The sequence below is a fragment of the Chiloscyllium plagiosum genome, unplaced genomic scaffold (assembly GCF_037043375.1).
Source record: "Chiloscyllium plagiosum isolate Xiang-an unplaced genomic scaffold, Cpla_swu_hap1 HiC_scaffold_9, whole genome shotgun sequence".
NCBI classification, from domain to species: Eukaryota; Metazoa; Chordata; class Chondrichthyes; order Orectolobiformes; family Hemiscylliidae; genus Chiloscyllium; species Chiloscyllium plagiosum.
In genome coordinates this window covers 59,618,126-59,690,214 of record NW_028270147.1, presented here as the reverse complement: position 1 = coordinate 59,690,214, position 72,089 = coordinate 59,618,126, and the positions used below count along the sequence as shown (strand labels likewise).

General features: G+C 41.3%; 1 protein-coding gene across 7 annotated transcripts; it reads right to left on the bottom strand.

Annotated features, from left to right (window-relative positions):
* Nucleotides 1–55,156: 55,156 nt before the first annotated feature.
* On the bottom strand, nt 55,157–69,772 carry LOC122554406 (GTP-binding protein Di-Ras2-like). Of its 7 annotated transcripts, XM_043699375.2 has the most exons (4): nt 69,644–69,772; nt 68,505–68,633; nt 61,669–61,752; nt 55,157–58,557 (listed from the first exon to the last, which is right to left on the bottom strand). In XM_043699375.2, the coding sequence occupies exon 4, from the start codon at nt 58,447–58,449 to the stop codon at nt 57,853–57,855; it is 597 nt and encodes a 198-aa protein (XP_043555310.1). In that variant the 5' UTR covers nt 58,450–58,557; nt 61,669–61,752; nt 68,505–68,633; nt 69,644–69,772; the 3' UTR covers nt 55,157–57,852. The 7 variants fall into 7 exon arrangements, with proteins under 7 accessions (XP_043555310.1, XP_043555311.1, XP_043555312.1 ...); XM_043699376.2 differs by lacking the exon at nt 68,505–68,633 and having other exon boundaries at nt 69,644–69,660; XM_043699377.2 differs by lacking the exons at nt 68,505–68,633; nt 69,644–69,772 and adding an exon at nt 66,812–66,826.
* Between the last annotated feature and the right edge of the window lie 2,317 nt (nt 69,773–72,089).

Below are 72,089 nucleotides of genomic sequence, written 5' to 3'. Positions count from 1 at the left end.
TTCTGACACAAACAGGGCACAGTGGGTGGCACGGTGGCTCACAGCACCAGGGACCTGGGTTCAATTCATGCCTTGGGCGACTGTCTGTGTGGAGTTTGCACGTTCTCCCTGTGTCTGTGTGGGTTTTCTCTGGGTGCTTCAGTTTCCTCCCACAATCCAAAGATATGCAGGTTAGGTGAATAGGCCATGCTGAATTGCCCATAGGGTCAGGGGTAAATGTGGAGTAGGGGAATGGGTCTGGGTGGGTTGCGGTGTGGACTTGTTGGGCCAAAAGGCCTGTTTCCATACTGTAGGGAATCTAATCTAAAATAGCTATTACAATTTCACGTCAACATCGTTTCGTGCAAAGTCATTAGTTTGATAGACAGGAAATCCTTCATCAGCTTCTCTTGGGCCTATGCCTTGACCTGCTGCTGCCCTGGTTTCGTAAGTATCAGCATTTGCTCTTTCAATATTTGCATCAGACACCTCCTCTTATTAATTTGAGAAGACAAGTAGCTGCTCCATCTCCCCTGCTCTAAGTACTCACCCTAACATTTGAGTTGGGTTGCTTACAGTGTAACAAAGAAAATCACTATTCCAGAGACCATGTCGAGTGAGTATTTTAGTGTTCCTCCTGAGTGGTTAAGGCAACAAAAGTCCATATTCAGAAGACCAATTGTCAGTTCAGTGATGGCACAAGTGGATGCATGGGGAGCATTGTAGTGCTGCTCAGCATAAATTTTGAGGTTCCATACTGGAGTCCATACTATGCTTTTTGTGGTGTCCCTCGTCACCCACAAGCCAGCCTAGAGATGTTGCAGTAAAGCAGATACTCAAAGAACCCGGGTGTTGTGTAGAATATAAACATCATGACAGCTCCCTGACAGTGGGCATACAGCTGCAGGAATTGTTACTTGTGGTCACAGATAACCTGATCATTGTGGGAGTGAAATCCTTTCCTGTTCACAAATCTGGCTGGATGATGTCAGGGAGCTCTGAACAGCACTTGACGACCACTCAGACTTGAGGGAACGCAGCAACTGATGCCAAGCCAGCGGCTTAAGCAGCTTGTCTCTCCATGTCCTTGATGAACTGGACCAAATGAATTTCTTTCCTATAAATGACATCAGCGCAATCACAAATGCATTTGCAGATTGTATATTGGAAGATGCCACTATAGTCCCCAGCTGAGCTTTCAAAGGAGCCAGTGATGAAGAATTTCAGTGCTTCTGTGAGATTCTTCCCCTCAAGCATAGCATTCCTCTCAAATCACAATTACATCTCTGCTGAAAGAGGTGGCATTCTATGTGAAGGATTATCTAGTCATATAAAGTTGACTGCTGCACTGCCTTTAACTAATCTAGAAGACCTGTAATGCCTTCAATATAACCTTTCTCTGCTAGCTGGTCAATGACACTGAGGATCCTGGTGTTCGACTCCATGCACTGTTTGCTCATTGACAGTTGGATTCCCTGAGGCTTGTGTCTCTGTATGCTGCTGTTGTTCATTGTTCTTCTCCTTCTTCGTTTTTTTAGTCTTATCAATACCAAGACACCTGCTGGGGTCAATGGTTCCAACATCTGGCTTGGAATTGTGATATGTGAAGAAAGAACAGGAAAAAGTTACCCCTCAGGTCCTTTTTAAATCTTTCTCCTCTCATCTTAAATCTATGCCCTCTATTTTTGGACTCCCCCACCCTTGGAAAAGATGATGGCTATACACCGTATCCATGCCCCTCATGGTTTTATAAACCCCCTCAGCCCTCAGCCTTCAACACTCGAGGGAAAAAAGCCCTAGCCTATTCAGCCTCTCCCTATTGCTCAATCCTCCCATCTTGGCAACATCTTTGTAAATCTTTTCTGCACCCTCTCAGGTTTAACAACATTCTTCCTGTAGAAGGGTGACCAGGACTAAACACAGTATTTTAAAAGAGGCCTCATCAATATCCTGTACAGCTGCAACATAATGTCCCAATTCCTGCACTTAATTTTCTGACCAATGAAGGTAAGTGAGCCAAATGCCTTCTTCACCACACTGTCTACTTGGGACTCCACTTTCAAAGAATTATGCACCTACACTCCTAGGTCTCTTTATTCAGCAACACACCCCAGGGCCCTACCATTAACTGTATATCCTGCCTTGGTTGGCCTTACCAAAATGTAACACCTCACATTTATCTAAGTTAAACTCCATCTGCCACTCCTCAGCCCTTTGGCCCATCTGACCAAGGTCCTGTTGTACTCTGAGATAATCTTTTTTATTGTCTACTACACCACCTATTTTGGTGTTATCTGCAAACTTACGAAATGTTCCTCTTATATTCATTTTCTATAAATAATAAAAAAAACAGTGGACCCAGCACTGATCCTTTTGGTACACTGCTGGTCACAGGCCTCCAGTTTGAAAAGCAATCCTCCACCATTACATTTTGCCTCCCACCTTCAAGCCAATTGACAAACTCCCCAGATGCCATGTGATCTAACCATACTGACCAGTCCATCATGCGGAACCATGTCAAAAGCTTTGCTGACATCCATATAGACAACGTCTATGGCTCTGCCCTCTTCGATCTTCATTATCACCTCTTCAAAAACTCAATCAAGTTAGAGAGACACAATTTCCCATGCTCAAAGTCATGTTGACTATCCGTAATCAGTTCTTTCCTTTCCAAATGTATATAAAATCAGTCCCTCAGAATTCCTTCCAACAACTTATCCACCACTGATATAAAGCTCACCAGTTTATAGTTCCACAGCCTTTCTTAAATAATGGCATCTCATTTGCCACCCTCCAGTCATCCGGCATGTCACCGGTAGTTGTCAATGATACAATGATCTCAATAAGGGCTTAGTAATCTTTTGGGAGAAAATGAGGGCAGCAGATGTTGGTGATCAGAGTCAAGAGTGTGGTAAAGCACAGCAGGTCAGGCAGCATCCAAGGAGCAGAAGAATTGACGTTTTGGGCATAAGCCCGATGAAGGGTTTATGCCTGAAACGTCAATTTCCCTGATCCTCATATGCTGCTGGACCTGCTGTGCTTTTCCAGCACAACACTCTTGGCCCAGTAATCTCTTCCCTAGCTTCCCACAAAACTCTGGGCAACACCTGATCAGATTCCAGGGACTTATCTACCTTTATGTGTTTTAAGATCTCCAGCACGTCCTCTCCCATAACATTAATCCTTTCCAAGACACTACTATTTATTTCCCAAAATTCCTTAGCTTCCATATCCAACTCGGCAGTAAATACTGATGCAAAATATTTATTTAGTATCTCACCCATCTCCTCTGGTTCCACTCATAGACCGCCACATTGATCTTTAAGGGCTCTATTCTCTCCCTAGTTATTCTTTTGACATTAGTTCACACATAGAATCTTTTTGGATTCTCCTTAACTCTATCTGTCAAAACTATCTGATGTCCCCTTTTTGCCCTCATGATTTCCTTCTTAAGTACACTTATACCATCCCACTAGGGATTCACCCGATCCTAGCTGTCTATACTTCTCAAATGCTTCCTTCTTTTTCTCAACCAGAGCCTCAATTTCTTAGCCATCCAGCATTCCCTACACCTACCAGCCTTGCCCTTCACATTAACAGGCACTGCTCCTCGGATGCTGCCTGAACTGCTGTGCTCTTCCAGCACCACTAATCCAGAATCCACATATAGTCTGGGCCCTTATCAAGTTGCTCTTGTCTTGATCGCCACCAGGACAGAACTCCACTGGTCCTCACCTACCACCCCACCAACCTCCAGATACATCATATCATCCTTTGTCATTTCCGCCACCTCCAAACAGACCCCACCACCAAGGATATATTTCCCTTTCCTCCCCTATCAGCGTTCCGGAAAGACCACTCCCTCCGCGACTCCCTCGTCAGGTCCACACCCCCCACCAACCCAACCTCCACTCCCAGAACCTTCCCCTGCAACCGCAAGAAATGCAAAACTTGTGCCCACACCTCCCCCCTCACTTCCCTCCAAGGCCCCAAAGGATCCTTCCATATCTGTCACAAATTCATCTGCACCTCCACACACATCATTTACTGCATCCACTGCACCCGATGTGGCCTCCTTTACATTGGGGAGACAGGCCGCCTACTTGCGGAACGTTTCAGGGAACACCTCTGGGACACCCGCACCAACCAACCCAACCGCCCCATGGCTGAACACTTTAGCTCCTCCTCCCACTCCGCCAAGGACATGCAGGTCCTCGGCCTCCTCCATCACCAGACCATGGCAACACGACGCCTGGAGGAAGAGCGCCTCATCTTCCGCCTAGGAACCCTCCAACCACAAGGGATGAATGCAGATTTCTCCAGCTTCCTTATTTCCCCTCCCCCTACCTTATCTCAGTCCCAACCCTTGGACTCAGCACCACCTTCTTGATCTGCAATCTTCTTCCTGACCTCTCCGCCCCCACTCCCTCTCTGGCCTATCACCCTCACCTTAACTTCCTTCCACCTATTGCACTCCCAACACCCCTCCCCCAAGTCCCTCCTCCCTACCTTTTATCTTAGCCTGCTTGGCACACCTTCCTCATTCCTGAAGAAGGGCTTATGCCCGAAACGTCGATTCTCCTGCTCCTTGGATGCTGCCTAACCTGCTGCGCTTTTCCAACAACACATTCTTCAGCTGCCATACCACACATCCAGGTAGGTGGTTCAATGGAAAAAAGACTTGATGCAAATTGGTGATGTCATCTTTAAATTTGAGTCCTACACTCTACCATCACCCTTTCAAGTACAATTCCTTTCCATCATTTTAGAAGGTCTACTTCTGTCTTGTTCCATTCTATACACTCTGCCCTTCAGCAATCTACCTCTTCCCTCCTTTACTATCAGCCTTTTCACTCTCTCCATGGATATTCTTGCTGCTCCCCCATCTTGTTTCCATTCAGATTGCCACAGCCAGCCTGAATCTTATATCAGCTCTCATTCCCACAGTCTGTTCGCTGTACTTTCTCCCTCTCCAACAACCAACTACTCCATTGCCTTCCCTGCTTTAACATCCAGCTTCCACCCATCTTTGCCACTTTGCTGACTGTCACTCTGCTCTCTTCATCCTAGTTTGTTCCCTCCATTCCTTAGAATGGTTTTCATGCCCCTGACAATCACACACTTTTGGCTCCATTCCTAATCTTCCTTTCCACACAGCTCACCTCTCTGTCCACCTTTTCTGTTAAACTCCTTTTAAAGCTGATCTTCCTTAAGGTTTATTTCCCATTTAGGTTAATGCAACTTTTGACTATTGGAAAAGTGCCAGGCCATTCTTGACTTGCCAACCTCACACAAAGTGAATACCCTCTAAGTACAAATTAATGAGGCATATCTAATTTAGGAAGATTAAATTTTTGGAGTATTGTTTTAATTTCTGTTCCATAGTAGCCATTGGAAAGACAAAACCATCACTAACTTGAGAAAGAATGCATTAGTGTTTTATAGCATCTTGTACTGAAAAAGTGTTAAAAGTTGATGACTTGTGTTGATATTGTCATTTATTTTATGATTATTTTAGTTACTCTGAAAGTGTTTATGTTTTTTTCACCAATATTCAATTTTAGCAAATGTAAATGATACAGCATCATACATCATGCTACTTCAAAAGACCAGAAGAGGGAAAAAAAATTAATTCCACACTTAAGTTCAGCCTGTCACTGCTTTCTTGTCCACAATAGACCAAGGTAAATTAAAATGTTGTTTTTAATCTATTTCATACTTTCATCTTGTACTCTTTAGAGATTTTTTGTCAAAGAAATAGATGTGAACAGACAGTTAAGCTCATGCAGAATTACGCTACAATGTGGAACTGTCTAAATGATCTCCTAAGGAATACACCGCGCTAATACCTTTTTGAAAAGCTGACTATTTGAATCACCTTTGATATTTTAAAAATGTGAAGCATTTTTAATCATGTTCGGCGGCTGAAGTTTCAGGCACTGCTGATTTTTTTTGTGATATCAAGTGAGTCAACCCCCATGCATTGCTTTATAATTTAGTAGGTTTCCGTTTTTGAGGTTGACTGGTTTGCTGAAATTACAAAAGTAGGCAAAATCAGAAAACATTTGTTAATATTTTTTCTGATAGTTTGTTTTTGGTCAGAAAGAAATCTTAACATATGGGAAGTGATACCAAAAGCCTCTAATTTTGTGAAAGTTTATTCACTTTTATTGCTCAGTTATGAATCAATCATAGAAAAACGTAAATTAAGAATTGAATGAGGTAGATCAGCTTCTTGAGCCTGCTCTGCTGCTTAGTATTATCATGGTTTTTTTTACAGCCTCAAATCAATTTTCGTCTTTGCCCCTCTAAGCCTTGATTCTCTTGTAGTCTGAACATATTTAATGTCTCAACCTCCACTACTGGTTGGGGGTTGAGAATTCCAAAGGCTAACAAACCTCTGAGAAGAGAGATTCCTCCTCCCACATTAAATGTTAAAACCATTATTTCAAAACTGTACCCCTGATTCTAGATTATCCCATTAAGGGTAAACATATTCTCAGCATCAATCCTGTCAAACCCCCTTGTTATCTTACATGTTTTAGTAAAATCACCTCTCATTCTTCTAAACTCAATGGAATTTTTCTGTAACTTTCCTAAATGTGGGGATGAGTATGATAGGTGGCTAATATGCCATCTCACCAATGTGATCAATCACCCAATCGCACGCCTGTTAGCTCATTACAAATTTATGGCAGCCTGGCTCACTAGATTTGAGGCCTGTAATAGGGCAAAATGCTTGTCCTTACTCTGCCTGTCAGCTCATTAGGAGACTTTTGTGACTGTCTTCACAGCTGAAGAATTGAAAGACATCTCAGAAATAGTGGGGAACCAAAGGTGAAATGAGAATGAGAATATAATCAATATCAGTAAAGAAACATTACTGGCGAAATTAATGGATCTAAAAAAATCCCAACAAATCCCCTGGACCTGGTGGCATTCATCTAGGGTTTCAAAAGAGGTGGCTGCAGAGATAGTTCATTTGCATCAGTTTGATCTCCCAAACTTTCCTTAATTCTAAAACATTTCCACCAGTTTGGAAAGCAAATATAATAGTGTTATCAAGAAAAGAAAAAAAAAATAACCAGCAAACTGCAGGCAAGTTAGCCCTGACATCAGTCAATAGATGATTTAATATGTGATTGAGTACTGTAAATTATATCAAAGCTATAGATGGAGATGGAGAAAAGAGAGGAACTTGGTGAAATTACAATCATGAGGGAAAGATGACTGAGCAAACAGCTGGAGCTGTGGCCTCACTACTCCTCATATCTTGGTCGACTTCATCTTGAGGTAGGAGATGTGTTGGTTAGGGTTTTTCAAAATGTTCTAAATTCTAGAAAAGCACCATCAGACAGGAAAGTTACAAATATAACTCTCCTATTCAACAAGGGATGGAGACAGAAAATAGAAAACTATAGACCAGTTAACTTGACATCTAGGAAGAAGGTGTTTGAATCGATAATGGACACTTGGAAAAATTCAAGCTAATAAGGAAGAGTCAGAATGGGTTTGTGAAAAGGAAATCATGTTTATCCAATCCAGTAAAATTCTTTGAAGGAGTAATGTGCACTGAGGATATAAGGAAACCTGTCGATATACGATACTTAGATGCCGAGAACGTATTTGTCAAGGTGCCAGTTAAATTGGTTATTGTGCAAAGTAGGAGCTCATGGTGTACTGGTTATCATACTAGCATGAGCAGAAGCTGGCAGAAATGTCTTTTTTCTGTTTGGAAGGACACAATGGTTGGAGTTCCATAAGGCTGTGTGCTGGGGCCTCAACGTTTCACAACTTATATCAATGATTTTAAAAAGATGCTCTAGAATCAATTGCTGTTTGTGGAAGACAGTTCCAAACTTCTACCATCTTTTCTGTGCAGTGCTTCATAACATCTTGCTGGAATGAACTGACCCTAATTTTTAGACTATACCTCCAGATCTAAAATCCCCACAAGTGGAAATAGTTTATCTTTATCTACCCTGTCTTTTCCTATTAATATCTTGAGGACTTCAATCAGATCACCTTACCCTTCTAAATCCTTCTAAAGAGAAAACAGGCCTAACTTGTACAATCTCTCCTCATGACTTAACCCCTGCATTGTAAGTAGCTAATAGATTCTTTAAGATCTGATCAAAATTATTACAAGAAACTATGTGCACTTTGATATAAAACAAATTATCAGCTTAATCTACTTTGGATATATGCAAACTAATGAGTAAATGTATTTGCTTTAACTAGTTTAGATATATTCAACAGCAAGTCTCACTGACTTCTGCCTGTTGGGGTTCCTGGGTGACAGCTGACACTTGGAGCTCTATCTCAGGCTCCATGGCACCAGTCTCATGAACCCCATTCCAATAGTGAAAGGCCCATTCCCCATTTTGTAGTATTTTCAGTACTTTTCCAGACATTCCATTGAGTGAAAAACATCTCCAGGTGGCTCCACGTTAACTATGTGAGAAAATAGTTCCCACAGGCAATCAAGGTTATGCAGTTACCTCCCAGCCAAAACAGTTTGTCTTTTTTTCCACCAAACCTGTTTTTCCTGTGTTTTGCTTCAATTGTTCATTGTCATGTCCAATTAACCCTTAATGGTCTGGTTTGAGAATGTCATTTTTAAGCCGAACATTACAACCCTGAAGTCCACGTATCATTCTTGTAAACCTGTGTTGCATTCCCTCCAAGGCAAATATATCCTGCTAAGGTGTAGTGCCCAGATCTGCTCACAGTAGTCCAAGTGGGTCTAACCAGGCTTAGACCCTCATTCCTGATGAAGGGCTCCTGCCTGACACGTCGATTTTCTTGCTCCTTTTCCAGCACCACTCTAATCCTAAGCAGGGTTCTTATATAGCTGCAGCATAGCATGTCCTTGTATTCCCGCCCTCTAGTTATAAAGGTGACAATTTCATTAGCCGCCTTGATTATTTTCTGCACTTGGTTGTGATATTTTAGGGATCGATGCACCTGAACTCCCAAGTCTCTTTGGACACTCACTGTATTAACTAAAATATACCCTGGTCTATATGTTTTTGCTCCAAAACGGATATCCTCATGTTTGCTTACATTGAACTCTATCTGTCATTGTTTTGTCTATTCCAGTAGTCTATCAATATTCCTTTGTAATTTCATACTATCACCTACTCCATCTATAATGCTGCCTAACTTTGTGTCATCAGCATATTTGGATATATGACATTCTATGCCATTATCCAAATCATTAATAAATAATGTGAATAATTGAGGGTCTAACACAGATCCCTGTGGAACATGCTGCCAAATTGAGTACCTACCTATTTTCCCTAATTTCTGTCACCTGCTACTCAACCAATTTCCCAGCCATGTCAGTAATTTGTCTTCAGTTCTGTGGGCTCCTACCTTAGTTAACTGTCTCTTATGTGGGTCTTCAGCAAATGTCTTCCAGAAGTTCGTTTGAAGTATATCCATTGACATTTCCCTGTCCACTACCTTAGGGACCTCTTCATAAAGTTCAATGAAGTTAGTCAGGCATGACCTATCTGTCATTAATCCATGCTGGCTCCCTGATTAACTGAAAATTTTCTAAGTGTTGAGTTACTCAATCTTTGATTACAGGGTCTAACACTTTCCACACTACAGAAGTTAGGCTCATTGGTCTGTAATTTGCTAGTTTTCCTCTTTCACCCTTCTTAACAAATGGAGATGTGCAATTTTCCAATCCAAGGGGATGAATCCTGTATTTAGAGAACTCTGAAAGATTATAGTTAGGGCATAGATTGGACAGACTAGGTTTGTTTTCATTGGATTTTAAAATACTAAAGGGTGACTTGATTGAAGTATATAAGACTGTCGATCTTGACAAGGTGGATGTAGAGATGATGTTTCCTCATGTGTATGAGTCAGGAGATGGTATATTCCTGTTAGGGTGAAAGGAATGGCTGGTAGGTGTAGGGAATGCCAGATGACTCGAGAAATTGAGGGTTTGGTTAAGAAAAAGAAAAAACTATATGTCAGATATAGACAGGATAGATCAAGTGAATCCATAGAAGAGTACAAAGGCAGAAGAAGTACACTTAAAAGGGACATCAGGAGGGCAAAAAGGAGATATGAGATTAATTTGGCAAGTAGGGTTAAGGAGAATCCAAAAGCTTTTTACAAATACATTAAGGACAATAGGGTAACTAAGGAGAGAATAGGGCCCCTCAAAAGGCAGCATTCGTGTACAGCCACAGCAGATGAGGGATATACTAAACGAGTATTTTGCATCAGTGTTTACTGTGAAGAAGGACATGGAAGATATAGAATGTAGGGAAATAGATGGTGACATCTTGAAAAAAATGTCCATATTACAGAGGAGGAAGTGCTGGATGTCTTGAAACACATAAAAGTGGATAAATCCCCAGGATCTGATCAGGCATACCCAAGAACTCTATGGGAAGCTAGGGAAGTGATTGCTGGGCCCCTTATTGAGATATTTGTATCATCGATATTCACAGGTGAGGTACTGGAAGACTGGTGGTTGGCTAATGTGATGCCACTGTTTAAGAAAGGTGGTAAGGACAAGCCAGGGAATATAGACCGGTGAGCCTGATGTCGGTGGTGGGCAAGTTGTTGGAGAGAATCCTAAGGGCCAGGATGTACATGTATTTGGAAAGGCAAGGACTGATTAGGAATAGTCAACATGGCTTTGTGCGTGGGAAATCATGTCTCATGACTTGATTGAGTTTTTTGAATAAGTAACAAAGAGGATTGATGAGAGCAGACTGGTAGACATGATCTATATGGACTTCTATAAGGCGTTTGACAAGGTTCCCCATGGGAAACTGATTAGCAAAGTTAGATCTCATGGAATACAGGAAGAACTAGTCATTTTGATGCAGAACTGGCTCAAAGGTAGAAGACAGAGGGTGGTGGTGGAGATTGTTTTTCAGACTGGAGGCCTGTGACCAGTGGAGTGCCACAAGGATCGGTGCTGGGTCCACTATGTTTCGTCATTTATAAATATAATTTGGATATGAACATAGGAGGTATAGTTAATAAGTTTGCAGATGACACCAAAATTGGAGGTATAGCGAAGAAGGTTACCTCAGATCACAACAGGAGCTTGATTAGATGGGACAATGAGGTGAGGAGTGGTTGATGGACTTGAATTTAGTTAAATGTGAGGTGCTGCATTTTGGGAAAGCATACCTTAGCAGGACTTATAAACTGAATGGTGAGGTCCCAGGGAGTGTTGCTGAATAAAGAGACCTTGGAGTGCAGGTTCATTGCTCCTTGAAAGTAGAGTCACAGGTAGATAGGATAATGAAGAAGGCATTTGGTATAGAGTCATAGATGCATAGAGATGTACAGGACAGAAACAGACCATTCCGGCCAACTCGTCCATGCCGATCAGATATCCTAACCCAATCTAGTCCCATTTGCCAGCACTTGGCCAAACCCATCCTATTCATATACCCATCCAGATGCCTTTTTAAATCATACCAGCCTCCACCACTTCCTCTGGCAGCTCATTCCATACACGGATCACCCTCTGTGTGAAAATGTTGCCCCTTAGGTCTCTTTTACATCTTTTCCCTCTCACCCTAAACCTATGCCCTCTGGTTCTGGATTCTCCCACCAGGGAAAAGACTGTCTATTTTTCATATCCATGCTCCTCATGATTTTATAAACCTCTATAAGGTCACCCCTCAGCCTCCGACACTCCAGGGAAAACAGCCCTAGCCTATTCAGCCTCTCCCTAGAGCTCAAATCCTCCAACCCTGGCAACATCCTTGTAAATCTTTTCTGAACCCTTTCAAGTTTCACAATATCCTCCGATAGGAAAGAGACCAGAATTGCATTGCCCGCATTGAACTCGATCTGCCATTTCTCTGCCCAATTCTCCAACCTATCTATATTCTGCTGCATTCTCTGACAGTCTCCTTCACTATCTGCTACTCCACCAATCTTAGTGTCATCTGCAAACTTGCTAATCAGACCACCTATACCTTCCTCCAAATCATTTATGTATATCACAAACAACAGTGGTCCCAGCATGAATCCCTGTGGAACACCACTGGTCACAGGTCTCCATTTTGAGAAACACATTCTACTACTACACTCTGTCTCCTGTAGCCCAGCAGTTCTATACCCATCTAGCTAGTACACCCTGGACCCCATGTGACTTCACCTTCTCTATCAGCCTACCATGAGGAACCTTATCAAATGCCTTACTGAAGTCCATGTATATGATATTTGCAGCCCTTCCCTCAGCAACCAACTTTGACACTTCCTCAAAGAATTCTATTAAGTTCATAAGACATGACCTTCCCTGCACAAAACTATGTTGGCTATTACTGTAAAGCCCATTTTCTTCCAATGGGAATAGATCTTATCCCTCACTATCTTTGCCAGCAATTTCCCTACCACTGACGTCAGGCTCACCGGTGTATAATTACCTGGATTATCCCTGCTACCCTTCTTAAACAAGTGGACAACATTAGCAACTGTCCAGTCCTCCAGGACCTCACCCGTGTTCAAGGATACTGCAAAGCTATCTGTTAAAGTCCCAGTTATTTCCTCTCTCGCTTCCCTCAGTAACCTGGGATAGATCCCATCCGGACTTGGGGATTTGTCCACCTTAATGTCTTTTAGAATACCCAACATTTCCTCCCTCCTTATGCCAACTTGACCTAGAGTAATCAAACATTTATCTCTAACCTCAACATCCATCATGTCCCTGAAAGCAGCAGCAGGAGGTGGAAATTACAAAAGGTATTTAGTCTGCAAAGGAACTGACTTCCCTTGAACAGAATAAAATAGAAACAGGAATAGATTATTCAACCAATTCAGCTGTCCTACTCTTCGATTACCTTTTTACTGATCTGTATATCAATCCCATACATCCACCTTTGTTTTTATCCCTTGATACCCATTGCCTTTTAACATTATATTGATCTAATACTTTAAAACTTTTATTCCTCATGTCCCCTGAAATTGCCAGCATAACCCAGATAAACCATGGTAAACAGCGTCTGCAGACATCTTCTGTCAACAATACAGCAGCCAGCAGGGGGCCTGCTAAGAGATGTTCCAGCAAATGAGAACTGTCGCTCACTCAGTCTCTCTTGTATTACAAAAAAACCTGCTTGTATATATCATGTGAAGAATTAAAAAAAAGAATTCCCCAGCTATTGACCTTATTAACCTTTCAGAACACAATATATGTTGGGAAAGGTCTAAAGTTAGCAGAAGGACGAGATTCCTAAAATTGGAAGTTAGGAAAATAAGGACAGGTCTTTAAGTTGCAAAATACAGTATATGTTGTTTTCAAGATGCGGTGAGTCCTTATTTCTGCCAGGTGATGGTGCAAAACCTATAAAAAGATGCATAAAGGCATTTAATAGATATTACACACCTCCTACACAGTTATTTTACAACTTCTTACTGTGCATGAAGAATTAGCTCTAAAGCTATTCCAGTCTGTTACAGCAGTTAAAAACCTCAGTCTTGCTGATAGAGCCTCTGAAAATCATATGTTTTAAGCTGAATGCAGTAGACATTTTAACTGTTAACACAATACTGTACAAGTAGTATTGTACCCTTTCTTCATTTTCAAAATTTGTTTCTCACCAAATTTCCCTCTTTTCTCCTGAAAATGATGCTGTCACAGCACAGAATCAGATAGCCAAATCCAATCAGCTTGTCTATCCCTGTATTAGTAATGCATAGAGTCATAGTCATTGAGTCCTACAGCATGGAGACAAGCCCTTTGGCCAAAACTGGTCCATGCCCAAAATGTCCGTCCATGTTGACACCATTTCCCTGCACTTGGCCCATATCCTTCTAATCCTTTCCTATCCGTGTATTTGTCCAAATGCCTTTTAAATGTTGTTAATATACCCGCCTTAACCTCGTCCGCTGGCAGCTCATTCCATATGCGTACTACCTTCTGTGTAAAAAGGTTGCTCCCTTTTATTCCTTCCCCTCTAACCTCAATTCCTCAACCCTAGGAAAAAAAGACTGAGTGTGTTCACTCTATCCATACCTCTGACATTTCTGTAAGATCCTCCCTCAGTCTCCTACTCTCTAAAGAAAAAAGTCCTAGCTTGTCCATCCTCTCTCTTTAACTCATACCATTGAGTCCAGGCAACATCCTTATAAATTTCTTCTGCACTCTTTCCAGTTTAATAACACCCTCCCTACAATAAGGTGACAAAATTGAACACAATAGTCCAAGTGCAGCCTCATCACCGTCCTGTATAACTGCAACATAACTTCCCAACTTCTCCACTCAATGCCCTGAATGATGAAGGCTAATGTGCCGAAAGCCTTCTTCACTGCCTTGTCTACCTGTGACTCCACTTTCAGAGAACTGTGAACCTGAACTCCAAAATCCCTCTGTTCCACTACACTCCTTAAGGCCCTACCATTCACCATGAAACTCCTACCTTGATTGGACTTTACAAAATGCAAGATTCACACACCTATATTAAACTCCATTTGCCATTTCTTGGCCCACTTCCCCAGCTGATCAAGGTCCTGCTATAATTTCTGATAACCTTTCCCACTGTTCACGATATATCCTATTTTAGTGTCATCTGCAAACTTACTAATCATGCTTTGTGCTTGCTCATCCAAATCATTGATATAAATAACAAACAGCAATGGTCCCAGCACCGACCCCTGAGGCACTCCACTCATCACAGGCCTCCAGTCCAACAAGCATCCTTCCACTATTACCCTCTGCTTCCTACATTCAAGCCAATTTTGAATCTAATTTGCCAGCTCCACTGGACTCCATGTGATCTAATATTCCAGAGCAGCCTTATTGAAAGCCTCACTGAAATCCATATAGACTATGTCTACCACTCTGCCCTCACCAACTTTCCAGGTCACTTCATCAAAGAACTCCAACAACTTGTGAGGCATGATCTCCCACTCACAAAGCCATGCTGACTACTCCTAATCAAACCCTGGCTTTCCAAATGCATGTATATCTTATTCCTCAGAATCGTCTCAATTAACTTACCTACCATAGATGTTCCCCAGCTTTTCTTGCAGCCCTTCTTGAATAATGGCACTAATTCAATACACCCTAGTCTTCTGGGACATCACCCATGGCTATTGATGATGCACAGATATCAGCCAGGGGCCCCACAATTTCTTCTTTAGCCTCTTGCAGTGTCCTTGGATATATCTGGTCAGAACCAGGAGACTTATCCAATTTCATGCATTCTAATACATCCAACACCTTCTCTTCTGTAATATGGACTGTCCCCAAAATATCACCATTAACTTTTCCCCAAGTTCCCAAGTCTTCATGTCTTTCTCCATGGTAAATCCAGAGGAGAAATACTCATTGAGAACCTCACCCATCTCCTGCGGTTCTACACATACATGTCCACTTTGGTCCTTGAAAGGCCCTTTTTTGTCTCTCTAGTTATTCTTTGTTCTTTAATGTATTTAAAGCACCTCTTTGGATTCACCCTAATATTTGTTGGCATAGGCTATCTCATGCCTCCCTTTTGCCCTCCTGATTTCCTTCTTCAGTAAACCCCTGTATCTTCTATATACCTCCAGGGGTTCCCTTGATCACAGCTGCCTGTACCTGAGCCACACCTCCTTCTTTTTTCTGATCAAAGTCTCAATATTTCTTATTATCCAGGGTTCCCTATTCCTGCCAAACTCTAATTTGTCCTTCATTCTAATAGGAACTTATAGACCTTGAAGTCTAGCTATGTTACTTTTAAAGGCCTCCCACTTACCAGAGGGCCCTTTGCCTGCAAAGAACTACGCCAATCAACCCCTCAAGCTCCTGCATAATTCCATCAAAATTTTCCTTGCCCCAATTTAGAATTTGAACCTGTGGACCAGTATTGTCCATCTCCATAACTATTTTAAAATTAATAGGACTATGGTCACTGGTCCCAAAGTGCTCCCGCACTGTCACCTAAGTCACCTTTCTTGCCCTATTTCCCAAGAGTAGAACAAGTTTTGCCCCTTCCCAAGTACGACCCTATATATACTGTTTGACGAAACTTCCCTGAACACATTTAACAAATTCCACCTCACCTAAGCCCTTAATGCTACAGCAGTCCCAGTCTATGTTAGGAAAATTAAAATCCCCTACTATGACAACCCTATGGCTCCTGCAAATCTTCCCAATCTCCCTGTAAACTTGTTCCTCTAATTCCCATTGAATATTCAATAACCCTCAAAGTTGCCCCAATGGTTCCTAACCAGACTTTTGAAAAACCAACACCGAACACCAAGTTTATAACTTAAAATAATTAACAGTTTAATATTAATACAGTAGCTTTAACAGAACAAAGTTAAACAGCAATGTAATCTATATAATGTCAATGGTTTAAACCCATTTTTTTTAATTCTAGCCTCCATTCACCAAAATCCAAATAGACAAACAGACAACTAAGGGATAATTTTTAAAAAAAATAAAGGAGATATAATTGGTTAGTTCACTTAATCCATTTCCATGTTCCATAATATCACAAATACATGGGAATGTATCTTGCTTGGCTTTGGTCAATGCAAATAGTTTCCAGTATGTTCTGAGAAATATTTACTTAATTTTTAAACTAAGATTCTATTCTCTTAATATTCTCTACGTTGACAAAGGGAGGGTGACCAGGAAGCAATTAAACCTCTACCACAATCCTTCTGCTTTGGCAGCCACAATCCTCTGTTAAAAAAAAGTTTAAAACCAATTTGGTTTCTCTTCATTAGACTGGTTGACATCAGTTTCCCTGAAAGACCCCAGCTAGCATTCAAATATCAGTCTTCTGCTGTTGTTGAAATAAGAATCAATCTGCAATTAACATCTAGACTAGGTCCTCATAAATAAATATCAGTTTGCTAGTTCTCTTCCTTTTTTTAAAACAAAGCTACTGCTCACCTTCAGCTCTCAGTTCGTAGGTCATAGTTCCAAACCAAAAGTGCTAAAAATAAAATAATGAAAGACTCAACAATGTCTTGTGCAATGAATTGGTTCCATAGGTCCTAGCTGCTCTTCAATATCTGATCCAATCAGCTGTTCTTTATGTGTGAAGCTTGACAGCAACCGTCAGTAAGCTATTCCGCTATAGAGACACAAGGAAACAAACTCAATTCTGTCCCAGCCCAACATCTACAAAAGTTGGTTCGCAATCAGGAGTAGAAATCTGGGCTGTCTTTCTTGGTAGTGCATCTACTCAGTTGGCCTTTGGGGGATAACTTCTCTACTTATTTACAGTCTATTAAACTAATGCACCAGAATTTGATGAAGAGCTACATTTTGCAGTGTTGTCTGTTGATTACATAAGAACTGGGAGCAGGAATAGCAATCTGGCCCTTTGAGCCTGCTCCACCATTCAATAAGATCATGGCTGATCTTTTCATGGACTCAGATCCACTTACCGTGCTCTCACCTTATCCCTGAATTCCTTTATTGTTCAAACAAAAATCTATCCTACAAACGTTTACTGAAGTAGCAACAACCACTCCACTGGGCAAGGGATTCCAGAGATTTACAGCCCTTTGGGTGAAGAAGTTCTTTCTCAATTCAGTCCTAAATCTGCTCCCCCTAATTTTGAGTCTATGCCCTCTTGTCTTCACCTGCCACTGGAAACATATTCTCTACTTCTATCTTATCTATTCATTTCACAATTTTATATGTTTCTATAAGATTTCCTAGTCAATCTTCTAAATTCTAATGAATATAATTCCAATCAACTCTGTCGCCCCTCATAAACCAATCCCCTCAACTCCATAATCAACCTAGTGAACCTCCTCTGAACCCCCTCCAGTGCCAGTACATCCTTTCTCAAGTACGGAGACCGAAACTGCACACAGTACTCCGGGTGTGGTCTCACCAGTACCTTGTATAGTTGCAACATTACCTTTCTGCTTTTAAACTCAATCCCTTTAGCAATGAAGGACAAAATTCCATTTACCTTCCTAATTACTTGTTGTAACTGCACATCAACTTTCTGGGATTCATGCACAAGAACACCCAAGTCCCTCTGCATAGCAGCATGCTGCAACTTTTTACCATTCAAGTAATACTTCTTTTCATTAGTACTCCTACCAAAATGTATAACTTCACATTTATTTACATTGTATTTCATCTGCCAGACCTTTGCCCACTCACTGAATCTGTCTATGTTCCTCTGCAAAGTTTCACAGTCCTCTGCACACTTTGCTCTGCCACTCATCTTAGTATCATCTGCAAACTTTGACACCCAACACGTGGTCCCCAACTCCAAATCCTCGATATAAATTGTAAATTATTATGGTCCCAACATTGATTCCCTGAGGCACACCATGAGTCACTGATTGCCAGTGAGAATAATACTCATTTATCCCCACTCTTTGCTTCCTGTTAGTTAACCAGCCCTCTATCCATACTAATACTTTACTCCAAACACCATGCATCTTTATCTTATGCAGCAACCTCTTGTGCAGCACCTTGTCAAAGGCCTTTTGGAAATCTAGGTACACCACATCCACTGGGTCCCCGTTATCCACCTTGCTCATAATGTCTTTATTAAATTCCAAAGGATTTGCCAAGCATGACTTGCCCTTCATGAATCCATGCTGCGTCTGCCCAATGGGACAATTTCTATCGAGATGCCTTGCTATTTCTTCCTTGATAATAGACTCAAGCATCTTCTCCACTACAGTGGTTAAGCTAACGAGTCTATAATTCCTCATATTTTGTCTACCTCCTTTTTTAAACAGTGATGTCACATTTGCTGTTTTCCAATCTGCTGAGACTGCCCTGGAGTCCAGCGAATTTTAGAAAATTATCACCAGTACACTTTCTATTTCTCCTGCCATCTCTTTTAGTACCCCGGAATGCATTCCATCAGGGCCAGGAGACTTGTCTACCCATGGCTCCAATAGCTTGCCCAACACTACCTCTTCTGTGATAATGATTGTTTCCAGGTCCTCATCTACCTTGGTTTCTTTGTCAATTACTTGCATATTATTCATGTTCTCCACTGTGAAGACCGATACAAAATACCTGTTCAATGCCTTAGCCATTTCATAATATCCCATAACTAAATGCCCCTTCTCATCCTCTAAAGAGCCAATGTTTACTTTAGCCACTCTTTTTCATTTTATATATTTATAGAAACTTTTGTTAGCTGTTTTTATATTCTGCGCTAGTTTTTTTTTTCTCATATTCTATCTTACTTTGCTTTATAGCTCTTTTTGTGGATTTCTGTTCACCTTTAAACCATTCCCAATCTTCTAGTTTCCCATTGATCTTGGCCACTTTGTATGCCTTCTCTTTCAGTTTGATAGCCTCCGTTATTTTCTTAGTCACCCATGGCACATTACCCTTTTCCTAACAGTCCTTCCTTTTCACTAGAATATACTTTTGCTGAGCACTTTAAAAAATTGCTTTGAACGTCCTCCACTGCTCGTCAACTGTCCCACCATTAGGTCTTTGTTTCCAGTCTAATTTCGCCAAGTCTTCCCTCATTTTATTGTGGTCTTCCTTGTTCAAGCTCAGGACCCTGGCATTGGATTTAATCTTCACACTCTCCATCTGTATTCTAAATTCAACCATACTGTGATCACTTCTTCCAAGAGGATTCCTAATTATGAGGTCATTAATTATTCCTGTCTCTTTGCACAGAACCAGATCTAGGATTGCTTGCTCCCTCGTCGGTTCCATTACATACTGTTCAAGAAAGTTATCACACATACACTCAACGAACTCCTCCCCAAGGCTACCCTGGCCGAGCTGGTTCGACCAATCTACATGTGGATTAAAATTCTTCATGATAATTGCCATACCATTATTCCAGGCAATAGTTATTTCTTTGTTTATTGCCCTCCAATGTATTGTTATTATTTGGTGGCCTATAGACTACGCCTAGCAGTGACATTTACCTCTTAGAATTTCTCATTTCCACCCAAGTGGATTCAACCTCAGTCTCCCTAGAGCCTACATCATCTCTCAGCACCCCCTAATGTCGTCCTTGAATATCAGAGGTATACCACTTCCCTTGCATTCCTGTCTATCCTTCCAAATAGTCTGGTACCCCTGGATATTTAACTCCCAGTTGTGACCATTCTGCAACCATGTCTCCATGATGGCTACCAAATCATATTCATTCACTATAATTTGTGCCATTAATTCATCAACCTTGTTACGAGTGCTACAAGCATTCAGGTAAAGTGCCTTCATGCTAGCTTTCTTACACTCATGATTTCCAATATCTCTAACAATTTCTGCTGATTTATCCTTCCTTTTTGCTTCTTTCATAGTCTGCCTTGAACTTAAACCCTCCTGCACACATGCTAACCTACTGCTTACCTTTTTATTTACCATTATACTCCCTGGCATTTTCCCTTTAACTTCCCCCGACTCACCAGCTTAAAGTCCTAGTGACCACCCTATTTATCCTTTTCACTAGAACACTGGTTCCAGATCAGTTCAGTTGGAGAAAGCCCCATCGGTACAGATCCCCTCCACACCCCCAACCCTCCCCAGTGCCAAAACTGATGCAAATGCCCCATGAAATGGAACCCCTCTTTACCACACCACTCCCTAAGCCACATGTTTACTTCTTATCCCTAAACCAATTGACACGTGGCTCGGGCAGTAATCTTTTTTCGCATCAGAGAGCAGCGGGAGCTGGGCGGAAGTGAAGGCAGAGCGCAAAACTGGTCGGGAAGGTAAGTGATTGTTATTTGAGTGGGTGTGTTCTAGACCCCAGGTCCTACAAAGTAGGGCCTCCCTCCCTCCCTCCTCCTCTAACCTAAATTAAAAGTCCACAGACTCAGGAGTCTTTGACAAGGAGGTTGAGTGAAGTGATTACGCCACAGTTGAAGAGGGTGAAGACATGACTGCCAAGCTGGTTCAGTGTGCTACGTGCATGATGTGGGAGGTCAACGACTCTGGTGTGTCTGGCTCGTATAAGTGTGGAAAGTGTGTGCACGTTCAGCTACTGACAGAGCATATTGCAGCACTGATGAAAGAACTCGAGGACGTTAGGCTCATCCGAGAGAACGAGATCTTTCTGGACAAGACCTTCAGCGAGGTTATTACACCAATCGTACCAGAAGAGAGCAGATGATGAGGAAGGCAGAGAGGAGACAGGTGCAAGAGACCTCGGGGGAAGTACCTGTCAGGAACAAGTTGAATCTTTTGGAAACAGTAGAGACAGATGACATTGCCAGTCCGCGAGGCGGCCAGGTCTGTCAATCAAACGTTGGCGTGGAGACAGAGAGGAAGAGTCGGACATCGCACAGAGCCATGGTAATAGGGGACTCCATAGTGAGAGGAACAGACCGGGGTTTTTGTGGCAGCAGATGGAACTTAAGGATGGTAAGTTGCCTTCCTGGTGCCAGGGTTAAAGACATCACAGACAGAGTGCAGGAAATCCTCAAGGACGAAGGTGAAGAGCCAGAGGTGGTGGTACATGTCAGCACAAATGATGTCGGGAAGAAGAGGAAGAACATACTACAGCGGGACTTCAGAGAACTAGGAAGAAGGCTGAAAAGCAGGACGTCCAAGGTGGTTATCTCCAGTTTGCTTCCAGTTCCTTGGGCTGGTGAGGCCAGAAACAGGAAGATAATGGACTTGAACGTGTGGCTGGGGAACTGGTGCAGGAAGCAAGGATGTAAATTCTTGGATCACTGGGGTATGTTTAGTGGTAAGCATAAATTCTACAAGACAGACGGTCTGCACCTTAATAGGTTAGGGACCAGCATCCTGGCAGGCAGGTTTGCTACTGCAACACAGCTACGTTTAAACTAAGTAGAGGGGGGGAGGGGACAAACTGGATGTTAAAGAAGGAAATTGGAGGGAAAGTTAGAACAAGGGAAGTCAAGAAAGACAACTGTATCAATGAGGCAGAAAACTCAGAAAGGGATCATGCTGTAAGGTTGAGTGAATAGGAGTTGATGGGAAGGTTGAGGGCAGTAACAAATTAAAAATACTATACATGGATGCACGAAGCATTAGAAATAAGATGGATGAGCTTGAGGCTCTTTTGGAAATTGGCAGATACGATATTGTGGGGATAACTGAGACATGGCTTCAAGTGGACAGGGCCTGGGAAATGTATATTCAAGGCTACACGTGCTATCGTAAGGACAGACTGACGGGCAGAGGGGGTGGGGTGGCCATGTTGGTAAGGGATGATATTCAGTCCCTTGCGCGGGGGTCCTAGAATCAGGGGGTGTAGAGTCAGTGTGGATAGAGCTGAGAAATACTAAGGGTAAAAAGACCCTCTTGGGAGTTATCTACAGGTCTCCAAACAATAGTCTGGATGTCGGATGTAAGTTGAATAAGGAGCTGAAATTAGCCTGTCGCAAAGATGTTACTACAGTTGTTATGGGGGATTTCAACATGCAGGTAGACTGGAAGAATCAGGATAGTATTGGACCTCAAGAAAGAGACTTTGTGGAGTGTCTCAGAGATGGATTCTTAGAACAGCTGGTGCTGGAGCCGACCAGGGATAAGGCAATTCTGGATCTGGTATTGTGCAACGAACTAGAATTGGTCAGGGACCTCGAAGTGAAGAAGCCATTGGGAAGTAGTGACCATAATACAATAAGCTTCAATCTGCAATTTGAGAGGAAGAGAGTACAATCAGAAGTGACAATATTTCTGTTGAATAAAGGGAACTATGGAGCTATGAGGGAGGAGCTGGCCAAAGTTCAATGGTGCAATACTTTAGCAGGGATGACAGTGGACGTACAATGGTGGATATTTCTGTGTATAATGCAGAAGTTGCAGGATCAGTTCATTCCAAAAAGGAAGAAAGATCTTAGGAGGAGGCATGGGTGGCCGTGGCTGACAAGGGAAGTTAAGAAACATATAAAGTTAAAAGAGAAAAAGTATAACATAGCAAAGATAAGTGGGAAAACGGAGGACTGGGAAGCTTTTAAAGAACAACAGAGGATTACTAAGAAGGAAATACGCAGAGAAAAAATGAGGTACGAAGGTAAACTGTCCAAAAATATAAAGGAGGATAGTAAAAGCTTTTTTAGGTATGTGAAAGGCAAAAAAATGGTTAAGACTAAAATTGGGCCCTTGAAGACAAAAAAAGGTAATATATTATGAGGACAAAGAAATGGCAGAAGAATTGAATTGGTACTTCAGATCTGTGTTCACTGGGGAAGACACAAGCAATCTCCCTGAGGTAACAGTGGCTGAAGGACCTGAACTTAAGGGAATTTATATTTGCCAGGAATTGGTGTTGGAGAGACTGTTAGGTCTGAAGGTTGATAAGTCCCCAGGGCCTGATGGTCTACATCCCAGGGTACTGAAGGAGGTGGCTCGAGAAATCGTGGATACGTTGGTGATTATTTTCCAGAGTTCGATAGATTCGGGGTCGGTTCCTGCGGATTGGAGGGTGGCTAATGTTGTACCACTTTTTAAGAAAGGTGGGAGAGAGAAAGCAGGAAATTATAGACCAGTTAGTCTGACCTCAGTGGTGGGAAAGATGCTGGAGTCTATTATAAAGGATGAAATTATGACACATCTGATAGTAGTAACAGGATAGGTCAGAGTCAGCATGGATTTATGAAGGGGAAATCATGCTTGACTAATCTTCTTGAATCTTTTGAGGATGTAACTCTGAAGATGGACAAGGGAGATCCAGTAGATGTAGTGTACCTGGACTTTCAGAAAGCTTTTGATAAAGTCCCACACAGGAGGTTAGTGAGCAAGATTAGGGCGCCTGGTATTGTGGGCAAAGTACTAACTTGGATTGAAAGTTGGTTGACTGATAGGAAACAAAGAGTAGTGATAAACGGCTCCATTTCGGAATGGCAGGCAGTGACCAGTGGGGTACCGCAGGGATCAGTACTGGGACCGCAGCTTTTTACAATATATGTTAATGATATAGAAGATGGTATTAGCAATAACATTAGCAAATTTGCTGATGATACTAAACTGGGTGGCAGGGTGAAATGTGATGAGGATGTTAGGAGATTACAGGGTGACCTGGACAAGTTAGGTGAGTGGTCAGATACATGGCAGATGCAGTTTAATGTGGATAAATGTATGGTTATCCACTTTGGTGGCAAGAACAGAAAAACAGATTACTATCTAAATGGAACCAATTTAGGTAAAGGGGCAGTACAGAGAGATCTGGGTGTTCTTGTACACCAGTCAATGAAGAGAAAGTGAGGTCTGCAGATGCTGGAGATCAAAGTTGAAACTTTATTGCTGGAACAGCACAGCAGGTCAGGCAGCATCCAGGGAACAGGAGATTCGACGTTTCGGGCACAGGCCCTTCTTCAGGAATGAGCAGAGAGTGTTCAGCAGGAGAAGATAAAAGGTAGGGAGGAGGGACTTGGAGGAGGGGCGTTGGAAATGTGATAGGTGGAAAGAGGTCAAGGTGAGGGTGATAGGTCGGAGTAGGATGGAGGCGGAGAGGTCAAGAAGAAGACTGCAGGTCAGGAAGGCGGTGCCGGGCTGGAGAGATTCGGCTGAGACAAGGTGGGGGGAGGGGGGATGAAGAAACTGGTGAAGTCCAAGTTCATCCCCTGTGGTTGGAGGGTTCCCAGTCGGAAGATAAGACGCTCCTCCTCCGACCGTCGCGTTGTTGTGGTTTGGCGGTGGATGAGTCCAATGACCTGCATATCCTCGGTGGAGTGGGAGGGGGAGTTGAAATGCTGTGCTACAGGGTGGTTGGGTTGGTTCGTCCGGGTGGCACAGAGGTGCTCTCTGAATCGCTCCGCAAGTAGGCGGCCTGTCTCCCCAATATAGAGGAGGCCACACCGGCTGCATCCGCTGCAGCCGGTGTGGCCTCCTCTATATTGGGGAGACAGGCCGCCTACTTGCGGAGCGATTCAGAGAGCACCTCTGTGCCACCCGGACGAACCAACCCAACCACCCTGTAGCACAGCATTTCAACTCCCCCTCCCACTCCACCGAGGATATGCAGGTCATTGGACTCATCCACCGCCAAACCACAACAACGCGACGGTCGGAGGAGGAGCGTCTTATCTTCCGACTGGGAACCCTCCAACCACAGGGGATGAACTTGGACTTCACCAGTTTCTTCATCCCCCCTCCCCCCACCTTGTCTCAGCCGAATCCCTCCAGCCCGGCACCGCCTTCCTGACCTGCAGTCTTCTTCTTGACCTCTCCGCCTCCATCCTACTCCGACTTATCACCCTCACCTTGACCTCTTTCCACCTATCACATTTCCAACGCCCCTCCTCCAAGTCCCTCCTCCCTACCTTTTATCTTCTCCTGCTGAACACTCTCTGCTCATTCCTGAAGAAGGGCCTGTGCCCGAAACGTCGAATCTCCTGTTCCCTGGATGCTGCCTGACCTGCTGTGCTGTTCCAGCAATAAAGTTTCAACACCAGTCAATGAAGGCAAGCATGCAGGTACAGCAGGTAGTGAAGAAGGCTAATAGCATGCTGGTCTTCATAACAAGAGGGATTGAGTATAAAAGCAAAGAGGTTCTTCTGCAGCTGTACAGGACCCTGGTGAGACCACACCTGGAGTACTGTGTGCAGTTCTGGTCTCCAAATTTGAGAACAGACATTCTGGCTATTGAGGGAGTGCAGCGTAGGTTCACGAGGTCAATTCCTGGAAGACTGAAAGACTGGAGCGACTGGGCTTGTATACCCTTGAGTTTAGAAGACAGAGAGGGGATCTGATTGAGACATATAAGATTATTAAAGGATTGGACACTCTGGAGGCAGGAAACATGTTTCTGCTGATGGGTGAGTGCCGAACCAGAGGACACAGCTTCAAAATACGGGGTAGACCATTTAGGACAGAGATGAGGAGAAACTTCTTCACCCAGAGAGTGGTGGCTGTGTGGAATGCTCTGCCCCAGAGGGCAGTGAAGACCCAGTCTCTGGATTCATTTAAGAAAGAGTTGGATAGAGCTCTCAAGGATTATGGAATCAAGGGTTATGGAGATAAGGCAGGAACAGGATACTGATTAAGGATGATCAGCCATGATCACATTGAATGGTGGTGCAGGCTCGAAGGGCAGAATGGCCTACTCCTGCACCATTGTCTATTGTCTATTGTATATTGTCTAATCCGGAGATTATGACCCTCGAGGACCTATTCCTTAGATTAATTAATTAGATCATTCTCTATTTTCAGCTCAGAATAATTTTAAACTGTGAATTACTTGAAGTGCTAGCTGATACCAGGCCATCTGGGACTGACAGTGCATCTCCTTAACTAATAAGATTGAAGGATAGAGCGAGACAAACAGGAATACCAAGAAAGAGGATAAATTAGACTCAAATTTGATACACAAAAGAAATAAAGAGAAGGATAGATTGGGTTAAGAAAGAGAGAAAAAGGAGACAGAGAGGAAAAGTAATTTTAAAAAAAAGGGTACAAAGTTAAAAATCACATAATGCCACAACCACCTGATGAAGGAACATTGCTCCAAAAGCTAGTGCTTCCAAATAAACCTGTTGGACTATAACCTGGTGTTGTGTGATTTTTAACTTTGTACACCCCAGTCCAACACCGGCATCTCCGAATCAAAAAAAAAGTGGACCAGCAGAGACCTTTTCCGTTTTTTTCAGGTTAGGGATTACATCCAGAAGAAGACTATGCTTCTCACTAAGCCCTATAAGTCCAATACAGAGAGGTCGTTGCTGCGTTCCACAAGCACCCTTTCGGTTAGTGCCCTCTATCGCCTGCTGGGTGGCAGGGCCTGGCAGGATATTAACCAGTTATGTGAGGTCTGGGAGCAAGAGCTGGGAGTGGAGATCTCTTCTGAAACATGGGAGAACATTTGGGAGAATACTCGAAAGATCTCAATCTGTAGCAGGACATGCGCTATGCAGTTAAAAGTTCTGCACAGGGCTCATCTGGTACCAGACCTGTCTGGCGAAGTTTAAAAAAGGGGTATCTTCAGTGTGCCCCAAATGTAAAATAAGTGTAGGGACTCTTACCCATTGCTTCTGGATATGCCACAGGTTCCATGTTTGTTGGAGTGTTGTGGCGGGAGAGATAGGGAGGGTATTGAGGACTGAAGTCAAAGTAGACCCAATATCTCTCCTCTTAGGTCTACCGAATTTACGATCTTTAGACGGGCATGGGAAGAAACTATTTAATATTCTTGCATACTGTGCACGGAAGAATATTCTGATGAATTGGGTGTCTGAGAACCCGCCGGGCTTGCTGGGATGGCAGAAATTAATTATGGAGCACATTCCCTTGGACTTTTTTACAAACATGGTGCACCACACAAGAGACAATTTTAATAAGACGTGGCAGCCCTACTTGAGTTATTTGGATATAGATTTTTCAGTTATCTTAACTAGGGCGTTTGTTTAACCAGAATGATTAGATTTGTCAAGGCCTGGGCCCTGGAAGGGGTCTCCCGTGTTAATACGGATATGTATACAATGCTCCCATTCCTTTAGTTGGGAGTCTTGTGCTGAGCATAGCTGTTCTGTATTTTGTGTCTTTTTTGTTTTTTTTTCCTTTTCTTTCTTTTTTTTGGGTTTGCTTTGTATTATAGAGTAGGTTAGTAGTTAGTAGTAGTTGTATTGTAATTTGTGTTTTTTTTCTTTTTATTTTACTGATATTTGTGATTGATTTTTTTCAATAATTTTATATGTTTGTAATGTTAAAAAAAATTGCTAATAAATATATTTACAAAAAAAAGGGTGGAATTTTCCCAGTCATGGGCAATGGCAACAAGTTTGGGAAAATTTGAAGAAACAGAAAAAAATCTGATTCTTCATGTTGAGCATAAAATTTCTGATTTTCCCTTTAAGGTTTAAATGCCAAGTTCTGAATTGCACTATTAAGCAGTGTTTTCACACCTCATTATTAGCTAATCTTGTCTCATCACTATGCAGAGCTCATTTTTCTCAAACTGATTCCTGCCTTAAAAGGTGACCTGGTGGCTGCTGCTTACCGTTTGCTTCTCCAGGCCTTCATTTCAAGATTCATTCATACATATTCCATTGCATGCTTTATGGACAGCAATTACTGTACTTGCACTCTTCATCCATGGACATCAGTGGCGGCAAAAACCAGCCTCACTGTATCATCATGGCTGATCTCACTTTGGATGATCTCACAGACTCCTTACATAGTTTCTTCTGGGTCACTCTACATGCAGACACATACACCTATCTGATGCATCTGCGTGAAATATATTTTTTTGGATCCTAGCTTGCTTTCTTAGCAATTGCTCACTTTGCTTTTGAATACTGACAGCATGTCTGACTTGCCTTTCCTCTTAGTGCATTGCTGCTTCAATGAGAATTTACAGGGTCACATCATCTCTGTCTTACCTTGCATTTTAGCATCGATAGATAAGCAGACAGTTTGTCTTGGTTGTTTGCACTGAACAGTCAAGTGTATTGACATATTGTTATACAGAACCATGAAAAATCAAAGTTACACCTACAGCATGTGACAACAGCTTACATGAAAAACACACAGTAAGAGCTTTAACAAAATGACCATGACCGAATATCAAAGGGGAATAGTCCTTAGTGGAGTGATGGGAGCTACGGTCAGCCAGAACTTGCCACAACACTCATTGAAGGGCACCATCTGAACTCAGTCCGGGAGATTGATCATGGTTATTCAGGCAGTTAATATGACCAGAGTCCAGTGATCCATGCCCATGCATTCCAGAGACTGGACCACGGTGAATCCTGCAGGCCAAGTCCAACCACTCAGTGATCCCAGGTAATTGATCCAGAGTGGACAAAGAGAAACTCCGAAGAATTCTGCAAAGTTCAGGTCTACTCTTATGAGGTCTAATCTGTGCTTGTTGTGTTTCACTCCCCTAAGTCACCAAACCTGGATGAGACTGGGGGTATCACTGAGTTATATAACTAGCTGCCTCCACAAATATGTATGTATGAAACACAACCTGCTCTCCATTCCTGCCCCATGAAAACGGTAGGTCTATGTTTCACGGAAAGATTTGTCTACCATTTTTGCAACAAAGAGGTGTGCTGAATTGTGAAAGTTCAGGCCTATATCTTGTTAGAAGTTCTATTCAGGGTCAAATAGTATACACTATTTTAAGCAGTCTCTTTCACTTGAGTAAGGGGATATAATAGATAGCGTGGTCTTGGTTTTCTCAGTATTTAGCAGGAAAAAGGTAAGAAACAGGAGCATACCTATATTGCCTTCACATTCTTCCATAGTATGTTGCCCAGACCTGGACACAATGAGGTTGGCCCACTATATTGGACAAGTTTGTCATGATTATTTTTCATTTATTCATTGTAGGCTATAGGTATTGCTAAATATGCAGTGGTGAGATCCTTCTTGAACCATTGTAATCCACGTTGTGTACTTCTTTCAAAGCGCTGCTAGGATAGGAACTCTAGGATTTTGATACAACAGTGGTGATGAACAGGAGTATAGTTCCAGTCAGAATGATATGTAGTTTGGAAGGAAACTTGCAGGTTGTATATTTTTATGCACCTGCTGCCTGTAACCTTTAGGTAGTCAAAATACAGATTTGGAAGGTGAGGAGGGAGCGAATGTTAAAGATGATGCTTAGCATACCAATCAAGTGATTGCTTTGTCTTGAACGGTGTCAAACCTCTTAAATGTTGTAGGATCTGGAGTCATCCAAGAAAATGGAAAGTATTTCATCACACATTCGACAAGTATTTTGTAGAACATGTACAGACTTTAGGGAATTGAGATGATTTACTTGCTGCAGAACCCCCAGGCTCTGACCTGCTTTTGTGGCCACAATATTCATATCACTGTTCCATTCCATTTTTTGATCAATGGTAACTCGCAGAATTAATAGTCTGGGATCCAACAACAGTACTGCCATTGCATGTTAAGGGGAAATAGTTAGATTTTCTTTTGTTGAGATGGTGTTACAACCAAGGTGGGAGGAGTGTATCATCTCTCTCCAATCTTGCAACCCCATGAGTATCAGCCCTAAATATAATGGTTCTACCCACTTCCCAAAATGGCCACTGATATGCTATCTCTATATTACATTTAGAGTAAAAAGGTCAATCAATCATGCTTCTGCAATAAAAACATTGTTGTAAAACAAAAAATATTCAACAAAGATGGTTAATACATATGTTTGCAATGAAAATATTTAATGTTTACCCAGTTAAGTAACCCAAAACAAATAAACACATATCAGGTAAAGAAAAAAAAAAGACTTACTTCTGGAGTGAGTCACTTTGGGAAAAAACTGCATTTACTGCCAAATTACTAGTATGAATTATTACTTTGAATGATTTACTAATTTTTGTTTGGGAGTACAAAACTTGAGTACTGATAAAAGAAAAAGGGTATAGATCGCAATGCAGTGCCACTTTCTCATTCAGCATTGTCAGCCTACTCACCAATGTACTAATCAAAGGAAGTATTATATTTTTACACTATGACACGAAATTATCATGAGCGAGACCTGCCACCATTGTGTGAATCAATATCAATTGAACTTACAAACTGAGCAACCCACACAGCTGAGTTCAATTTTAGCAGTACCATGTATTCCAAAATACATGGTGCTGCTGTGGAATCCCTACTGTCTCGGTCTCATAAACAGCTTTGTTCAGGTCCATAAGAAACATGTCTTCAATGGAATGATACCTAACCTTCCACCTCTTTCATATTTCTGCCATGTAGATGATAAATTTGCTATATTTGAATCCAAGGCTGCATATACAAATTTCCTTACATGTTTTAATGGACTGCATCTTGCACTCAAATTCACTTTGAAATTGAGCTTCTAATGAGCTCTCTTTCCTCACTGTGCCAATGGAGAAATCAACAAGTGGGTTTTCTATTATAATCTATGATAAGCCTCTCTTCAATGGTCAATATGAATGTTGGGCTTCCTACAGTTCCGTGTATTTTAAAATTTGCCTTATCGTCAATGTAGTAGATAGATCCTGGGCCATTTGTTTACTGTGCAAGCTTGATTTTGAAACTGCCATCAAAGCTCTCCTGTGAGATAATAACTAGTCCGATCACCGTATTTCTTGCTGTATTTCAAACAAAACTCATCAATGGGCTGAAGGCCGTTTAGTCCTGAAAAGTGCCCAGTCTAACTCAGCTTTCGTAAGATACCTCATGATGAAGGGCTTATGCCCGAAGCATCGATTCTCCTGCTCCTCGGATGATACCTGACCTGCTGTGCTTTTCCAGCACCACACTCTCGACTAAGATACCTCATACATTTTGGCAACAGGTGAAGCTAGCTGTTTCAGGCTACATCTTATTCGGTAGCAACATAAATTGAGCGGCACGGTGGGACAGTGGTTAGCACTGCAGCCTCACAGCGCCTGAGACCCGGGTTCAATTCCCGCCTCAGGCGACTGACTGTGTGGAGTTTGCACGTTCTCCCCGTGTCTGCGTGGGTTTCCTCCGGGTGCTCCGGTTTCCTCCCACAGTCCAAAAGATGTGCAGGGTCAGGTGAATTGGCCATGCTAAATTGCCCGTAGTGTTAGGTAAGGGGTAAATGTAGGGGTATGGGTGGGTTTCGCTTCGGCGGGTCGGTGTGGACTTGTTGGGCCGAAGGGCCTGTTTCCACACTGTAATGTAATCTAATGTAATCTAATCTAATCTAATCTAATCTAAATACCATTAATACGAAGCTGCCTTGAAGCCAAGAAGACCTTCTGCCTATCACACAAATGTGTAATATGGGAAACACATTTCAGTGCCAGTGTGATGCCACAGATGGAAGCCATTTGTCCCAAAGACTGGGGGAATCATTGTCAAACAGCATATTAATTGACCTGTGGCAACAAGCAAGATACTGACTGTACCCAACCAGCCCATACTTGCAAAACTCACAACACAGTGTTCAACGTTAGATGTGATTCTGCAATTGGACAACATTTGTTAAATAATCCCTAATACTAATGTTTATGCTACGATCAATTTAAACTTATCAGTTGGGCTCACAGTGCAGTAAACGTGACATACTAAAAGCCACTTATATTAATACACAAAGCCATATTCTATGCATGTGGAAAGAACATAGAGCCAAAGAGATTTACACATCGTGCTTTTCTCAACACAGGAAAGCAACTTAGAGAATATCTAGTCGGCATGGACAAGTTGGATCGAAGGATCTGTTTCTGTGCTGCATGTCTCTATGATTCTATGACTCTAAATGATAGCTATTCTCTGGTTCATTTCTCGGGACAATGATTTGACAGATCAGTATCAGCCAGCCTGATTAAAAGTTTTTTAAAAAACTTGACAGTTAGCCAAGTTATGCCTCACTGGGGTAGCACACTGAAAATCAAATGCTCTATTCCTGGAGTCATCAAAAAAATTAAAGTTTTTCAAAAGTATATTAATTCCCCAATTTGCATATCTTTTGGACCCAGATTGACAGAAAGTTTGGAACAAGTTTCTGTAAGGAGGATAGTAAAAGCTCTTTTAGGTATGTACAAGGCAAAAAAATGGTTAGGACAAAAATTGGGCCCTTGAAGACAGAAACAGGGGAATATATTACTAGGAACAAAGAAATGGCAGAGGAATTAAATGGGTACTTCAGATCTGTGTTCACTGGGGAAGACACAAGCAATCTCCCTGAGGTAACAGTAGCTGAAGGACCTTTAAGGGAATTTATATTTGCCAGGATTTGGTGTTGGAGAGACTGTTAGGTCTGAAGGTTGATAAGTCTCCGGGGCCTGATGGTCTGCATCCCAGGGTACTGAAGGAGGTGGCTCGGGAAATCGTGGATGCGTTGGTGATTATTTTCCAGAGTTCAATAGATTCGGGGTCGGTTCCTGAGGATTGGAGGGTGGCTAATGTTATACCACTTTTTAAGAAAGGTGGGCGAGAGAAAGCAGGAAATTATAGACCAGTTAGTCTGACCTCAGTGGTGGGAAAGATGCTGGAGTCTATTATAAAGGATGAAATTACTGCACATCTGGATAGTAGTAACAGGATAGGATAGAGTCAGCATGGATTTATGAAGGGGAAATCATGCTTGACTAATCTTCTTGAATTTTTGAGGATGTAACTATGAAGTTGGACGAGGGAAATCCAGTAGATGTAGTGTACCTGGACTTTCAGAAAGCTTTTGATAAAGTCCCACACAGGAGGTTAGTGAGTAAAATTAGGGCGCATGGTATTGTGGGCAAAGCACTAGATTGGATTGAAAATTGGTTGGCTAATAGGAAACAAAGAGTAGTGATAAACGGCTCCACTTCGGAATGGCTGGCAGTGACCAGTGGGGTACCGCAGGGATCAGTACTGGGACCGCAGCTTTTTACAATATATGTTAATGATATAGAAGATGGTATCAGCAATAACATTAGCAAATTTGCTGATGATACAAAGCTGGGTGGCAGGGTGAAATGTGATGAGGATGTTAGGAGATTACAGAGTGACCTGGACAAGTTAGGTGAGTGGGCAGATGCATGGCAGATGCAGTTTAATGTGGATAAATGTATGGTTATCCACTTTGGTAGCAAGAACAGGAAGGCAGACTACTACCTCAATGGAATCAATTTATGTAAAGAGGCAGTACAGAGAGATCTGGGTGTTCTTGTACACCAGTCAATGAAGGCAAGCATGCAGGTACAGCAGGTAGTGAAGAAGGCTAATAGCATGCTGCCCTTCATAACAAGAGGAATTGAGTATAGAAGCAAAGAGGTGCTTCTGCAGCTGTACAGGGCCCTGGTGAGACCACACCTGGAGTACTGTGTGCAGTTCTGGTCTCCAAATTTGAGAAAAGACATTCTGGCAATTGAGGGAGTGCAGCGTAGGTTCACGAGGTCAATTCCTGGAATGGCAGGATTACCTTACACTGAAAGACTGAAGCGACTGGGCTTGTGTACCCTTGAGTTTCGAAGATTGAGAGGGGATCTGATTGAGACGTATAAGATTATGAAAGGATTGGACACTCTGGCAGTAGGAAACATATTTCCACTCATGGGTGAGTGCCGAACCAGAGGACACAGCTTAAAAATACGGGGTAGACCATTTAGGACAAAGCTCAGGAGAAACATCTTCACCCAGAGAGTGGTGGTTGTGTGGAATGCTCTGCCCCAGAGGGCAGTGGAGGGCCAGTCTCTGGATTCATTTAAGAAAGAGTTGGATAGAGCTCTCAAAGATAGTGGAATCAAGGGTTATGGAGATAAGGCAGGAACAGGATACTGATTAGGAATGATCAGCCATGATTATATTGAATGGCGGTGCAGGCTCGAAGAGCTGAATGGCCTACTCCTGCACCTATTGTCTATTGTCTATTGTCTATTATAACAAGAATGACATTTTATTGCAGGTAAATGCATTCTAACAATGGATGAACAATTACAACTCTATATAATTCTACTATATATATTTCTCCCCCCGGACATGCAAGCATGATTATGTAAGCCAAGGAGAAGACTGGGAAGATAGTTCAATGGCCATATTTTACAGGATCCATTGAGGTAGCCCTTTTGGCTTGACAGGACAGGCTGTTCCTTGATTTGCCTACTCCATGAACTTTCATTTGTTTGCAGAGGGCATAGGGTGGCTGGTTTACACTCATAATATCTGTGGCTTACTGGTTAAAAGCCATAGCTCACATAAACTTTTGAGCAAAAAATAAACTTGTTCACATTTACATTCTGCTCAGCTACTTGGCAGCCAATCATATCTGGCAGGCAGAAGACCTTAGTATCAATAACGTATCACTAGGCCACAAACCAATCAGCTACTTGTTGCCAGTCAAAGCTCCATTCGCACACAGCTCTTGGCTCTAGCTCATCTAAACTAAGCCTCTATTATTGCTTGAACAAGCAGCTGTGTGAACTGTACATGCAATGAGTATCAGGTTATCTGTTTTTAAAAAGTGCAACAATCCTTCCACAGTCCTTAGATTAAAAAAACTTTCTTTATTCAATTCAGTCTACAATCAAAAATACAGAAAACTGAAAAGAAACATTGTTTACAATTATCTGTCATCATCTAGCTGGTGGATTCTTATGACAACATCTCCACGAATTAGAATATACTGCAAACCAATCAGCACTCTCGTCTCAAATAGGATAGAAAGTTATTTTCCCTTTACAGTGGTATTCTTGTGAATTGTCTAGACCTTATAGAAATTCATAAGATCATGTGGGACATGGATAGGGTGAACAGCCAAGGTTTTTTCCTAAGGTAGGGGAGTCAAAAATGAGAGGGCATAAGTTTAAGGTGAGAGGGGAAAGATTTAAAAAGACCTGAGGGGTAACTTTTTCACACAGAGAGTGGTGCGTGTATGGAATGAGCTACCAGAGGAAATGGTGGAAGCTGGTACAACTACAATATTTAAAAGGTATCTGAAAAGGAAGGGTTTAGAGGGACAAGGCCCAAATACTGGTAAAGACGAATAGATCAGTTTGGGATATCTGGTTGCTGCAGACATGTTGGTCCAAAGGATCTGTTTCCATGCTGTATAACTTCATGACTTTATGTCTCTAAGGTAAATAACATAATTAGTGACATTAGTTACCATGAAATTGATTGGTTTCTGGAAAGTGGTTGTACAATGTTTGCTGAAATGGCATGTGTTTTACAATGTGTTGCTGTAAAAGCGCAGCAGGCCAGGCAGCATCCGAGGAGCAGGAGAATCGACGTTTCAGGCATAAGCCCTTCTTCAGGAATGAGGCTGGTGTGCCAAGCGGGCTGAGATAAAAGGAAGGGGGGAGGGGGGAATTTGGGGGAGGGCCGCTTGGAATACGATAGGTGGAAGGAAGTGAGGGTGAGGGTGATAGGCCGGAGAAGGGGTGGGGCGGAGAGGTTGGGAAGAAGATTGCAGGTCAAGAGGGTGGTGCAGAATCTGGGGGTTGGAACTGAGATAAGGTGGGGGAGGGGAAATGAGGAAGCTGGAGGAAGCTGGAGGAAGCTGTGGTTGGAGGGTTCCTAGGCGGAAGATGAGGTGCTCTTCCTCCAGGCGTCGTGTGGCCAAGGTCTGGCGATTGAGGAGGCCAAGGACCTGCATGTCATTGGCGGAGTGGGAGGGGGAGTTAAAGTGTTCAGCCAAAGGGCGGTTGGGTTGGTTGGTGTGGGTGTCCCAGAGATGTTCCCTGAAACATTCCGCAAGTAGGCGGCCTGTCTCCCCAATGTAGATGAGACCACATCGGGTGCAGCGGATACAGTAAATGATGTGTGTGGAGGTGCAGGTGAATTTGCGACGGATATGGATGGATCCATTGGGGCCTTGGAGGGAGGTGAGGGGGGAGGTGTGGGCGCAAGTTTTGCACTTCTTGCGGTTGCAGGGGAAGGTGCCGGGAGTGGAGGTTGGGTTGGTGGGGGGTGTGGACCTGACAAGGGAGTCGCGGAGGGAGTGGTCTCTCCGGAACGCTGATAGTGTAGCTGCGGAAGATGGACTGTTCCATATATCCGACGAAGAGGCAGGCATAGCTGGGGCCCATGCGGGTGCCCATGGCTACTCCTTTGGTTTGGAGGAAGTGGGAGGATTGGAAGGAGAAGTTGTTAAGAGTGAGGACCAGTTCAGTCAGTCGAAGGAGGGTGTCAGTGGAAGGGTACTGGTTGGGTCAGCGGGAGAGGAAGAAGCGGAAGGCTTTGATGCCTGCGTGATGGCAGATGGAAGTGTATAGGGACTGGATGTCCATCATGAAGATAAGGCGTTGGGGGTCCATCTTCCGCAGCTACACTGGCACCACCCCCCACCTTTTCCTCTGCTACATCGATGATTGTATTGGTGCTACGTCGTGCTCCCACGAGGAGGTTGAACAGTTCATTAACTTTACTAACACCTTCCACCCCGACCTCAAATTTACCTGGACCGTCTCAGACTCCTCCCTCCCCTTCCTAGACCTCTCCATTTCTATCTCGGGCGACCGACTCGACCCAGACATTTACTACAAACCGACCGACTCCCACAGCTACCTAGATTACACCGCCTCCCACCCTGCCCCCTGGAAAAACGCCATCCCATATTCCCAATTCCTTCGCCTCCACCGCATCTGCTCCCAGGAGGACCAATTCCACTACCGAACAACCCAAATGGTCTCCTTCTTCAAAGACCGCAATTTCCCCTCCGTTGTCCACAATGCTCTCCACCACATCTCCTCCACTTCCCGCACCTCCGCCCTTGAACCCCACCCCTCCAATCGCCACCAGGACAGAACCCCACTGGTCCTCACCTTCCACCCCACCAACCTCCATATACAATGTATCATCCTTCGTCATTTCCTCCACCTCCAAACAGACCCCACCACCAGGGATATGTTTCCCTCCCAACCCCTATCAGCGTTCCGGAGAGACCACTTCCTCCGCGACTCCCTCATCAGGTCCACCAACCTAATCTCCACTCCCGGCATCTTCCCCTGCAACCGCAAGAAGTGGAAAAATTGCGCCCACACCTCCCCCCACACCTCCCTCCAAGGCCCCAATGGATCCTTCCATATTCGTCACAAATTCACCTGCACCTCCACACACATCACTTACTGTATCCGCTGCACCCGATGTGATCTCATCAGCATTGGGGAGACTGGCCGCCTACTTGCGGAACGTTTCAGGGAACACCTCTGGGACACCCCGCACCAACCAACCCAACCGCCCCATGGCTGAACACTTTAATTCCCCCTCCCACTCCACCAAAGACATACAGGTCCTTGGCCTCCTCCATTGCCAGACCCTGGCCACACGACGCCTGGAGGAAGAGCGCCTCATCTTCCGCCTAGGAACCCTCCAACCACACGGGATGAATGTAGATTTCTCCAGCTTCCTCATTTTCCCTCCCCCCACCTTATCTCAGTCCCAACCACCGGATTCAGCATCACCCTCTTGACCTGCAATCTTCTTCCCGACCTCTCCGCCCCACCCCCTCTCCGGCCTATCACCCTCACCCTCACCTCCTTCCACCTATTGTATTCCCAGTACCCCTCCCCCAAATCCCCCCCCCTTCCTTTTATCTCAGCCCGCTTGGCACACCAGCCTCATTCCTGAAGAAGGGCTCATGCCCGAAATGTCGATTCTCCTGCTCCTCGGATGCTGCCTGGCCTGCTGCGCTTTTCCAGCACCACACTTTTCAATCTGGTCTCCAGCATCTGCAGTCCTCACCTTCTCCTTTTAAAGGAATCTGCCAATATATCTTTAACACCTCTATTTTTGGTAACAAGTACAGCACTCATGAATAAACAGAAGCTTATTTGGTCTGCTTTCTCATAACACAAGCAGTTACCCACAGTCCAAAAGTTTTCTTTGGTGCACATTTCCCAGTTCACAGCTCCAGACCAAAATTGATAAAAGAATAAATGGAAATAATAAAGAATAAGTGATGATAATAACTAGTTAAAGAAAGCAACATGGAACCAGCTATTTCTCATAGCCATATGAACTCAGTTCTGAAGAAGAATCATACCAGATTTGAAATATTAAATGTGTTTTTCTCTACAGATGCAGCCAGACCTGCTGACTTTATACAACAGTCTCTGTGTTTGATTCCGTTTTCCAGCATCCACAGTATTTTGCCTTTAACCTCTGATTAGACTGACATATGGTAAACCTTCTGGTTTGTAAATACAACGTATTACTGGATCCTCAAAGGCAGGTGACAATTTTTGCCAGGCAGCTGTTCTTCAGTTGATGGAGGATGTAGGAAGTCTAAGGGAAAAACTTGCCTATTAGTTTTTCTGGAGAGCAAAATGCATCCGTCAAAAACTAGATTGAAGAACATGGTGAATATCAACTGTTGGTTGTTCTCTGGGATCAGTTAATTGCTATCAACAGTCAACAGAAGATATGCTTATCCTAATCATTTAGGTTATGCGTTATAACCAAACTATTGCTTTTAAGTAACTTAATGAAATTACTTCAAATCACATAGGAGTTCTTGAGACCTATTTTGGGTCATTTGTATTCTCTGAAACCTAAAACTTACTGGAGTACAAGTGGCTGTGTGGGGAGATTATCCAGTGAAACCAAAGAGCTTTCTTGGGGCCACCTCTTCGGGAAAACTTGACCAACAGAGGAGTCAACAGAGGCAGTGGCTACCAATACATCTTCCTTCCTCACACACCATCACTGTGGCCTGCTGCACTAATAGGGCTTCCTCAATAGGCAGGAGCCCTGGTGGCAAACACTTATTTGGCTGCTGTCAACAAAGTGCAGCCCTGGATCCTGCTATTTGCTGAAATAGAATTGTCCTCTCCCACCTTCCCCCATCGTGCCTTCAGCCCCGCACACATCCATCATGCAGCCCCAAGTGAACATTGGAGAGCAGCAGTTCTCTGCAGTGTAGCAGGGACAAGAAAATCAGTGCAGGGAAATGGAGGGGATATCTACCTGTTCAAAAACCAGGGCAACATTATGGAATTTTAAAAATTGCATTGCAAAGAAAGTGGCCATTCAACCCCTCAAATCTCTATCAATTCCTTGAAAGATCTAATTATTCCTAATGATTTTATCTTTCCCCACAGTATGTTACTCTTTTTCAAGTATTTAACTTATTGCTTTAGAAAGTTACTATTGAATAGGGTTCCATTGTCCTTTCAAAAATGTGTTTCAGATTATAAAAACTCAGTGTGTGAAAATATCCATGAATTTTTTGAAGAGTAACACAGTTCTCCTTGATGCGCTGGCAACATTTATCCCTCAACTAACATCACAGGAAAGTGATTATGTGGTTGTTATCTCTTGGCTGTGCACAGATTGCCTACTGTGTTTCCTACATTACAACAATGACTACATTTTAAAAATACCTTGTTCACTGCAAGGCATGTTGAGATGTCCTGAAAACATGAAATCCTCCATATAAATGCTAATTATTTCTTTATTTGAACCTTTTTTTATCCCCAACTACTACTGGTATTGAGTGAGAAAGTCTGCATGTTCAATATATCACACTCTGAATCTTACCAAACTGTAAAATTGCAGAAACCCTATGAAGGTGCAAAATTTGCATTTAGTTTAGAGTCTCAGCAGCTAGTGTGCCAAAGCATATACATACAATGATGCAGAATAATCTGACTAAAAATGGGAAAAATACAAATGAAGTATATATATGTATTAAGAAATGTGGAAGGCCCTTGTCACATCGTCTGATGGTCTCAAGCCACATCAATTCACCCCATAAATCTTTTATGCAGAATGTACTCACATTCTTTACTGTCTCTGGAAAAACAATACGAAGTATTGCATTGCAATTAATGTACAGCAACACAATTATCAGCCCACCGAAAGCCATTGTACTCAGACCTTTGCCATTAAATTGTAACTGATAATGAAACATGTATAAAGTGTGCTCATTTGAACATCGATGGAGAAGTACCTGGACTGTCCAACGTTGACTCCCTCATGAATAATGTAGACATCACTTGACTATTACGACTGAATCCCAAGTGTTGAAATTTTATACCAGTGTATTTCTTGGACCTTTCATCTCACATGCCAATGGGTGTCTGTGCGGAAGGAATTGAAATTGTTTTCTCAAACAATAAAAAATTTGTTTTGTACATATGATTAAAAACTGTGAGATGTACATCCATGTATTTTAGTAGCCTTTAATGCAAATTTGGGCTCATGGAATTCTGAGTTAAACATTTGAGATTGTTTGTGTGTTTGGAATTAACAATTAGCTTTTAAAAATTTTAACGCCCATAATTCCAAGTAACAGGAAGCAACCCACAGTTCCTAGGGAACAATTCAGAGGACTTAGGAGAGAACTTTCCAGAAACTGACTTTTTCTGTCTGTGTTGGGATGTTGTTCAAGAGAGAAGTGTGTACCAAGCTCTTAGGTGCTGAGGAGTAACATCGTAGCACTCCTAAGAAAAGGAGCCAAAGTAATTAAATTATCTTAGACAAGGAAGTTTTTATTAATCCCATGCAGAGTGTTGTTCAGAAAAGATTTGCAAAGATGTTGCCAGGGTTGGAGGATTTAAGTTATAGGGAGAGGCTGAATAGGCTAAGGCTGTTTTCCTTAGAGCGTCAGAGGCTGAGGGGTAATCTTATAGAGATTTATAAAATCATGAGGGCATGGATAGAGGCGACTTTCTCACTCAGAGGGTGGTACGTGTGTAGAATGAGCTGCCAGAGCAAGTGGTTGAGGATGGTACAATTGCAACATTTAAAAAGCATTTGGATGGGTATAAGAATAGGAAGGGTTTGGAGGGATATGGTGCTGGCAGGTGGGACTAGATTGGGTTGGGATATCTGGTCAGCATGGACGAATTGGACCGAAGGGTCTGTTCCACACTGTACATCTCTATGACTCTATGGCTCTATGTTGAGATAACGCTGTGGAAAAGAAGTGAAATTTTGAAGCTTTGAAAAAAGAAGTGAAAGCTGTATCAGTGTAGTATAGTATTGGAAAATAAGTACGTCAGGAGCAGTATAATAATAATTAAGAAAATGTTATCAACAGTTCTAGCACATAAACTGAAATTATAATTACTTCAAGCCCATTCAAGTACTAAAAAGTCTTCTCTCCTTTGATCTGGACTGGGTCTTGCTAGAAGTGCAGAACAGTTGTTCTTATAATGGCAACAATGTTTGTAAGCTGTACTGGGGTACACTGATTCAATTATGGTTTCAGTTCAATCAATAAAGATTGCTTAAATTATTTATACTGTGCATTTAAAAATGTTTGAATCTGGATTATAAGGGAATAGATCTTTTTTCTTGTTTATCCTCATTCCTGTTGTTCCTAAACTTTTCTTTTATTGTTAAAATGAAGACTACAAAACTGCATGCTTTTGTTTTAGTAAAATATCACTTTGATAACAAAATTTTTTTAAAGTGATCTAGTTATCCAGCCAAGTTTCTATCAGGGATCTGATTTGTCTGGTACTAACATCAATTCGGCATTATCCCATACCAGTTGGCCACTAGATTATAATAACATCCATGGACAATTATTTGATTTATGTTGTTAAGTGCCAGTAATAGCTTGGAATTAATCTGAAGTCTATGGACTGAACTTTTACACCCAGATAGTAGCTTGAGGGAAGAAAGTTAGACTGAGTGAGGAAGCAGGCTCAGTAAAATGGCTGCCTAGTTCTCTGGACTTGTCTCAATCATATGCATTTAGTTTAGGCCCTCCAGCTGTCACCTCTCACTTCCCCTAATGCTGTCATCTACTCCCTATGCCACTTCCATGCCAAATCATGCCGACCCATGCTCCCACCCACTCCAATGGGCCCTCCTAACACCTGTGTCAACTCATTCTGCACACCCAATCCCATTGGATACTTGTATTTCTCTATCTTATGCAAATAAATATCAAGCCATTGAGAAAAGGTATCACAGAAAAAATAATTTATTTTAAGACCATAAAGCTGTCAATCAAGCAATGTGTTTCCCTCTTCTGCACCTATCACGCTGCAGTTGTATGCTGAATAACAATGTACCTGTCTATCAACTTACCAGCAAGAAACACATTCAATGAAGCTCTAGCATTTTAAATCAAAAGGATGCTTATTTCTAACTTAAAAGAACATAACAACTCCACATCTTTCACTGACAGGGATAGATATGGGCAGATTTCTATTGGAATCCTCATTGTGGCACGATTGCAACTATTGGAAAAAAGATTGTACAATTTACATAAAGGCTCAACATTCAACTGACAGGAGGGAAAATAAGAAGAAAAATGATTGAGAAGGGGTTTGAAAATTTGAAAACAATCTTGTAACTCTTGTTAAATGAGTGTCCAAATGGGGATCAGTTCATGGCAGTTTTGGGTGGCTGTTAAATACTGGACATGGTTCCCTTATTATTAGCCTTGCATCGACCAGGTAAGAAGGGGTGAATCGGCTTCTTTTTCTTAACCTCCTTGGTTGCTGCAACAAAGATTTTTCAATTTCTCATTAACATGCAGCTTCAATTAAAACATGGTTCTTTGAATCAAAATGAGAAGCCAATTATAAGGTTTTCTTGACTAAAAGAAAGAAGAAATTTATTTTTTACTGATCCTTAAAAATCATCATATTAAATACACATACAATCACAAGTATGAACTTTAAATAGTGGAGATTGTCTGATTCAAAAAGGATGATCAAAAATAGACAGCTTGAAAAGTCCTTAGAATCTTCATAGTGTTAGGTTAACCTGAGGCCATAGTTGTTTAGTTGACAATATCTCTGCAGCACTGAAAGTTGCAGATATCTTGAATTTCTCAGTGAATGCATGTTTCTCTAAGCTACTTTTCCACCTGCCATTACCTTTCAGGAAACTGACAGAAAACAGAGTTAGAGAGAGAGAAGCAGATCAAGCCTTTCAGTTCTGCTGTTAGGAATACATCATTCTTCTCTCTGATCTGCCCAAACGGTATGGCCTGAAATATAGTTTATTTCTGTATCCCATATCTAGCTTTATTGTTTTTCAATGTTAGATACTCTACAGATCAATCTTTCATCCCAATATGTGAAACTTCCAGAAATATATAAATCAAAGAGGAGATACAGATCTGCGAAGCGGGTTTTATTTTTTGATGATGTGTTCACACTGAATCTTATTTATTGGTAGTTTCACAATCTTGGTTCAATTTGATCAGGTGATCACTGTAATTCCTTTACATTTGCATTTCCTAATACCATTTCAGTTCATGAAAGATCCCAGGTATTAAAAATCAGGTGATGTAAGTTGAAAATTAATGGTTAATTTTTACCACTATCATAAAACAATGCAAGATAAAGGAAGAAAGACTTGAATTTAAATAGCATCTTTTAAGACCTTAGAAAATCTTAAAGCACTTTACTGCCAATTGAATAAAAGTGAAGTATAGCCCTTCTGCCAATGGGAAAACAAGGCAGGAAATTGTATGGACATCCAAAACAATTGCCTGGATATCTGAATTAAATTGTCCCACTGTAGCCTATTTGGGAGAGATGTCCTTTGCCAATGAAATCTCCCACAAGCAATACAACATCTCAGTGTTGATTTAGAGATCATTGTCCCATTTTACAATTAATAAAACTTACATTTTGCTTACATTTGGGTTGCCAATCAAAAAATCTAAACTTTGATGGTTTGGAGTATGAACAACTTCATTGCCCATATGTATCATGAATAGCACTGATAAGCAAAAACCACCTACAAAAATGCTGAATAAAACAAAATGAATAAAACACATTGAATTCTGACATTGATAATATCTGATGTAACTGAAGATGACTCTAACTGTCACTATTAAATAGTTTTTGACTCAAAGGCAGAAAATGCATTGTTCCATAAAGATGTTAATTGCAGGGTTTATTGTAATCTGGAAACTTCATTAAATGTATAGCACATAGTGGCATTTGTTCCCATGTGGGTGGCAAACAGGCACTACTATGGAGGAAAACAACGCATATAATTAAAGTGCTCCCTGGCCTACTTTCAGACGCCCACACAAACTCACAGTTATCACGACCTGGAGACACTGTCAGAATTGTTAATGCTTGAAGGCTAAAACATGTTGAAGTATTTCCCTTAAAATAAGATTTTCTGAGGTATTTTTATGAATTATTTTACACTGTTTTATGAAAACAAAAATCACTTGCCTTATATGTGTTGGAGGTTTCATTTGTTAGTCTTGTCTTTGTGTAAAAAGAACCGAATCGAAACTGAGCATTAATAAATGCAGCATTTCTGACTCATGTTGAGCACGGAGGTTTTGCACTATTTTCATCTTTTGGGAGATTCTAGCAATGCACAGGAATCCCAAGATAGAAAAAGAATTTCCTAGAATCTATTGTGCCTGGAGCTCTCTGACACCTCTATCATTCTTCCTACATCTCTGGTCTGCTTCAATGGTGCAGATCAGTTGTAGGGATCAGATTGTTAACCCTCAAAACCTGGCCTCAGTTTATATTCTGCATTTGGGGCTAAATTATTTGGATGGCCACGTGGGATGCTTAATATCCAAAGAACAGATGTTTCAAGCTGAGGAGTGAAAAGGATGTAATGCGTCTTACTACAGTATAAGTGACCCCAGCACTCTCAGGAAATCTTTTTTAAAGATAAGTTGAAAGGGAAAAGGGTATTGTACTTAAAGGAGCTGCATGTTTGAAAATCTGGTACTAGGAAATTGTTGATGACCATTATTTGAACTTTCCTGAGGTGCTAAGACAAATACTAGCAGGTATAGTACTCAAAAATGATTAGACATAATTGCACCCACCTACTTTTAAGTGAAGATGTGTAATGGCCTGGCTGAAACACATCAGGTTAGTGTGGTTAATGTACAGAATGTGAGGGCATTAAAGATTCTGGTGGAGGAGATCCAAAGGATAAAGGGTAGCGTAAACCCAAAGTGGGGAAGGAAGCAACCATTCCTCTTATGCCTGATTTTTGGTGTATCAGCTAGCACTCCTTTGACTGGCCTTAAATCCTTTCATTTCTCCAAGGGGAATATTAGCAAGGCTCCAATGACCAGGACAGTCCCTTTCCCTCACTGACTCCTATAAGGTATCTAATAAGATAGAATAGTACAGGTTATTTTCATTAGGTGAAGTCCTTAGATAATTGCTACAGCATATTCTGTAAAAATCACCCTGGAAATATTGCTTAAATTTTCTGTTTTTTTATTTAGATTTCTGTATCTGCAGTCTTATACATTGGAAAACTTTCAAAACTCATTAAAACTCATCTTCAAACTTCCAGCAGCTGCTTAAAGATCCTCCGAGCAGCTGTTCTAAGCGCGAGCTGCAATTCCTCTATGAAGTTGTCATCTTGCAGAAGACATAGATTAACCAGGGATTTCAGCATAAGACCCTATCTTGGCTTCCGGAATTGCTGTCTGGTGTCTGAAGATATTGAAGAATATCACCAACTTGCAATTTGTCATTCCTCCTATTTCCATAGGGAAATCGATTGTTCTTGAACCTACAGCATTGTCAAAGCCAGCCTATCAAAGTTAAAGCCCCCTGGGGTCCTTAACAAAACATGAAATTCAGAAACACATGTTTGTGTCATGGTCAGTATGTCATCCTGTGGGGGTCCCCAATTTACAACTGTGATCCATACAGGGGTGTAATTTTAAAGATTCAACATACAAACATTTACTTGTAATTAAAAACAGCCATTTTATTTAAACTTTTTAAAAAATCAACTGTGAAAGGACTGAAGAACAGAGCCCATTCACAGCCCTGGGACTGCCTGTACCTTTAAAAGACATGCTCATGATATCATTCATTTTCAAATTTCTCTCTTCCGGCTTTACTGGGAATGTTTAGAACTGAATACACTCAGAGAAGTTCCTTAACTGCTTAAGACAATGTCAGTGTGCTGTGAGCAGACTGACATGACTAATGTCACTAGAGTTCACATGTATACATTTGAAAGTATATAAGGGCTTGTTGTCAACTCACAAAAGCTTGGTGAATAGTGGCTGTAAATTAGGTTCCTATAGTCGATAAGCTTCTGATGGCACCTGGGACAATCTACAGCCTTCTAAAAATAACTTGCCTGTTACTTGCTAATTTATATAATTAGTGCCTTGAATTTAGAGAAAAAAATTCTAAGATGATTCACACATGTATAATAAAACAGGAACTAAGCCAAATAAAACAATATTTGGGTGGGGTGACCAGAAGCTTTGTCAAAAGAATATGTATTTGGCACTACTCATGACCACAAAGCATCCCAAAGTAATTCACAACCAATCAAATACATGTGGTCATTGTTACAATGTAGGACAATAATTTATTTACAGTAAGATCCCAACAACAACACTGAAAATGAAACAGTAATCTATTTTTGATGTTGATTGAGGGATAAATATTTGCCTGAACTCCATGGAGCATTCCTCAGCTATTCTTCAAAATAGTGCGATGTAATCTTTTAAGTGCACCTCAGAGGGTAGGCAAGTTTAACATCTCATGCAGAAGAGACCACTTTTCTGTCCATTAGTTGTTTTCATGGTTTTTGCCTATTTGCCCTCATTATTCTTCTCCTCAAATCATAAGAACAATGAAAATCTGCGAGGAAAGCCCCTGGACACAGCAAATTGTAAGTTCTAAAAAATCTCTCTAATTAATACATATTTAAATACACGTGTTGCTTATAAACATTGAAAGTTATTCCCAGCTAGCCCAGACAGAATTGCATTGCATTCCTTTGTGACCTTCCCAATGTCTTCCAATTTTGAGGGGCACTGTACAGATCCCTTAGTCTCCTCCTTCTTCAAACTTGGGAAACTGTAAAAGGACATTTGAGCCTTTACAAATTTCTCATTATTTTTGGCACCCTGTGTAATTGATTAGGAGGAAGTATCAATAAACTGTTAGTACATAAACAGAGCTGTGAGCAAAGGTATAGGTCATGGAATAAAAAAGGGGACTAGCAATGAAGATACAAAATTGGATGAGTAATATAAAACAGTAAAGTAGTCTCCATTGTCCCAAAGGAGCATAGGTAGGAAACAGACATTATTGGTTAATTGAAATTTTTGGATTGGAGAAAGGTTTGAAGTGGAGTTAGTCAGGAGTAGGTATTTGGGCCCTTTTCCTGACACACAAAAATGATTTAGAATTTGATGTACAGGGAACAATTTCAGTGTTTGTGGATGACACAAAATTTGGGAGAATTTTAAACTGTGAGGTGGACAGCGTAGAACTTCAAAAATCCCTTGTTAAGTTGGAGGAGTAGGTAGATAAGGAGCACATAAAGTTCAATGTAGTGGGGTGTGACTTTGTACGCATTAGCACAAAGAACATGAAGAGACATAAAGGGCAGAGAGAGCTGTTTTTAAAGCATACAGTATTTTAGGTTTCATGGATTGTGGCAGAGCACAAGAGCAGGGAGGTTGTAATGAACCTATACAAGGCAGTGGTTAGATCTCAGTTGGAATGTTGGGTACACATCTGGGCACCGCACTTCATAAAGGATGTAAATGCAATGGAGAGAGTGCAGAAGATATTTACAAGAATAGTTCCAGGAATGAGACACTTCAGTTATGAGGGAAGATTGGAGAAGTTGGGATTGTTTCCTTTCAAGTGGAGAAGACTAAGAGGAGATCTGGTCATAGTTTTCAAAATCCTGAGAGGCCTGGACAGAGTGGATAGGGAGAAACTTTCCAACTTGTAAAAAGATTGAGAACCAGAGGCACTATTTTACAGCATTTTGCAAAAGAACCAAATGTGAGGTGAGAAACAACTTATTGTGAGCATGGTTGAGGCAGTTTAAATTAAGGAATTTGAGAGGGAATAGATAATTATTAAAATAAGAATAACATTTATGGTTATGGGGCAAATGAAGGTGATTGGCACTGGTTCTAAGTTAAAGTGATCAGACAGCCAGTGCAATATGATGGACTGAATGGCATCCTTCTACATATAACAACTCTGTCATTCTGGGATATAGTTTTGATTGACAAAGAAATCAAGCGTTATGGGGGCTCACAGAAAAGTGAAACTGAGGCCACAGTCATGTCAACCATGATCATATCAAATGAGCGGACTAGGGGAACCAAATGGCCTACTCTTGCTCCTATTTATCATGTTCTGATGCCACAAGGAGAGTGTAACTAGGAGGTGGCTGAAGCGGTCAACAGCAGGAACATTGCACCACCCTCTTTTATTCAGCACAGGAAGCATTTTAATGATCTAACCAGACCCAGAAAAATGACTTCAGTGGGACATTCACACTCGTCATATTGTGTGCATAAGCATATTCAAACATAATCTGTCATATCACAAACAAACCATTCCCATCTATCCATGCACTACTTTGCTAACCCCACTCATTCTCATCCTTATGCAATTTGTTAACTCTCTGTGAAACTTATCCTCACCAAATGCTTTCTATCCATTGGATGTATACCTTGGATGTTTTTACAGTGACTCATCATTCTGCTATTGCCCCTTGTGCAGGATAAGAGAGCGAAATGGACAGATATGGAGATGGTTGTCCACTGATTTCACATTGACAACTGAGGAGGAGGAAGCTCCAGAGATCAAAGTCACCTTGGCATCTCTGTCTATGCAAGATGGGGACCTCCAAGCTACAAAGCTAACTGTAATGCACATACATATTATGGAACACTCAGTTGTGCTGACTTGATTCTAGCAATGAGTGAAATATGATTATCTTCATACTAATAAGTTGCAAAATTCTAACCATGTCCTTACTAATTTTTCAGAATTTCTCTGTAAAACGGTCTTCACATGTGTCGTAGCTCGTATGGAACTCATCCAATTTGATTTCTCAGAAGAGCTGATTTATTTACAGGGTCACTGCAATAGAACTCAGTTTTATTAGTTCATATGTTTGCACCTTGATGGCAGCAATTAGACAGTGAGTTTGGTTTTCACCTGTTGACTCAGATTTGAAAAGGGAGTGTGAGCAATTCATAGGGACAGAAACAGGTGCTGAAAATTTGTCTCAAAGGTCACAGCCAGCACTGTTTAACTGGACACAGATTCTGTAATTCAATCATATTGATGCAAAACAAAATCATTGAGAAGTATTCGAAAGTTTGTGGGTTACAGACAAGCTTTCCGAGCATACTGTCCACACTCACAGGAAGAATGCAACTGCTTGTTTCAAGAGTGAGCAGTTTCATGCCCCAGGCCATTGTGACCAGCTCTTCATGCATAATGGAATGGCACCTACATGTAACATCAATCATTGTTCTCAGTTGAGTCCACGTAAACTTTGATTTGTTACATCCTACATGTCAACATGTATGGCATCTTAACAGGATGACAGATACATTTGCCTTGGCTTTAAAGTAAATGTATTCATTCATGGGATGTGGCTTTGCTGGCTGGGCCAATATTTATTGCCAATTCGTAGTAACCCTTAAGATGGTGGTGAGCTGTCTTCTTGAATTGCTGCAGTCCATTTGCTGTGGATCGACCCTTATTACTGTTAGGGAGGCCAGGCAGGATTTTGACAGTGAAACTGAAGGAACGGCAATATATTTCCAAGTCAGGATGGTGAGTGGCTTTGAGGGGAAATTGCAAGTGGTGGCGTCCCACATTACCCATGGGTTTGTAAGGTACTGACTAAAGGCTATTGTTGAATTAATACACTGCTCTACATCAAGCCTCTCCTCAGCAGTGTGGTACCATTAAAATATAGCTGGTCTACAAAAATACTGATGGTGAAAAGGACGTGGATGTTGGTAATCCATTCAAACTGCTCCAACTCCTCATCCATAGTTGATCCCCTATCTCTTCCAGCAAATATTCTACATGATGCCTCCAGTCCCATTGGCAAAATCTGGTCCCAAACAGATTTAATTGGAGCAGTCACTGGTGGGGCCTTATGGACTCCAATAGCAGATGAGGGTATCTCAGCTGGCAGAGCAGATATCTGAGCTATTCATCTCTATTGCTGTGGAAACTACAGTGGTTGCACCATGCTAGGGCAATAGCAAAAAATTAAACTTTATAGCTAAACAAGGATATGCACTTGGAAGTGTAAGAAAATGCTCCTGGTAAGTTGATATTCTTTAGTAAAGTCACGTTAATTTTCGAACTTCGCACAACTTTCCCATGTTGTTTTCTTTCGGGGGGTGGCAACTCACCCTTTAATTTGTGGTTTGAACTTCCATAAAATTAAACCCCAAGGATCTTGTGCACATGTAGACAAATCTTTTTTTGTGGTTGTACAGTAATTGCATACTGATGGAATGCAAATCCTTTTGGTTCATGAACACACTGGCTCTTGGTTGGTATATGGGTTGGAATGATGTCTTTCACTTTTAGAAGATTCTAGACCAAGTCTCAGGCCAGAGTATCTATTCATTCTGACTGGTGTCATCATAAACTTAATTCCCGGCCTGAACAAACAACCCATCTATTACCTGCTATTGGTATGTTGTCAATGGGAGATCTTGGAGACTAATCTGGCACAACATTAGAACATTCCAGAGGCAATCAAGTTGAGGGTAATTGTCATTCTGGGAACCATACGTTACATGCAGTCACCACCAGATCACTGCCACCAACTAGTATGGAGAAAGTGAGAACTGCAGATGCTGGAGATCAGAGTCGAGTGTGGTGCTGGAAAAGCACAGCAGATCAGGCAGCATTCAAGGAGCAGGAGAATTGATGTTTTGGGCATAAGGCTCATTCCTGATGAAGGGCTTATACCTGAAAAGTCAATTCCCCTGCTCCTGCTCCTCGGATGCTGCCTGACCTGCTGTACTTTTCCAGCATCACACTCTCGACTCTGACCACCATCTAAATATGACACCTTAAGACTCTGAAAACACTGCTGTTCCATTATGTCAAAGAAATTCAGCCTCTTTGCGTCATAGGTATTATCTCCTGGGAGCCGCTTTCCTCTGCTGCTCCAATCTCTGTTGTAGAGCTTAGGCCTGTTTGTTACTGCTTATGCTCACTAATCAACTCTCTGAGATCTAACTGCAGGTCTGTTAACAAAAAATTGTTGTTGATGACCATTTTAATCCAACTCAGAAGTCTCTTTCATCCAAAGCAACAAAGGTGCATCCCATCCACATCTGATCAGAAATGGTTCAAGGTGTCGAAAATAAACTCTGAGTCAAGATATCACCTTTTGGCAAAAAGTCATTAAGCTGAAACAATAATTCTTCTGCTTTCTCTGCAAATGCTGCCTCACTTGCTGAGAATTTCCAGCATTTGCTGTTTTTGTCATTGTTAGTACTTTACATTTATTGGAGCATTTTCCTGACATTTAATCAGACTGTGAATTTCTATTGTGCTCTTCCACTCCTTTCAATTGCTACATGAAACCTGAGCACGTGGTTCTGACATTCAAGTTAAAATTATGATCATATATTGCTTAAAATGGGTGACTAGCATGCATTAAACTGTTCCTCCTGAAAGGGTTGTATGCAACAGCCGCCATGCTGTTATTAAATATAGATGTAGGAGGATTGGAGCTAGCTAGTCACGGTATTCACACTTCTACCAGCTCTAACACCCACACCCAAACCCATAAGCTCTTTGTGTTATCTCTCTCCACACATTACGCCTGATCTAAGGAGTGTTTGATTTGATTTGATTTATTGTAGTCACATGTACCTTAGCGCAGTAAAAAGCTTTGTTTTGCGAGCAATACAGGCAGATCACAGCAAACAAGGACATACTGATCAGAGGGTGCTGAGACAAGGTTACAGCTGCATAGGAGGTGCACAAAGCAAGATTAACATTAACAAGTCCAACATTATTTGAAGTTAGAGAGGTAAATTCAGTAGTCTAATAACAGCATGGAAAAAGCAGTTCTTGAACTTGTTTCTAGCATTTTCTGTTAGTAGTTCAGATTTCCAGCATCCACCATCTTCAGCTTTTATTTTCATTTGTTTGCAGTTTGTCAGAAACAGACTGAATGGTTGGCTAGAATATATTTGCTATTATAAATAATGAAGTCATTGTACAGGGGCAGGTAAGATACCACCGACTTGATAGGTTACACAATAAATATTAATTGCTCAGTTCAAACATTGAGAAAAACAATTACTACTGATTATTATTATAAAGGAATACACTTAGTTATTTGTCAGACAGATGTCCAAACATCTTTCACACAGTATTAGACCCTTATTAAAGGGATGGAAGCTGGCTTCTAGGAAATGAGCACAAACTTTAATGTGAGTGAGTTGTATCCAATTGTGAAAAACATCTTTTCATTATTCTCTTATCTCCGTGTGGAATCCAAAACAGAGTTCAGGCCCTTGGCTAAGTTTGTGGATTTTTACTTTGCCGACTACAGAGCAGCACAAGTTAACAATAATTTTCTGATAAAAAGTGAAATTGCTTTACTCATACAGAACCAAGTTATATCTCATTGTAGCAATATCAAAGATTTTGTGAATATTTTGCAAGAGTCTATGGAACTTTAGACTCACAGTCCAAAAGCAAAAATAGATCAGATGCATTTCTTCAGTAGGTGCTGCCTGATCTTCTAAGAATTTCCAGCATTTTCTAGTTTTGTTGGAGATTTTAATCATCTGCACTATTTTATTTTCAAAATATGGACTGTGAGCCTAATGTTCTAGTCTTATAAATGGTTGAAACCTACATGATGCCCCTATTGCAATCATCTGAGATGGAGACATGTAATAGTTTGAGCAAGTGGTTTATGCTTTAAAGATACAATTACAGGAAAAGTACAAGAAAATTGAACTAAATTGAGGCCTTACCAGACCAATCATTAAAATTACCCAAGAAACTGCAATCCTCCTAGGAAATGCCAGGGCATCAGTTTTAAGGTCACCCCTCCAGGCACCAGGATTCCTTTCCACTTGAGCTGGATTTTCAGTTACAGTTCTGTGGGAACTGTATACTATCCAAATTCCAAACCCTCACCCTCACAATCTACACTGGAACTACACCATACTCACACACCCTAGAATTTATGGCCCTGTGAGATTTTGTACACCAATTGAATCATTGGTGAGTCACCTTGTTTCAGCTAGTTACACTTTATTATAATCTAGATTAATGCTTGACAGCAGGAGTAAACTCCAAGAAAGTACTAAATATCTGTCCATTGAAGTTCTGTAGAGCATGAAGCAACTCAATTATTTCAATAGGGCTGAGGTTTCAGTGGAAAGAACAAAGCTGGAACAGGGATCCAATGTAGATCTGATTTTCTTATAATTTAGATGAATGTGACTTTGAAGTTTATGTCTTCACTATGATTTTCACTGGCAGAACAGACACCCTAGATTTTCTGGTCCAGTATTTGTTCTGCTGGGTAAAGGGTTTAATCTTTATTCACAGCCATGCCACATCCCAGATTACATAATGTGCAATTTCTTTTTGTTTATAATCGTATCCTTGGGAACAATTTGTTTTGTTAGATGTGAGAGATGGTATCATGACAGCAGTCAAATTCTAACAAATTTGTGCTTGAACTGCTAGCATTGACCATCATAGAATACAATCAAATAGAAGAACACTTCTGCAGGGATGAAGGTAATCTGAAAGCAAAATAAATCATGGAGTCATTATGTCTCGGAAGGAATCATTTTGACCATTCAACCTATGCCTTAGATTTCTTAACAAAGCAAAGTAAAATACTTACTTATTGCTGAATTCTGATAAAAAGAGTTACATTGAAAAGTTAGCAGCTTGCATTTTTGAGTTTAATTAGTGATTTCCAATGTCTACACTATTTTGCTTTTGCGCAAATAATTTATTTCCTTCACTGGATATTGACATAGTTAAGGGGACGAGGAAAACTAAAATATAATAAAAAAAATAAATGCAGCACAGCCAATTAAGTACTGTTGAAATGCATTTTCTCCTAGGCAATATGTACCCAATGTCCAACAAATGAGATAAAGTGATCAGTTAAATTGATTTTGGTGCTGTTTGAAGGATACATTTTGGCTAAGATACCAGAAGGTTCCCATCTTTTCTTAAAATAAAGATGTTTGGGATCTTTTATTCCCACTGGAAAAGGGAAAATGGGGCACTGGTTTACATCTCACCTGAATGATGTTACCTATGATAATGCAGTACTCCTACTGTAACAATTATGTGTTCACATATAAAAGTTACAGAAAAACACTGCAAAGGTTTCCTCAATAGCTCAGTTGGTTAAAGCAGTAAATTGCTGGAATAATACCATTGTACAACTGAATTCAACCTATCAGGGATAGAAACTTGGGGTTTTTGTTCCTGATCACAGTCCATAAATTCCCACCAGAAGTGTGTTCATGTGTTCAATCAGAGAGAGCTTATAGGTGCTGTTGATAGTTGAAGAACCAGAAGAGAAATACTTTTGGAGAAACCAAGATGTGTATTAGAGGTCAGTTAAACAGAGGATCATTTGGTCAAAAACCATGGAGTCTAAAAGTTCAAAAGGTTTGTATTGATGCATGGCTGATTTTGATTTAAAGGTACCACATCTAAACTTGCAGTCAATAGATTAGCAAGAGAAAACAAACTACTTTTGCATCTAATCATTATTTAATGATTCCCAATATATATGTGGACAGTAAGTGTTAACAAGAATGATCTAAATATCATTGTCAAATACTTTGATGACATTCAAACTTAACCACTTGGGTGAAATACTGCAGAGCTACTGTTCGCCATTATACTGTCCTCAAAAACAATCTAACACCTGCACAGAGGTGAGAAAACTGATGGAAACAGTCGTCATCAGTTGTGTAAGTGCAAACAAAAATAAGTCTCTCTTCTAATACCTGGGAAAGAAAAGGTGACAAAGAACTAACATATTAATCAATGTAGCATAATATTCAGATCCAATTTTATCCTTAATCTAAGTTGCTGAAGTTACTTGGTGTTGTCCTATCAATGTGTTGGCTGAGAAAAGAGCAAACCTGGGATGCTATGCTCTGTACATGATCCAACTGCACGGTGGCATTTATAAAAAGCGAGTCATTAGATAAGCTGTCAAACATGGAATAATTTTATGAAATACTTGAAATGATTTACATAAAGTATGGAAATAAAGTCTCACCAAATCTAAATGGGTTGTTATATATATGGGCATAAAATGGTGACTCTCCGATCCCTGAAACTAAATTATAAAATAAAGTGGGAATATTTTGCTTTCACATTATTGGAAATTCTCAAAGTTGCACAACTCTACTGAAGACAAACAAAAATCAGCATCAAGCTTAAAATTGTAACTGTTCTAATCTAACAATATATTCCATCAGTATTTATTATTAAGATCAGATATCTAATAAATTTTCTGTTCAACATTTGTTCCCCATGTGCTCGGATATCAGGAGAAAAGTGAGGCTGAGTGAGTGGGATGGTTGAAACATAACCTCATATCAAAATCAAATTGATTCAGGAGTTGTCGTGCTACAATTGGCTGCTCCCTCTGGGTTCAAGTATTTAAACAGTCAACCAGGTTCTCAGAAATGAAAATAGAAAATTACTTGAAAAACTCAGCAGGTCTGGTAGCATCTGTGCAGAATTTACATTTCAGGTCCAGTGGCTCTTCTTCAGAACTGAGGTCGCTAGGAAAGGGTTGGTATATATGCAGAAGATGGCATTGGGGGAGGGTGAGGGTGAGAAGTGACTAAACAATAGGTGATGAAAAGAGAGAGAAAAACAGTTGGCAGACAAGGAAACAGGTATAGGAGAGCGTAGGATAATGAATATCTGTTAATGGGGACCATAAGCAACTGAGAATGGATTGTTTGTGGTGGTAGCCCATGTGATAACAAGGTCTGGCGTGTGGGAGTTGGGGTAAGGGCATGGGAGAAGATGCCTCAAATCATAAAATTGTTTAACTTGATGTTGAGTCCAGAAGGCTGCAGAGTTCCCAAAATAAGGTGCTGTTTTCTCTGAGCTGAGAAAACTCAGCTGAGCTTCACTGGAGCACTGCAGTGAGACCGTGAGAGATATGTTGGTCAGGGAATACAGTTGTGTGTTGAAATTGGCAGGCAACTGGAGGTCTGGAGTCATTTCTGCAAACAGGATGTAGGTGTTCAGCAAAGCAGTCACCCAGTCTGCACTTCATTTCCCCAATATAGAGGAGACCACATTGTGAGCGGCAATTGCAGTAGACTAAATTCAGTAAAGTGCAGATAAATCCTGGAAGGTGTGCCTGAGGCTTTGGATAGTGAGGAGGGAGAAAGTAAACAGGCTGATGTTGCACTTTCTGTGATTGCATGAGAAGGTGCTGTGGAGGCAGAGGAGCGAACCAAGGTGTTCTGGAGAGAACAGTCCCTACGGAAAGCTGACAAGGGAGGGGAGGACAAAATGTTTATGGTGGTGGAATCTCACTGGAGGTGGCAGAAAAGGCAGCTAATGATCCTTTGGATCTGGATGCTGGTTGGATAATAGGTGAGAATTAGGGGGACTCTATCGCTATTGTGGGAGGGAAGAGAAGGAGGGAGGACTGAAGTGCGAAAGACGGATCAGACCCAGTTGAGGTCCCTGTCAATCATGGTGGTGGGGAATCATCAGTTAAGGTGGAAAGTGGGCATTTTGGAGGTCCCCTTGTCGAAGGTGGCATCGTCAGAACAAATGCAATGGAGGTGGAGGAATTAGGAGAATTGAATAGTCTTTGCAGGAAGCAGGGTGTGAGAATGTATAGTCAAGTTAACTGTGCGAGTCAGTGGGTTTATAGTGGATGTCAATGGCCAGCCTATCCCCCATCGTAAAAGAGTTGTCAAGGAAGAGTCAGAGATGGACCATGAAGATGAGAGCAGAATGGAAATTGGATGCGAAATAGCTGCCTGAACTGCTGTGCTTTTCCAGCACCACTAATCCAGAATGAATTTTTCAAATTCCAGATGACAAAGGGAAACAGCACTGATGATGTCATCAATGTACTGGAGAAAGGGTTGTGGGAGGGGGCTGGAGTGGGACAGAAACAAGGAATGTTCCACATATCACACAGAGACAGGTATAACTGGGGCTCATGTGAGTACCACAGCCACTCCTTTGACCTGTGACCATATTCTCAGTTCTGGCTATAGTTGCCCTTGTTGAAATATGCAGATCTATGACTGTTGATGAGGACAGTAGTAGACGTTAATGTCCAGAATGTTCAAACATCATGCCAATACCGGTTGTCTAATTGATGCATGAAGAATGGTTAATTCATCCAGGCAGGGGAGTGCATCAATGCTGTGGTATGATCAGGGCAAGTTACTGCCTTGAAGGAACAAAATTAAAAATTGAAAAGAGAAATAAATAAAACATTAACTGCATTTAATTTGTCAACAATCAAGTGTATTTGAATCATTTTACTTTTATGCAAAATATTTGTTCTGTGGTAAAATAAGAATTATCCAGTCAATATTCATGCAGATAAAATTTTAATTTATTTTGTTGCATTAACCATGTGCATATGGAAATTATGATTTAAATGTGAAAATGCAAGAAGCATGTCTTTTTTAACTGACAACCTAAGCTGATAGGGCAATCCATCAGTGACGGGATTTGATGCTGAAATTTGATTCATTATGATGAGGACTGATATAAGACTTGTTTTATCTGTCTCATAGGTTGTTAGGAAATGAGTCATTCTGTGTAAAAGTGGCCCCTTTTTCACAGGAAATCTATGAAATCCATGCCTGGTTGCACCATGCAATAGATGTGATTTAAAAAGCTTGCGTTTCACATTAGGGAGCATTTTCCTTTCAGTTTATCTTTTCTCTTTTGCTGTTTAGATTTCTTTCCATCCACTTGGAGACTCACTGCCCTCCTCTTTTCCAAATTAAGCAACTCCTGGAAAAGTTCCTGCACATTGTAGTTGAGTTTGGCAGAAGTCTCCATGAAAGAACACATCCACTTTGTGGCCAAAGCTTCTCCTTCAGTGGTCTCCACTTCCCTTTGAGTCTCATCACTCTTATTTCCCACTAACATGATAGGGATGTTCTGAATGTTCCCTTTGATTTGACAGATCTGCTCATAGATGGGCTGCAATTCCTCCATGGATTGTTTGCTTGTGACAGAGTAAACTAGAATGAAAGCATGCCCTTTGGAAATAGACAGCCTCTGCATCGCAGGAAACTGATGGCTGCCTGTGGTGTCCGTGATTTGAAGTGTACAAATATTTTTATCACAGCTGATTACCTGCCTGTATGTATCTTCAATTGTTGGAATGTATGTTTCTCTGAAAGTTCCTCTAACAAAGCGCAGGACTAAGGAACTTTTCCCAACTCCTGCTGCTCCAAACACAACAACCCGGTAATCGTTGCTTTGCTCTGGCATTTTTGAAGATTATCTGCAGATTCGTGAATGAACAATAGATCCTTTGCAGTTAAGAATTGTTTTGGAGGTGTGATTTTAGCCCCTTACATTCCCACAGATGTTATGGAGCTGTAAAACAAACAAACAAACAAGCAAACATTTAATTAGCCTCATATCCTATGCATCAGAGACCAATATTTCCACCTCCGTACCAGCACCTGTCTCCAACACTACATTAGCTTAACTGATGGTGCAACATTCCTCATTTTGTTAATTCCAAATGCTCCAGCATCCCATCTATTATTACCCATATACTTAAGAGTTCATTTAAAACTCTGTTGTGTGCAATCAGACATTAATTCAAAGTCAAAAATGATACAGTATTCTGACAGAGAAATAAACAATTGATCAGAGATAAATTGTCAGCCAGACTTCCCACATCCTTTCCCAGTGTGATCCAGTATCAAGGCTTGAAATGTTGTCATGTCACCTTGAAGGAAGGGTTGGGGGAAGGGCAAAGACAATATATAGGGATTGGGGCAGTGGGGACTGACTGATGAAAATGGAGTTAACGAGAGACCGTGTCTGTTGGGTGGAAACCTGTGAAAGCAGGCTTGGGTGGGGGAGCTCTGGGGTTGGCTTCTGATTTCTGGTGCTGGTTAAGACAGGAGATTAACTGGTACAGTTTTATTAGAGCTCCAGGGCAGCCACTCTTGTCTTGGAACACATGACACCAAACTTTCAGCTTGTGATGCCACTCTATGTCCTGGCCCCTGCTTTGCGAAATTATGTTGTAAGCAGCAGCTTAGGGGAGAGAGCTAGAGAGGTCTGCAAGGAGAATTTTAGTCTGTAGAGCTGAAATAGCTGAAAGTATGGCCACAATTACGGTGCAACCAAAGTTGGGGATGCACACAAGGCCCTAATTATCAATTTAGAGAGAAGGACAACAATGCTTGCCACTCAACCGAACAGCCTCCGTGAAACAAAAACAAATGAGCTCAAAATCACTAAACTATCAATTGAGAGTTGTCTGTATCAATGCAGTCCTGTAGTATGCACCATTTAATCAAAAATGTACATTAACCTCATTAAATATATTTGTGAATATAGTCATTTCAATATCCAATTAAAAGGCATTTTCAGGTAACATATTGAAACGGATCAAGAGGAAAAACAAATAATTTTAATCAAGGTCAATTAGTTTGTGACTTTCATGGAAGAGTTCAATAAATTATAAAATTGACCCCAAATCATTGGTACAAGTGCCAGAAAATCCCATAAACTCAAGATGAAAATGTATTTATGATAGTCACACAAATCAATTGCTCTGATTTCAGCTGATAAAGTCACAGAAGTTGATTCTAAAATACTGGGATGGATCAGAATCCCGTGCAAAGGAAATGTAATTGTCCATTTTCAATCATAAAAGTTATGCAGCATCCCTGGACCAGATATCCTAAACTGATCTAGTCCCATTTGCCAGCATTTTTTGGTCTATATCCCACTAAATGCTTCCTATTCATGTACCCATCCAGATGCCTTTTAAATGTTGTCATTGTACCAGCCTCCACCACCTCCTCTGGCAACTCTTCCATCTGCGCACCACCCTCTGCATGGAAAAGTTGCCCCTTAAGTCCCTTGTTAAATCTTTTCCCTCTCACCTTAAACCTCTGCCCTCTGGTTTTGGACTCCCCTACCCTGTGACTTTGGCTATTCACCCTATCCATGCCCCTCATGATTTTATAAACCTCCATCAACCTCCAGCTCTTAAATTTAATCTATTCCAATCAACACCTCTGCTCGGGAAAGAGAAAAAAAGTCTTCCTTCAGATTCCACTAAGAACATTTCACACAATAAATTGAGGTGTCAATCTCCAGAAAGGAGACTGGGGAAAATGTGAAACGCATTCCACATACCGGCGGCAAAGGTTCCTAGATTTCCAAGTCAGCCGAATTCACCGAGGCCACTCGCGCAACAGTTGGGATGTCAAAATCGACCCCCGAGTCCTGTCATCAGAGCTGGGTCAAAAACCAGGCAGTGTCCCTGTTCCGCACGACATCTACTGTACATATGGGTGCTGCGTGAATACACAATCACATTGAGCTGTTCCAAGTGGCCTCTAGCCATTCGCAGTCTACAATGCCGGGGAAAGTCGGGATACCTGATTGCCTGGTGCCAGGGCAGCCACAGCAGCTAAAAGGAAAGGGAGCAACACGGAGCACTTCAGCAATTCCGGGAAACGAGCAATGCCAGCTAGTTCTGTATGTCTCCGTTCTCCTCACGGTGGGGCAGAGAGAGAAACTCACCAGAGAAAGGAGATCCCTGGAAATGACTTGAAGAAGTGACGATGTGTGGGGGAGGTTGGGGGAGAAGATCACTGGAAAGATCTCCGTCTGACGTCAGTTGCAGAATCCTGTCCCGGGGTCGATTCCCTGCCTCCAGCTCTCTACAAACAGCTCTCCAAATTAGCCCCCACAAGACTGGCAGCCCCTTGTCTCCCGCCTTCCTTCCACTGCTCCAGTTATATTCTGCTTTTCCCATCCTTCAGCTATTTTCTCCCACCCGTCCAGTTATTTCCTTCAACCTTTCCAGTTATCTTCTTCCTGTAGCTTCCAGTTATTTTTGTCTTTATACACACACATATGAAAATATATAATATATATATAATATATACATAAATGTGACGGACAGCTAATATTGTATGCTGCACACATTGCAATTGGTGCAACTAATTGTTTTCGTTTCTGATCGTTGAAATAAACAGTCCTGCCTTTGAAATGCCTTTCAATCTGGAACCCAGGATTTCTAACGGAGATGGGTGCACCGATTAAACTGCTCAAGGCTCCGGAACTACCCATTGGAGATCAAACATCCCCGGAGCCCTGAGTGAATTAAACCGACACCCCGCGGGTGAGGGAGCACACACACACAGCCCCCAGAATTGTATTCATAAATGACAATACTTTTACATTTAAAAAAAATCAAGATACAAGAGAAAATCGCTCACTCGCTGTTTACCCACCTCCAGCAAGACAGACACTCCCAGAGCAAAGCGAGCTGGCGATGATAGCTATTTGACGAGTAACGTATATGAACTGAGGCGGTAGAGTTAGAGACAATTTACAATCATCTCACAATTACGACAATCGTACAAAAGAAATCTCCTTCTAACCGGCCACCGCCTCCCACCCGCCTCCACCCGCTCCCCAATTTAAGACAGCCTTTCCAGTTGTACATACCTCATGGAGGGTCTTTAACTGTAAATAGACATTCCTGCGTACACTATTTGCCATATAGAAAGCGAGGTCAGGGAAATTCCATTCCTGTCGGGGGAGGAAAGAATGCATTTGACATAAAGGGAATAAACTCCGGCCGTACTCCCAAAGGAAGGTAAATAAACAGCAGTCTTTCCGTGGTTTGGTTTATACCCTACTCTCTAGACAAGGTTTCTTTACGCGACACATGACAGGAAAAGGTGACACTTTGTATCGATTTTCGAAAATAACAACCCCGTTTTTCATTCATTTTTTTGTCTATGTGGAATAGTCCATTCATGACAGTTGAGTGTTAATGGCAGTTTCATGGAAATACATGGAAGCGCCATCAGAATAATAGACCATTCAGCCCAACCAATCAGTCTCGGTGTTTATCCCTCCACACGAGCATACAGTTCCATTCACAATTCCCCTGTTGCCAGTTACTTCCCATTCTTTTATCTTTCACCCACATCAACTCTTCTTGAATGTTATAAGTCGAAGAGACCTTACGCCTAATTGCTTCAATGATAAAGAGCTTCACGAGTTCTCCGCATCAAAATAGCACAGAAGTGAGTCAAAAAACCAGTTGGGCTCCGGCGATCCACCGAAACCCATTTGAAAAAAAAATCATGTTAAGATGTTACACCAGTTGCTGGATCTCACATATGAGAGGGAAGTACTTGTGCTGGGTTGTACCAGCTTGCTGAACAGCCTAACCCAGAAATCCTGGGGAAATCCATCAAGGATAAAACCCAGCAAATGTGCAGCTTGAATTGTAGTGGAGCCAGGTCATAGAGTCACAGGCTGGCACCGGTCCTCCCCTGGGCTTTCCAACTATTCGCTTTCCCTCCAGCACACTGGAAGCACCCCATTCTGGGGCTGCCACTTTCATTGCAGACTTTGTTGTTTTCCACCCTTCAGACAATTTCCCACTAGGCCTGCTAAAGCAGGCTGCAGTAGGCAATGCCCACTTAGCAGCTCTACTCATTGGCAGCATTTAAATAAAATTCAAAGCTGAATTTGACTTGGATCTATATCTGACATAGAATGGCATGAGAAGCATGCTAATACCAATTTCATGTATTTTGAGTATAAATTGAATTTTTTGGCCAATAGTTTCTGCCTCAGTCACTAACCTTTAAGTGATAAAACCTCATCACAACGCTTTCCCTGTAAATAGTTTTCTTCTGCCCTCTGTCCTCATTTCTTAACATGTAATTTTCCACCTTCTCACCCTGTGATATTACTTCAACTATAGCAACAGCTTGCAATGGTATTGGATCTCGTTTAATATCCCAACATGCTTTACTAGAAACAGCCTGGTTCTGTGCACTTTGACTCAAACTTTTATCAAAGAGAAGCAGTCACCACTAAATATTGGAAATTGATGGGAGAGGGGGAAGACTATTTGATCTCCTGTGACATTGACATAAGAATGAATGATATCCAATGAACTAGCAATAATTTACGAACTTACAAAAAAGGATTGGATTTAGCTACTAGGAATAGTCAGATATCAAAGGTACAAGAAGAGGAAAATATGAGTAGAAACATTTGTAACAAATTATGCTATTCAAACAATGTTGCACAAGTGCTGTGACAACCAGCAGTTTGATTATTGCAAAAGGTGGTGATACCAAATGTTCAAGGAGGACAGAACAGATAAGAAAGAATTTTACATGCAGCATGCATTTAGGAGATAGGGAATAGATACCGAATAAAGAAAAATAAATCTGGCTAGAACAGGGAGTTAAAATAAATCTAGGGACTGATGCAGTCAGCCACCTCTAAATAAATGTAAGGACAAGATGTATGATAGAAGAATAATAGGAGTGTATGAAATATACAACTTATTTTATTAGGAAATTTCAAATTAATGAGATGTTCATTAGCAAGGCTGTGTGCTCAGCCCCTTACATACCCAACCTCTTTACATACTCATGGCTGTGTGACCAAATTTAGCTCTAACTCCATTTAGAAATTTGATGATGACACCACCGTAGTGGTTAGATCTCAAACAATGATGAGACAGAGCACAGGAAAATTTTAGATAGCTTAGTGGCATGGTGTAAAAACAACGTTCTCTTCCTGAATGTCAGCAAAAGAAAGGAGCTGGTCATCGTCTTCCAGAAGCAGATGAAGGACATGTCCCTATCTGTGTCAATGGTGCTGAGATGGAGGTGGTTGAGAGCTTTAAGTTCCTAGAAGTAAATATCACTAGCAATCTATCCTTGTCCACCTATGTTGCCACTACAGTAAAGAAAACGCACTAACACCTCTACTTCCTCAGAAGGCTAAGGAAATTCAGCATGTCCACAATGACTCTTACCAATTGTTATAGATGCACCAGAGAAAGCAACCTTTCCAGATACATCACGGCTCGGGATGGCAACTGCTGTGCCCAATACTGCAAGAAAGTACAGGTAGTTGTGAACGCAGCACAGTCCATCCTGAAAACCAGCCTTCCTTCCATTGACTCTGTCTATACTTCCCACTGCCTCGGGAAAGCAGCGAACACTATCAAAGACCCCACTCACTCTGTTTATACTCTCTTCCACTTTCTTTCATTGGACAGAAGATACGGAAATTTCAAAACACATACCAACAGATTTAAGACCAGCTTCTTCCCCCTCTTAACAATTTACAAACGGACCTCTCATTTATTGGAACTGATCTTTCTCTGCACCTTCTCTGTAGCTGAAATGCTATATTCTGCATTCTGTTCTGTCATCCTGATATACATATGCAAGGTATGGTTTGTCTGGTTAGTATGCAAAACAATACTTTTGCATTGTTTCTCGACATATGACAAGAAAAGATCAAATCAAATCAAATAAAGTGGTGATACTATGAGTAGATAATGTACCACCTAATATGTGAGAGAAGACACAGGATGAAACTCCATACTTGAACTGGTGATGGAAAATGTGAAACTGCTGGCTGATATTGACTACAGTATGATTAAAACTGAAATAATTTGGGAGGCAGTCAATGCTGCTAAAGTTCACAACCAATACAGGTAATTTCAAAAGACAGCCAATAATAATAAAAAAAACATTCTGGGGATTTGGACATTATTGACCTTTACTGCTCTCCTCTAATTACACAGAAAAATGGTGACAGGTCATCTTTTTGATCTACCCCAGTCTGTGTAGTGAATGTGCTCTCACAAGATTATTATTAGATTAGATTACATTACATTACAGTGTGGAAACAGGCCCTTCAGCCCAACAAGTCCACACCGACTCGCCGAAGCGCAACCCACCCATACCCCTACATTTACCCCTTACCCAACACTACGGGCAATTTAGCATGGCCAATTCACCTGACCTGCACATCTTTGGACTGTGGGAGGAAACCGGACCACCCGGAGGAAACCCACGCAGACACGGGGAGAACGTGCAAACTCCACACAGTCAGTCGCCTGAGTCGTGAATTGGCACGGTGGCACGGTGTAATTTATAGAGTGATAGAGATATACTGCATGGAAATAAACCCTTCGGTCCAACTTGTCCATGCCGACCAGATATCCTAAATTAATTTAATCCTATTTGCCAGCATTTGGTCCACATCCCTCTAAACCCTTCTTTTCATTTGTCCATCTAGATGTCTGTTAAATATTTGTACCAGCCTCCACCACTCCTCTGGCAGTTCAATCCATACATGCACCACCCTCTGCAAGAGAAAGTTACCTTTTAGATCCCTTTAAAACCCCTCTCACCTTAAACCTATGCCATCTAGTCTTGGACTGCCCTATCCTGAGGAAAAGACCTTGACTATTCACCCTAATCATGGCCCTTATGATTTTATAAAGCTCTATTAGGTCTCCCTCAGCCTATGACACTCCAGGGAAAACAGCCCTAACCTGTTCAGCCTTTCCCTATAGCTCATAGCCTCCAAGCCTGGCAACATCCTCGTAAATGTTTTCTGAACCCTTGCAGTTTCATAATATCTTCCTATAGTGAGGAGACTTGAACTTAATGCAGTATTCCAAAAGTGGCCTAACTTTGAGGATTTTGACTCAGAGATAATAAAGCAATGGATGGGATGCTGTTCAATGCACCTACTGCCCTTGCTTTTCCATGGAATGACGGCGGTAAAAACAATGACTGCAGATGCTGGAAACCAGATTCTGGATTAGAGGTGCTGGAAAAGCACAGCAGTTCAGGCAGCATCCGAGAAGCAGTAAAGTTGACGTTTCGGGCAAAAGCCCTTCATCAGGAATACAGGCAGAGTGCCTGAAGGGTGGAGAGATAAATGAGAGGAGGTGGGGGTGGGGAGAAAGTAGCATAGAGTACAATAGGTGAGTGGGGGAGGGGATGAAGGTGATAGGTCAGGGAGGAGGGTGGAGTGGATAGGTGGAAAAGAAGATAGGCAGGTAGGACAAGTCATGGGGACAGTGCTGAGCTGGAAGTTTGGAACTGGGGTGAGGTGGGGGAAGGGGAAATGAGGAAACTGTTGAAGTCCACATTGATGCCCTGAGGTAGGGTGGGAAGAGGTGTAATCCAGGTAGCTGTGGGAGTCGGTGGGTTTGTAAAAATATCGGTGTCAAGTCGGTTGTCATTAATGGAGATGGAGAGGTCCAGGAAGGGGAGGGAGGTGTCAGAGATGGTCCAGGTAAATTTAAGGTCAGGGTGGAATGTGTTGGTGAAGTTGATGAATTGCTCAACCTCTTCGTGGGAGCACAAGGTGGCGCCAACGCAGTCATCAATGTAGCAGAGGAGGAGGTGGCTCCTCAGATGCTGCCTGAACTGCTGTGCTTTTCCAGCACCTCTAATCCAGAACCATGGATTGATGGTGCAAGTTTTGGAGATGTTACCAAAGAAGCTTGATGGGTAGCATGGATACTTTATAACCATAGTAGTGGAAGGTCAATGTTTAGGTCATTGAGTATGGTGTCATTCAAGTGGATTGATTTGTCCTGGATGGCCTCAGCTTCTAGAGTACTGAAAAGATTATTAAATTACACTCCTGATTATTACCTTGTTGGGAGATGAGTCATTTGCTACAGAATACCCAGCTCTTAACTTACTAGCTACATTATTTAAAGTCTTCCACAAATGATTGCTGTTGAAGTTGGAAATAGTAGGAATTAAGTGTAAAATTTTATTATACTATTCCATACCTTATTTTTACTGTTAACTTGGGAAATCACTTTTTCAATAATTCAGTTAATCTTCGATCCAGTGCTTTTCCATCATTTATTGATTCTCACAATGATTGGAAGCAGCTAACTGAATTGAAAACAACAGATACATGTCATCGTGTGGGGTCAGTGGTTGTGTGGCAGTTTTGAAAGAAGTGCCACAGACTTTGGTGGCTATGATCATTATTAAAGGCTTAAATACAGAAACCCAAGTCAAACTTGTTAAGTTAACAATGTTGAGAAGCTACTAAAATGGTCAACAGAACTCCTCATGGCAAATAAGGAGATGGCAGAAACGTTAAACCAACATATTTATATGTTTGTATTCAACTTCATAGTATAACATATGAAAGCAAATTCCAAAAATAATGGAGAACAAGAGTCTAATCTAGAAATTTAGGGTTATCATTATTAGTAAAGAAAGAATACTGAAAAATTAATGAGAATAAAGTCCCTTGAACCTGTTGATCTGGGTCTCAAGAGTTTTAAAATAGTTTGCTAGAGAGATAGTGAATATATTGATTATGAACTTCCAGAAGTGCCATGATAATAGAACTGTCCCCTTGAACTTGAAGATAGCAAATGTCACCTTGCTAATCAAGGTAGGAGTGGGAGAGAAAACAATAGTACAAACCAGTTAGTCTGACATCACTAATATGGAAAATGTTACAATCTTAGGGACATGGTGACAGGGCTTTTGAAAATCATAATATGGTTTGAGAGAAACAGAAATCACAAATCTATCAGAGTTTGTTACGGGTAACGAGTAAGTTAGCTAAGGGAAAAGTGGTGAAAGTAATGCGTTTTGATTTTATAAGAAGCTATTGTGCAAAGTTAGTGCTTATGTTTGGGGTTGAGATTATTGGAGATTAGCTATTTTTAAAAATTGTTTTATGACCTACAAAGAGACTTGGATAAAGTACAGAACTAGGCTAACCCGTAACAGATGAAATCCAGTGTAAATTACACGAGGTCAACAGAAAACATGAGTGCCATGTGTTGTTAGATTCCAAGAAGTGAAGATAGTGCAGAGAAAACCACAAAGTCCTTTCCCTTATCAAATTGTCAACTTTCAAGAAAGACTGAAGAAACTAGGGTTCTTTAGCCTCTAAAGGATTTAATTTGAGAGGGACCATCACACAAGAATAAAAAGCATTGAAAAAGTTAACACTATTTCAAGATGTAGTAGATGCTGGAACAAAGTCAAGACTGGCAAGCAGAAAGATTCAACCAGATATCGAGAAGAACCACTTCATGCCAAAAAATGATCAACACTTAGAAAAATCTTGATGGGGTAGTGAACACAGAACTTCAAACTTATTCAGGAATCAGTAGAAAGTGCAATGGGATGTTGGCTAATCTTTTATCCAGATGGATGGGCAAAGAGGAGCTTTGTGTCCTGCCCTCAGTATCTGTCTTGTGATGGTCTTTTGGAGGTTGAATAGCTTCTTTTTCATTTCAAAAGTATACTTTGTCCATAAAATGTACCTTTATAGATAGATAATCACATATACAGTCTGGTTCTGTATAGTAGCATATCAAGGAAACAAAACAAACATTGGAGTTTGACTCAATCCAAAAAAACCGAAGGCATTTCTTGCACTTACAAGACTATATTTAGATGCATTTGAAGCACCGGGAGGGTCAGCTAACTGAATGAACCCACACTTACCTTTAGCAGGAAGACTTCAGACAATAGTCTTTCCCCAGTTGAGTGGCTGGTCAACATTATCCATCCAACCTTAGGCATGGAGAATGATCAGTTGGATGAATTCATCCAGAATTGCATATGAATAAATGCCTTTGGGAGAGGGTGGGGGGAAATAGGAGCAGGAAGGAATACAATTAGCAAGTCATATCCTTGAAAGCATGCCAATCAGTTCACCAACATACCCCTGATTCCCAAACACTGGGAAAGGGGATTCTACACTGGACTGCTGAATGACAAAGGAAATGAGCAAATTGAATTCCTGTTTAGTTGTGTGAGATCATTGAGAAAAGTTTATGTAAATATGTAAACAATATATAGTAAACAGAAATATGATTAAATCTAAAATGAATGGGAAAATACCATGAATGACAAATTTCCTGGCCTTGCTGACTAACATGACAAGTGAGCAAATAAATTAGTCATAGGAAAAAGCGAAGAACAAACATTATGATTCAGGTTGTGAAGATAAACAAAAGCTGAACACAATGAAAGAAAACATTTGAGATAGCGAAGTGCGTGCAAAAGCAAGAACGATTTTAATACATGTGCATTTGCGTAAATATTGAAAAACGATTATGTTTAGCTTCTCAATGGGGTTTGCTATTTTCAATCTCTATTTTGAAAAAAAAAGCAAAATACTGCAAATGCTGGAAATCTGAAATAAAAACAGATGTTGCTGGAAATACTAAGTAGATCTGGTCAGACAATGTTTCAGGTTTATAACGTCAATCTCCTCATTACTCTGCTTGCAGAGTGTCACCAGATTTACTGTAAGTAAACTCATTCGTGTTAATCAATATTGGAATTCAGTAACGTTTTACATCGCTTCAAATGGAAAGAATAGATAACTTTCAGTAAGGGGGCTAAGGTCTATTAAACGTGATTTCAACTCTCACTGAGAGAAGAAGCGTGGATCAAAGCAAACACTATTTTTCTCTCTATATTAAATATTTTCACACATTTTAAAGAGTGTGTTATTTATTGAAAACCTCCTAATTTACACCTAGAAACGTGGCAAGATCAAACCCGGATTTCAAATGGCTTTCAGAATTAAAACAGTAAAAAGACACCCTGGAGACAGTAGCTCATCTGAGACGTACCTCTCCTCAAATCTGAATCCAAGCTCGACATTCAGAGAATAGGTAGGATTCCGTTCGCAGGATCCGCATTCACCAATGAGAAATAGGAAGGAGGCTGAGTAAGGAAGATTGAAAATCGAGGTCGCATCCTGGTATTTAATCATTGGTAAGTTTGAACCGAGGAACAGGCGCTGCCAACACATAGGGGGCAGCAGCAGGGAAGTTACTCGAAGTTTATCATTGCATTTCAAATCATCAAATTCCAAGATTGAAAGCAATTCGGAATATACAGTAATTGCATGTTGGAAGATTAACAAATTATCAAGGTGCAATTCAATGCTAAAATAAATATTTGGAGGAGAATTCGAACTTGAAAGGTTTTGGGTATTTTTCCTCAACAAATTGCAATTCCTTTTGACAAAACATACCTGTACTGATGTGACTGTATCATAAACACACATTCATTCTAAACAGTACAGACGATGTGCACACAGGTAGTAACTTCAACTATTTTTTACTTTGCGACAGGACAGATGTCAGTCTCCCGCAGATTAACATAAACAGCACCACAGTATGACAAGAAGGCAACAGCATCGCAATGTGTCTTATCACCAGGAGCTCCAGCCTTTGATAGCAATTCTGCTGAAATTTACCAGGATTGTTAGATATAAAATAATATTTGTCTATTCGTAGAAAGGCTAGAGATTGTTACAGAGTCACATAGATTGCTATTTTCTGCATGGATAGTGTGGAGCCTGAACTTTCAGAAAGATAGCTGTGGGAGGGGACTGTATAGAGTTGGTCAACCAGTATGTTCACTTCAAATTAAATCATAATATACATGGAAATCTCTTTTAAAAAAGACAAAAAACAAACAAACTCATAATCCATCCAGAAGGTATAGCCCAAGTAAGCTTTGTTCTTGGAGCAGCATGATTCACTCTGGCTGTATTTTGTTTTGTTAGCTAAATCAGATCCATTGTTACTTTCAAACAAGATGACTGAAGATCCAAGTGTCTTTTAAATATTGTAACTATGCCCACATCCACCACTTCCTTAGGAAGTTCATTCCAAAGTGAACCATCGACAGTGTAAAAAAAATTGCCCCTTTAAAAAAAATCTTTCCTCTCCCCTTAAAGTATGCCTCCTAGTCTTAAAATCCCATACCAAAAGAAAAGACACCTATCATTAATCCTATCTGTACCCCTCTTGTTTTATAAACTTCTGTCAGATCACCTCTTAACCTCCTAAGCTCCAGTGAAAAAGTCCCGGTCTATCCAGCCTTTCTTTATAACTCAAACCTTCCATACCGGACAACATCAATTGGAGATGCCGATGTTGGACTGGGGTATACAAAGTTAAAAGTCACACAACACTACGATATAGTCCAACAGGTTTAATTGGAAGCACTGGCTTTTGGAACACCGCTCCTTCATCAGTCCACAACCACCTGATGAAGGAGCGGCACTCTGAAAGCTAGTGCTTCCAATTAAACCTGTTGGACTATAACCTGGTGTTGTGTGATTTTTTAACTTTTTAACATCAAGGTTTTGAAGTGCTGCATCATTGTAAAGTAGCCATGATGTGGAAGAGCCGGTGTTGGACTGGGGTTGACAAAGTCAAAAAGCACTCAACACCAGGTTATAGTCCAACAGGTTTATTTGGAAGCACTAGCTATCAGAACACTGTTCTTTCATCAGGTAGCTGATGAAGGAGCAGCTCTGTAAAAGCTACATTTCCAAATAAATCTGCTGTAATGTAGGTAGTGCTGCAATATATGCAACAAGCTCCCACAAACAGCAATGTGATAATCAATGTACAGAAAAACTGTTTTTGTGATGGCAAATAGGAGATTGTGTTGGACAAGACACCAGAGAGAACTCTCCTTTAAAACAAAGCCAGGGATTTTTATATATTGACCAGACTGGGCCTTGGTTTAACACTCTGTCTGAAAGATAGCACTTTGAACAACAGTGCTGCATTGGAGAATCCATCAAGGTTTTTATGCACATGTCCTTGAGTGGAACTACTTAACTCACAACCTTGCGACACAGAGCAATGAATACTAGCAACTGAGCCTCAGCTGATAAATAAGAAGCAGCCCCACAAACATTCATTCATTCTGAGGAGGCACTAGGAATATAATCCTCTTAATGTGAAGATGAAATTAAGACAAAATAAGCTTGTTTTTAAAAAAAAATATTATGGTATCTGTGGATTATACAATATTAATTAAATAGTTTCAATTTTGGTTAAGTGGTGACAGTCACAACTCTGAGTTAGTTGTGGGTTCAAGCCTTTTGCTAAAGAATTGTGGACATGATTCAGGCTGGCATTTCCAGGCTGGCATCAGTGCTGAGAGGTTGCTGCATTGGCAGGGGTGCCATCTTTTAAATGAAATGCTAAACTAAGGTTCAATTTTCTCTCTCAGTTGGAAGTGAAAATTCTGCTCCCTAATATTTACTCC

Excerpts from the sequence above, each read along its gene's own strand:
- LOC122554406 (XM_043699375.2), bottom strand. The coding sequence starts at position 58,449 with ATGCCAGAGCAAAGCAACGATTACCGGGTTGTTGTGTTTGGAGCAGCA.